At 42.7% G+C, this 72,089-nt stretch overlaps 1 protein-coding gene and 1 long non-coding RNA gene across 2 annotated transcripts; one reads left to right on the plus strand and one right to left on the minus strand.

Annotated features, from left to right (window-relative positions):
• Positions 1-11,418: 11,418 nt before the first annotated feature.
• Positions 11,419-37,553, plus strand: LOC142360822 (uncharacterized). Its single transcript, XR_012763388.1, has 3 exons — positions 11,419-11,535; positions 36,070-36,163; positions 36,980-37,553. It is a non-coding gene; the product is annotated as an uncharacterized LOC142360822 (long non-coding RNA).
• SLC30A8 (solute carrier family 30 member 8) lies at positions 21,237-45,465 on the minus strand. Its single transcript, XM_075415654.1, has 8 exons — positions 45,386-45,465; positions 36,877-37,081; positions 32,804-32,942; positions 28,777-28,930; positions 28,071-28,260; positions 27,588-27,693; positions 22,381-22,515; positions 21,237-21,382 (listed from the first exon to the last, which is right to left on the minus strand). Exons 1-8 carry the CDS (start codon positions 45,463-45,465, stop codon positions 21,237-21,239), a joined length of 1,155 nt encoding a protein of 384 aa, XP_075271769.1.
• Between the last annotated feature and the right edge of the window lie 26,624 nt (positions 45,466-72,089).

A 72,089-nucleotide genomic window follows, 5' to 3' on the forward strand; every position in this document is an offset into this window, starting at 1 on the left:
ATTTTCTTGCTGTCATCTGTAGTCAACAGTCCATCCATCACCGTTGCTTTGATGATTGCCAGAGCCCCTGCATCAAGACCACACTGTCAGCTTGACATCCTGCATGTGCAATAACCTTCCTGTTGCAGCAGGGATTTCTAGCAGTTCAGGTTCTATGGAGACAGGCCATTCTTCAGAGCTGATAAGCATGCAAATAACAAAAACTCTTATCTCTCTTGGTTTTACTTGGTGTTTTGTTTTTTTTTAATTGTCTGTTTTGATTTGTCTTTTTGGCCATTCTGATTTCTCTCCTGTGCTCATGTTGCTGCTTTGACACCACCAAGGAATACCTTTTGAAAGAACTGAACATGATTTTATTTACTCTGGTTAACCACAGCTAGTAGGAATGCATTGCACCATCTGTATTAGGTGTGATTTCTCAGTAAATACCAGCAAAATGGTGCGGTGAATGAGAACTCTCCTGAGTTTTCCTTAGTTTGCATCAAAGCAGTTTTATATAGCACGTTTTAAACTGGGAACAGCATATTTGCTTTCATCTTTTCCCATATGTGTAAGCCCCTCCCCCTACACCTATATGTATAAAACTATCAAGTTATATACATAAAGCAGGATAAAACAAGTCAGATTCAAGGCATGAACAGAGCTGACGCAAGGGTAACCATGCTATATCCCATGGTACGGTTTAGCTTTTGAAGTGGCTGGGTGTCCTCGCATAGCTGGGAATTCCTCGGTGAAGGAACACCATGAACGCTGTGCCTCTACCACATCCAAACAGCCTGTGATGTACAAGCAGGCTCAGAGGGTTTCCATTTTATTCTGTCATAGTCAATTAGTACACGTCTTTCATTACAGTCTTTGATGAAAAAAAAAAGCCCACAGAGAATTTTTTGAAGTTCTATTTTGGTATAAAATGTATCCTTTTTCTTCTCCCCAGTGCATACTTATGATCTTGAGAGTCTTATCTTGAACAGCTTTTTCTTGTACTCAGAGCCTTGTACTATTAAACTGCCTTATTGGTCAGTCCCACAGCATGGGAATAAAGCATCCCAGAGCACACGATCCCGCAAAAAATCTGTTTCAAGAACATCTTTCCTTCTTACATATTTGTTGTGTTTCTCATTGATATAGTCCAGGACTGCTAAGGCAATGAAAAGTTCCTGTTTTGATGTTTGGGGAATGATGCCACAAAGTATTTGCATATTCCCCACTGTAGTAGAGGTTTTCCAGATTGTAGTCAGCATGGTGTGTACACAACGAGGAGACTTACTGTCTTTCTTACTTCAGAGGAATCAGCTAACACATGTAAAAATCAAGGAAGCTTGAACATCTGCTTAGAGATGATAAAAATAAAAGTTATATCGGGATAAGGCTTTGCTTTCTGCTTTGTATTATCAAAAATCATTGCATTTTTCACAAGAAATCAGGAGGCAGTCACTCTTCTCATAGTTACAGTTAATGGATGGCATCATCACGAGTTGCTCAGTTTATAGTTTGCCAGGTACAGCTGCAAATTGAAAGGCAAAGTCGTCCAAGTAACAGAAAGTGTTAAAGAAACTAATGAGCAGCTTCTGTACAATCTTGAAGACAGCATTTGACACAGCATGAAGATGAAAATGTCTCCAGAATCAGAGCAAAAGTATTTTGGAAAGGAGCTTCAATCCAAATGTTGAAAGACACTGAATTACACAAAGTACTAATGAATACAATTTGATGCAACTATCAGAAAGGGAAATCACATTTAATATCTCGATGGCAGAAAGTGCAACAGAAAATAGAGGGAAAACTGCACTTCATTACTGGGAAAATGGGCAGGCATCATTTCCTGAAGGCGATCAATTCATGAACTGCCAGTAAGTGGTTCGCCTGTGCCCACGGTGTCAGGAATCCATCAGTTCCTCTCAGAAAGTTTATGACTAACTCTGCCATTACTTGGTCAGATGAATCCAAATTTTGGTAAATATGTGTCATTCAAACATATGAAAATGACAAAAAAAAAAGCAGCAATAAATTTAAATATGAATATCCAGAATCATAGCTTTCAGTTTTCAGTAAAGATAAATGTCAGACTCTCCCAATCCTAATTTTAAGCTGGTGGGGCCGATTCTGGCTAAATCAGCCACTGTTTGATGTGGAAGGTTCCCAAAATAGTTTAGATCCTTTTTTTAGAGGCACGCAGAACCCTCCCAAAAAGAAAGTGTAACACAGCCCTGGAGCAGGGACCTGCACAGGTGCAAAGGGTGGGACCAGGGATAGAAGTAATGAGATGAGGACAACCTGCCCCACCGCACCAGAACTGGCCGTTTATGCCAGCCTGGCTTTGTGTGTAAGCAGCGCTGTGTGACTACCAGAGGAAGGAAACTACAAGAAGAGAGGAGAAATGAAATCAGAAGGAAAATGGGTGTCTCCCACGCAATTGCCTGGACTTCCCTGATTCTTTTTAATGTAGTTGTTGCATTAAATGCCTCATGGGCCAAGGATAGGCTGCCAATTTGGAAGAGAAATTGCCCCCAGAAGAACCAAAAGGGCAGCAGGGTACCACCTTTTGTCAAAGAAGACAAGAAGACTTTATTATTGCCAATCCCCAGGCATTCAAAGGTCATGCTCAAGCTCCAAATAATATGAGACTGGCTTGAAACTCACAAGATTGAATGAGAAGTTAGATTTATTCGATTTGCTAGCTGATTCCTGAGCCTGGTAGTAAGGAGGCATTTGTGTTACATTTTCAAATTTCCCATTAACCATTAGGGATGGACCTTGTGGCTGCATTTTTTTCTTTTAAAAAAAGGAGCTGAGATTGGCACCGAGTCACTTATTTCCAGTGGAAGATTTCCAGAGATAAACCATAAACTATTGCAAGGATCAATGAGATACTGGCAGTTGTCAGCATCAGGTGTACTAAAAAGTGGCAGTAATCTGACTTCAGCTTTGCAGAAATAAATAATATGAAGTGCAATTTCAAAGCAAGCAGGACTGGAGGCTAGAAAGGCTTTTGTCAGATTCGTGTTCTCATTTCCCTATGGCTCTCTCCTACTACCCAGATGGCTGATTTCCAAATGCCTGTCTTCAACTTTTCTACAGGTCACAGGATTTTTAGGGTAGTTTGAAGAAGAATATTCTCCTTTATCAGCAATTTTTCCTTGCCAAGTGTCTTTTGCTGAGGAATTTTTGCAACCTAAAAGTTTCTTTGTGTCTACAGAAGTTATCTTACAGAGGAAGATGTTTTATTTAACATAAATCCTACCACAGACCTATGACTTTAGACTTAATTTGGTATCTAGTAATCCAATAATAATGACATTTCATGGCCTCTAGGACAGCAGACTACCCTGACAGAGCAATACTTTTTTTCTGTCCCCATTATTTGCCAGATATGGGCCATGGTCTATTTTCTGTGATGGTGGTCTGAGCCCAAAACAGTTTTGCTGCAGTGATGCACTGGTGCAAAGAAAGGCAGTTCAGCTCGCTTCCCATTCATCTGTTAGTCTCTTATTTTTATACTTCTTTGTTTTATTCTTGTTGGGTGCTTGTCAGCATGACTGTGGCCCCCGCAGAATCCTGTCAATGCACTCCAGCAGGAGTTTCCCCTGAGCAGCACCTCTGCACGGCGGAGCCCAGGGAGGTGATGAGGTCCACCCGCAAGGCCGGCAGCGACACCGGCTGAGGTCCCTCTGCCCAGCTGCCAGGGACGGGGTCAGTGAAAGAGCAGGGCTGAAACAAAAGGTTTATTAAAGTTTAAATGACCCGGCTGCTGTGGAGTTATCTTGTATTTGTTCTGACATCTCCACTGTCAGCAGGAATGACAAAGTGTTCATCACTCACCTGCTTTCTCTAGGGCTGAGGGAAATGGAAATCTGGAAGGGTTTATCTGGGGCATGGAGTCAAGATGAGCCACGGGGTTTGATGATGTAATGGCAAATGTTAATGAACAGGCAGGGCAAGGGCTGCCAAGAGGAAGCTTAAAGGACACAAGGACATCTTCATTACTGATGTCTCCAAGGTGCCCTTGTTAGGGAAACTGCAGCATGTGGTGAGGCCCTCCAAGAAAGAATCTGTTTTGGATCTGCCAGGAGAGAACAAGGCAAAAAAGGCAACGAGGTCCTTAATTCTCACTGAAGCCTGTGGCTCTGAGGATCAAAGCCTGAAGTCCCAGTGCTAGGACAACTTAGAAAAGATTGACTGCAACTGTTATGGTATAAAACAACATCATTTTTTCATGTCCTTTTTATGCTTTCCCAAATTCTCGATTACCCTAGTGTTACCTCGCTCTCATCCAGTTCCTCACCAAGAGGTGTTCTGAGGTGATCAGACATGTTCGTCAAGCCTTCTGAGGTAAAAATATAAAACTGTGTGTCATCAGGATGCCCTTTAGGGCATCCTCTGAACTAAAGTGGGCATTTGTAAAAGAGAAATTAATCTGCCGTTCCATGGAGGCTCAGGGGCTGAAGAGGAATTGTCCTGCCTTGCCCTCAGGCTTTCTCTCTTCAAGGGTTTATAAGTCAGTAAGTATCACACCACTCCTGGCTCCAAAGTTTTTACTAGATCAAAGGAAGGACGTCTAAGGACTAATAGGAGTTTCCTTGTCTCTAGCAAGAGATGCTTCTCGCTCTCCATCACAGAAAGTGACTGACAAAAACATGTAGCTTCAGTAGATGGCCACCCAAATGCAGACATCAGACACCTGGACTCATAAGGCAGAGATCTTCGTTATGGGCTGCTTTTCTCTTGTTTCTCACTAAGAGACAGAAGGGAAACTACAGCCTTAAATTGATCGAAATTTTTGCCATCACCTTGAGGAAAGTAAAGATTTCACCTGCAGAGTTTGAGACTTTTCTTCTCTGCTAATGTGTGCAGAGAGGGCAAGGGGAGGCTTCCCAGGGAGCCAAAGTGAAGAAAGGCTTTCCATTAAAAAAAAAAAAAAGAGCTTCATTTTGTAAAGCTAATTTTAGTCTTCTGTTTGATACCCTGTCCAAGGAAAGAACAGAGCAGTGACTACTCTCTGTATAACATTGCTAGTTTGGAACTGGAATAACTTTTGTTAGAAGTAAGTGACTTCAAGCAAAGATTTCTATATTGTTACAGAGAACATACTAGTTATTTGGGATGTCTTACAAGTAGATCAGATGAAGTTAGGATAATCCTGGATCTTGACCCCAGATATTTGGTATTTTAAAAGTTAAATACTTTAATGCTTTTCTTGTTCTGTTCTAGTGAATAACTAATATTTTGTATTGCATTGCAGTTACTGTGTGAGCATTGTAAATGACCTTTTACTTTTCTTCATTAAGGAACTGGTCATATTTGACTGTAACTTACTGAGATCAATAAATGCTTAATGTGTTAACTTCTCAGTCTAATTTTATGTGACACCTTGCTGAGCCAGCAAAAGGAATGGAAGACAGATTGGGACGTGCAATTATATCTGAGGTATTTATATACAACAGCAGTGGATTTGTGGTATGTTTGCTAGGATTATTAAACTATTTCCCATTGGTAAGTCCTCTAACTTCCTGTCCGTAAAATGAAGAAAGGATCATCTTGCAGTTCAAATGCAGAACTTGGTTTCAGTAGGCTTGGATTTGGTTCCTATCCATGCCATAGACTTTGACCTTGACCTTGGGCAAATCACTTATTCTGCCTGGCTCTCACTCCTCTGTAAGCTAGAGTAGGGATAATAACTCCTTAAAGGTGAGAATGAGTATGCCAGCATTCATGTGACACTCACACTGTTATTCAGTGTGAGTGTCACACTACCTCTGCCTTGAGCTACGATGGAGTTGATCAAACTGTGTTTCGCCAACAATTTGTTCCACAGTGAATTTCTTGTTCTTTTAATGTCTAGTCACAGTCATAGATGGTGACTGGGTTGAGACTGTTCATGAAATGTTCAGTGTGTACCCTGTTGATTTTAAGACCTTTGTTAACCCTGTCTTTGGAGCAGACTCCCTTCTCCTCTCCCGAACATTAAATCAGATTTTGCCTTGGTCTAACTAATTTCAGAACCTGAAGTCTTTCTGGGTACCCAGCATTGCCACACAGCCAGAAGTAGGACTTCATTTTATCAGTGTAACAAGGCACAGTTGGAAGGGAAAGAAGCCCCTGGATAAGGAATTTGTTGGTTTTTCTTCACTGGAAATGAGACAATGATAATGATTTACATAATTGAACCTGGTCTACAGCATGCTAGGGGGCATGAATATCTGCTTATGGGCACAGCAGTTAGCCAAGGTGGCCAGCAAACACATAACTCAGCTGTGTTTTGTTAACAACAAAGATTTAATCATCTTCCAGAGCTCTCTGGATGCCCAGAAGTTTGCTGTTGAAAAGATTACCAAAAGGCCTTTGTACAATTGTACTGTGCTGTATGTAATCACTAGGATTCGTGCAGTGCTGTGGTGTGGTTCTTTGCCATTTACAGCTATTGTGGGCTCATCTGTGTCCTTTTTACACAAGGTGGTCTTCATGATTTTCTGCATCTGGCACAGAACTCGTTCAGTGTCAGTACATCACAGGGCATGGAAGAGGCATAGAAAAGTTCATAGCTGTGCCCTTCCCTCCCTTTCTTTTCCCACAGCTGATAAGTGGATTATACGGATTGCTTCTTTTTTCCTTCCTCAATGAACATGTTCCAAGAATCATTTAGGCAAAATCAGCAAAATTTTTCCATGGCGCCAAGGTGCTAAACCCCCACCACACGATAGCTACATGTTACAAGCCACAGCAAAGCCCTAGGTTTGCCATATGCCACTGCCAATCAGTGACAGTTAGATGCAGTGACAAAGCAAATACTAATGTTAAGTGTTCTGCATTTAAAATCCCAGAAAGCATCCAAGACAGCAGGAAACATGCTGCTCTGATCCTATGAACAAAGTAATTGCCATTTCCTCTCCATCACAAATGCCAAACCACTCTGGTTACCCATTAGGTCAGCCCTCATGCTACCTGAGGTGCTAGCAATTAAAAACACCACACTCTGAACTGGAGTGAATTTGCCTTTCTCTCAATGCCAGAAATAAAGAAAAAGAAAAAAGAAGCAGAAGTCATACTGAATCTGCCAGCCAGACTTTGAATACAAGTACACAGAAAAGTCCCAATAGACATGGGATCAGTGCAGAGAGCAGTACTGGAATTATTGAATATAGCTGGCAAACTACAGAAAAGAAAAATAGGAACCAGTTCTGTCTGCGTTATCTCAGATGGAACCATCTTTTCTATTGGAGAAACAAGCTATCTTAAAATGAAAACAAAGATTAAAAATGATATATTGGGCAAGAAATGGGCACCATTCTTTTGAGTTGTCAAGTGCACTTCATCCTGAAATGGGAAACATGACAGATAATTGTTTGTTACTGGCAGCTTAAGTTTTTAAATTAGAATCAAAATCCCATTTTGTTGGATTCATAAAGGGAAACAAAGCTCCCTTCATAAAGGGAGCTTCGAGCCGTTGTGAGGCACTGTTGTGGTCTAGAGTGCCTCAGGGGAAGTCTTTAAAAGAGCACTTATAATTAAAGAGAAAAATATTTCCATGGAGAGGGTTTTTTTACACAGAAGGGGACAAAGGGCATGTTGAAAATGATGAAATTTACAGAATGTGGTGTAAAGGAAAAGGTCATGAAAACCAAATATGAACTAACGAGCACAGTTTACCAAGGGTGAACTAGATGCTTGGTCAGCTCCAACCTGTGCCAGGCCCCCTGAGAGGCATTCCCTACATCTTTTTGTGTTTCTGAAGCTGTAACACATAACAGTGACCTTGCTACTTGCATGTAAGCTGTACATTGATGAAATTGCTAATGGTATTAGTGAGAAAAGTCAAAACAGAATCTTCTGAACAAGTACCCTTCAAAATCAGTTTTTACCTTACAAAAGCAGATGTAGCACGTGCACTGCATCAGGCCCCCTCTAGTCCCTTCAGTAAATTCACAACTGGAAAAGATTCTGCCCTCATCTGTGAATAGGTTGCTTCAGTTAAGCTTGGAAGAATAGAGTTAATGAAGCACTGCATGCACGTTGTGTCCCCTGAGGGAGAAGGGCTGATGCACATAAGAGGATTAGAGAAACAACTTCAGTGAATTGATGTGGGTTCAATTCATCTTTACATTAAACTTTATATTAATGCTCTAATTTCAGCTTTCAATGAGAATTCATGGGTAAGGTTGGTGTTTCTTGAAAGACTGTACTCCAAAGTGACAAATGCTCATCTTAACCTGTTAAGATCCTAGAGCTAGGATGGGTATGTCCAGATATAAGACTAAAGAAAATTTTGATACAGTGTCCTGAAGTTCCTGCTGAGATTTCTTTATTCTTTAATGGCTGATGCCTTTGGTCAAGGTCTTTTTTGCCACTATTATTTCAGAATACCCAGTACAAGAAAGGCATTTACAGAGTGGAGCAAGTCAATCGACAGGCCACCAAGATGGTCAGGGGCTGGAGTAAGTGACGTAGAAAAAGAGGTGGAGGGCTGGGTTTGTTCAGCCTGGAGAAGAGATGGCTCAGGAAGATCCTACTGCTAGGGCAACTGCCCAATAGGAGGGCACAGAGAAGACAGAGACAGGCTTTTCTCAGAGGTGTACAGGGACAGGATCAGAAGGCAAAAGACCAACATGAAATTTAAGAAATTCCTCTCTGATAGAAGGAAAACTTTTATTGTGAAAGTGAAATTCCTCTTTGATAGAAGGAAAACTTTTATTGTGACAGTGATCAAATATTGGAATTAGTTGCCTCCAGAATTTGTAGAATATCCATCCTTGGAGAGATCTAAAACTCAACCAGAGTTGAGCAGCCTACTCTAATTAGCCCTGCATTGACCAGTAGGTTGGACTAGGTGACCTCCACAAGTCCCTTCCAACTTAAATTATTTTGTAAGTTTATGAGTCAGCTCAACAAGATGTTTTCATTGATTGATTCAATGGCTTGTGGTTTCCACACTTTGAGATACTGTCTTTCTGAAATGTCAGCAGAGAGGAAATTAGAGAGGGAAGAAACAAGCCTTACTACCAGCCTCTGCTACAGTGTATACTGGCATGACCTACTTGGATAGTCCTGAGCAATACCTAGACCACATTCAGGCAGAAGGAAGGGACTGAATGACGGCACCATTGGTGATAGCTAAATTCAGCATTTTCAGCATAAAAGCTTTGTTTCTGTGCTATGCTCCTTGAGGGTTTTTTTTCAAGTGAAAGGATAAGGTCTTTGGAGGTCTTGTAAAATGCTGCATGTTTCAGCTGCAGGTGCTGGTTCAGACCCTTAGAAGGAGCAGAGAAACTAATTAAGGCCATTTGGTGCAACCATAATAAAATAAAAAATTATAAAAACTCCGCTGTGACCAAGCCTAGTTCTTCTGAAGTCTGAGGGAAATGTATCAAGTGAGGTAAATGGGAGTAGATAAGGCCTGAGAACATTTCACCTGGGTTTTCCTTTAAGAACTAAGCACTACTCTGTTTTTCAGGTTAATCTTGGTGCTTCATCTCATTCCACATGGGCATGCTTGCAGCTGAAGGAAATATTTATACGGCGGAATAATTCACAGCACTCTTTTACCTCCTATATAAACCTACTTCTTATTTTATTCCTTTTTACCACACTCCCCACACACATTCGCCAGCCCAAATTGTGTTTGTCACATAAGCTGTCAAGTTATCTGTGTAATGTTGTGTTAGGGATTTAGCTAGAGAAACAAATTCCCTTGGTGTGCGAGTAAGATTAGAACAGCATGTGTATATGATGGATTTGTGGACTGAAAACTCATTCAATTTTAGTTTGATTACGAAGGCAAGATTGAATGTGAACAATATTAGCAGAAGTATAGGCCTGATTCTTCAAAAACCCACGAACTTCAAAATCTCTGCAGATCTGTGTTTGGTGCCGCAACATCCCATTAAAATTGACATGTCCTTCCTCTCTAGTTTCTATTTCTTCCCTTAAGCAGCTAAAATAGCTAAATACTTCAGTAATCAGTTTTCCTATCCCCACTTATTTTTCTCGAAGCTAAATCTTCTGGATGCTCTCACAAGAAGAGTACTCCCAGGTTCATGTGAACTTTTTAGAGGACTAGAGAGAGCAAGACAAAGCTCTCACTGATGCCACAACTTGGTGTTGGTGAATCCATTGCCACAGAGACACACTGAAACACTCCCAGGGGTGCCCCATGCTCTGTTGTTTAGTGTGGATATTGCAAAAACACAGGCTGGTGCGAGAGGCTGTGCAGTAGCAGTGAGTCTGAAGCTCGATGAAAATCCCCTCGAGCCCCTGGCTCCTCTCTCTGCCTGTGAAGCAGTCAGGAAACACAAGCCAGCGAAGACATAGGGGTCTAGAGAACAAGTATTACGAGGAGCGGCTGAAGGAACTGGGGCTGTTTGGTTTGGAGAAGAAGAGGCTGAGGGGGGACCTTATCGCTCTCTACAACTACCTGAAAGGAGGTTGTAGTGAGGCAGGTGTTGGTCTCTTCTCGCAAGTAACTAGCGATAGGATGAGAGGCAACGGCCTCAAGTTTCATCAGGGGAGGTTCAGATTGGATATTAGGAAAAATTTCTTTACTGAAAGAGTGGTCAGGCATTGGAACAGGCTGCCCATGGCAGTGGTTGAGTCCCCATCCCTGGAGATATTTAAAAAATGTGTAGATGTGGCACTTCAGGACATGGTTTAGTAGGAATCATAGAATTATGGTGTTGGGTGGATGGTTGGACTCAATGATCTTAGAGATCTTTTCCAACCTATGATTCTATGATTCTATGACAGGCTTAATGTCACATTTCCATCATGAGATTTTTTACCCACAACCATCCCCAGACCAAAGGCATGCTGAGCATCAAGAGGCTACTAGGGCCAGCTGTGAATGGGGCATGGAAGACCACGTAAAACACACTTCCCATCCAAATGTCCTGTCTATACAGGAGATAACTGTAATCATTGAGGCTGCCACACTGTATTTCATGGTGTTTTCAGACTCAGAAACAAGTCAGCTGGGGTGGTGTCCTAAGCCTAAATTCCCCACAAGTCTGATGATGAACTGACTAAAATTAGAGGAAAGTCTGGATTTTATTTCACTGTAGAAAGAAGTAGATATGGATAGGTCATTTTAAAGACACCCTTTCACATAACCAGCATCAATGAACCCAGACTGCCGGCTGTTGCTACTTAACATACTTTCTGCTAGGTATTTACCTCTAAAGAGCAGTGTGCATTTCTCTGTTAGAGAGCAACACTACCACTGAAATGGACTTCAAACATCTTTCACATATTCCACTACAAGAAAAGTGAGTAAATAAAACAGTGCTTATGACCTGACGTTGGCCCTTTGCTTTTGCTGCGGGTACACTTGTTAATAATCAACAAAATGATGGAAAAACAATTAACAAGCAAACTGAGCCTTGAAATCTTCTCCCTGCAAACCTCCTCCTCTAGGTTTCTGTAGGAACTAGACACACAAACACTGCATTGAGCTCTGGCTGTTGGAATAAAAGTCAACCTCATTTGCAGTTGCACTTCCAGCCATGCCAGTCAGAGGAGTCAGCGAAGCTAGCAAGACTACAGTGAAAGGTTAGTTCTGTTGTAACTCTTTTTATCTCCTGCTCTTGTGGTGCGAGGAGTTATCTGTAAACTGAAGTTGAACATTGTCAGCCCTAAAATTTCTGCCCAGTATGCTAACGGCTTTGCCTCATTATCTGTATCCTCTCAAGGCAGAGATTTCAGTTTCCCCTGTTTGTCAGAAAGTTCGGTCTTCTGCAGAGAGGGAAGGACATGAGGCATAATTCAGTGTGGATTTACTGTTATTTCATGTCACAAAGTTCTGTGTTTTGAAATACCATGTAATGGTCCTGGAGGTTGAGGACAGATTCGCACACCTTCATGTTACAGATTGTGCCTAAGTAAAGAGGCTTTGCTAAACACTGCATTTTAGCAGAACATACAATTTGTGGCCACTACAGCTGTTCTACCAAGTGGGGTAAGTGCTAAGCATCAGGGGAGGAAAGCCTGCACTGAAACACCCATCTGTCCCCTGGCATCAGCGGGTGCAAGAGACGCAAGCTCCTTTGAGTTCTGTTACACACCTGGGAGATGTTAAAAGCAAGAGAAAGTTCTGCCTGACATCTCAGGTACTGGCAACTGAAAAACAGGCAAAACAGATTTTCCAGGTCATCTCTGACTGAACACTAAAAGGTAGCTCAGGACATAACTTGAAGCTTCAGCATCTTCAAATGTGAAGCTACAAAAACATCACATAGGGCAACCAAAGTTGTAGAACCCAACCCTGCTCATCAGTATGGTTTTTCCTCATTACTAGCAAAAATCAGACCTAGTTCCTGTTATGAACTGGTTGAACTTTACGAAACGATGAAATCTCAACAGCTATTCAAGATGTTAGTGTAAATCTCAACAGCTGTCCGAGATGTTAGCGTACAAATCATAACAAATAGGCCATGACATTTTTCGTCTTTTCTGATCAGCCTTATATACTAGCAAGAGTATGAGAATTCAAGAACTCATCAGGAGAGCATTTTGACAGCACACCAGGGTCATTGAATCCCCATGGTTTTGAGTGGTATGACAGAATTCAGAGACAGAGGGTACTTTTTGTTTAAGAAATAAGAACAATATTAGGTTGTTCTTTCTCAGTTTATCAGAAGGTTTCTAAACCCCTAGAGAATTAAAGGCAGAGGTGTTGCTGGAATGCAGAGGACTTTTCTCCTTACTGTTTGTTTTAATATAACAAAGAAAAACCACAATTTAAGCTAAAACTGCAACTAAAAAATATCTCCCCCTTATTTAACCAAAGGTACCTCCTCTGGTACTAGTTAGGTCATAATCCTGTTTATTCTCCAGTGAGATTAGTTTGTAGATTCTTTCAGGGAAAAAGGCTTTTATAAAATAAAAATAAAACCCAGAGGGAAAAATCCACCCTTTTATTCCTTAAACAAAAAAAGATAAACAGACTTCTCTTTTGCAAATCCTCTTGGAAATAACCCAATGAATTCAAACAATTTAATGATTCAAACTGAGAACAAAGATATACCCAGTTACTCTTTTGAACAAACATGTAAAACGTAGAGATACAGTGATAAGGTAAGGTTACTGAAGCACTTTGTACTTACCAGAGCTTTTCCCGCTATTACTTGATGGACTCCTAACCAGCTTTGACTTTTCATTGACTTTCCTCACCTTTAATTTAAGACTGCATTGACTTTTCCTGTCACCTTAATCCATTTCTAGCATTAAATTGCTGCACAGCTAGCTACAATGCTACTGAGTATTGATTATATTCTTTCCTCTCAATAATGTTTTGTTACCTAAATTGAAAAATAATCAAAGGAGCTTCCTAGTGCTTTGCTTCTTTTTAGTAGTTAATAATTCCACTGATTTTTTAAAAAATGTTTTCTTCAGTGTTTCATTGCTCACTTAACCCATGTCAGTGTTTTGGAGAAGAAAAGCTGTAAATGAGATGCTGTGCAGTGGCTACACAGAATGTATTTGATTGCTGGGGTTCACCATAAATGACAGCTGAATGAGAGGAAATCCTTACCAGGTCCCGGTGGTAGCTTTCCGAGAAGCCAAAATCTCATTCTATGGCTGATGTTCAAGTGGTTTCCAAGTAGAATCACCACAAAAGGAGGGGGGGTGACAAGGAGGAATGAAAGCTGGCTCGGTCTCAGAACTTCCCACCTGTGTAACTCACCAACATGGAAACACAAGAGCCCTCGGGATCTGGGTTTCATACTTAAGACAGTCTGAGCGCCCTCCGCTAATGACCACCTACAGATGAGCTCCTCAGGGATGCAGCGATGCAAGAGAAGCAAGAAGTGTCCACATGTAAGCTTTGCACAGAGAGCACCTGGAAAGCCAGGACTAATTTCCTCCATGCCCTCGCCCTAAAATGGTGGCAATATTTCTTTTTCATGCAGCTCTCCCTTGCAAGGAATGTGGGTTTTTATGCCAAGGTGCTCAGTACGGGGTCACCTCTATTACAATAACCCAGGCCTGACTAAAAGGTATTTCTATGTTACAGGAGAATTGGAATTACAGAAGGGAAAAGATGAAACAAAATATAGTATTCTACAGGCAAACAGCATATGGAATAACACTATGCTAGCTGAGGCTCAAAATACTCTGGGGAAATTTAAAAGTTGCTTGAAGAATTACAGAAGGAAAGATAAAATCTTTTTTTCCAGCCTCAGGAATTAAGCTTGAATTTATTGTTCCATGACAGGGTGTCTCCTCTCACCATTTAGAGGATCATAAAAATAAAACTTCATTTTTCTTGTTTCTAGTCAAAAAAGTGACTCATACTTTCAGCCCAGGCTCAGAATATGTGCCTGGCTGGGTAGGCCTTCCACACTTTTTTTTTGGTAGAGAAGGGAAGGGACATATCTGTGATAAATACAAAATGGTTTTTATATTGTTTGGATGAAGACAAGTACTGTGTTCATTCCTGTCTGTCTCCCTGACTAGTTGTAGTTGTCCCAGACAACTGTGTAGTTGTCACTACACAGGCTCTCTCCTTTGCTTGGACGTTATACGGGAGATGTAACACAGGGCTCACAGAAAGCAAATCTCTTCTCCCATAAGACTGCCTTCCCTCCCAAGGCAAGAAGACACACCTCTGGTTGTCCTCAAAGTCAGGCTGCTTAAGTGGACACTTCAGTGAAAAATAAGCTATAGAGTTTAAAGAAAATTAAGGTGATGTGGTCCAATACACACTTCTAGTAGCAGCTTTACAATAAGCTCTTGTTTGGTTTTTTTTCTTCTTCTGTCTTGTGTTTGGTGTCTTTTTTTGTTAAGGATGAGTCCTCTCTGGTTTTCCTTCTTTTTTCCCATATTATTAAAGTAGCTATTTAATGCAACCCAGTTTATACAGGTAGTGCTAATAGATATAGGATTATGTGTCTGTTCCTGGGCAGAGCATTCAAGTACGCACAGAGAAAGCCGATTTGTATAACAGCCTTCACCATGGACCTCAGATGTGACCTCAGAAAAATCACTCTGATTTTCCCCATCATGTTCCCTCTCTCATCTCTGGTCTGTCCAGTCCTGCTAGAGTGGAGCCTTCTGGGGGCCGAGACCATCTCTTTCCACAGGAACCTAAGCTGTGCCTGCCACAAACTCTACGTGCTAGGAGAACACAAATTAATGACATTAAACTACTGTTGAAAAGCCTTATTGACTCACGTCTTTCATACAGTATTGAAGCCTATATGGTTCTTAAGCCTCTCTGTCACTGTTAATACCAGCTTTCAGTCATATCTTTGCAATTGAAACTCAGCAGGGGACTGATGGATGACCAACTATTTTCTGCTAATACACAGTAGAAATGAGTGTGCCTGATCAATTCTTAAAACCACTCACAGTGAAGAAAGTACTCAGAGAAAGATGAAACTCTATTCTTTTTAAGAGAACAATTTTTTTATGATCCCTGATTCCACATTTAATTCTGTGAGTGTAGTTTAAAGGGCATAGGGAGTTGTTAAATTTCATTTCACATTCACACTCTTCTCCCCTTGGCACTCTCATGGAATTGTTACTGCTGCTCATGCATATTGAGGGAGAATGCACCCCTGTGCAGGCAGCGTACAGCTCTGCAGCTCATTCCCAGCCATTTCCCAGATGCTTGGCGCTGTGATAGCATTGAAGCCCACAGGATTTCCCAGTTCTGCCCTTATAATTTTCTCTTGCTTCCTACAAAGGATCTCCTTTCGCAAAAACCCTGTCTGTGGCAGAGGAAGGCTGGATGCAATGTCCTCATAAGCTCATGAGCAGTTTCTGCTGCTCCTTCAAAGTGCACCATATCCTTCAAAGCACAGCACATCCTTCAAAGCACTTCTGACACTTGCCTGTGAGCAAATGAGAAAGCAGAGCAGGAGCCAAAAGTTAAAGATCCAGGTTGCACACCACTGCTGGGAAGCGCACCAGTTCCAAGTGTTTTGACATCAGAATTACTGCCTAGACCAGGAGCGAGCCCAGAGTGCCTTGTGCCTCTTTGTGGGTTAGCAGGTTGTGCCATGATTAATGAATTCCTGCGCTTTCTCATTTAGACAGAAGCTGCACGAACTATGCCAGTCAGGTTCAGTCTCCAAGAAGAAAATTAGTACGGAATATAACTACACAGCAGGAAAAAAGAAGTCATTGCTTCACCAAAGCCTGGATGATCGTTCTGCCCATGCAATTGAGGAGTCGTCCTCACAGTTGTGAAGCTCATAGCCACAGCATGCAAGGAGTCCTATGGCACGTGTCACAGCAGGACAGCTTTCATTGCATGCCATGGCAGCTTCTGTGGTGTGTGGTAAGGTAGGACAGCACATCACGGCAGAGCATGTGGCAGTGCACTTCGGGAGACAAAGCTACAGAGCCCTGCTGTTACAGAAGAGTGCAAGCCATGGGGGAAAATGCCTCTGATGCCACCAGGAATCTTTCACTGTACAGCCCTTTTAACTTCTCTTCATTCATTTCTTTTCGTCTTTTTTTTTTTTTTTAAAAAATCAAATGTCAAGCCCCAAGATTATAGTGAAAAGCAGACTAATTTCTCATTAACATGGCACTCGGGATGGAAAATTCTGAATGTGCACTAGCAACCATGTAAAAAACCCTGTTGTGCTTCCATTCCATCCACTGTTCTCACTGGGCTGCTCTCCAAAGCTTCCCCGGCTGCAGGGCGTTCTTGCTAGACGCTGACTGTCTGACACAAAGTCCAAGCAGGGAGAAGTCGAAGGAGGCAGTTAAGCAACTGGATGTCTCTAATTCCTTTCTTGCTTCAATTGTATGTACTCAGGTAGAAAAGAACTTTCTTTGTTGTAGCTGAAAGAGATTATCATCATGCTTGAGAACATGAAAGAGTACCTAAGCTGGAGCCAGCTCACATAATTTTTTGGCTGTGAAGGTTCTAAATAACTTTAATAGAAAGTAAATATATGGCGGTGCTTGACATGGGCCAATATGTGATGTCTGGAATGGCTGTTGTTCTTTGTTTTTATGAAGTCCATATTATTACTGTGCTTACAGTAGAGTCAAATGAAAAAACATAGTGCATTATACCACGTTTTCAACAAACATGGAGCAAAACACGGTTTCTTTTTAAGAAGCTTTTTTCTAAACAGACAGGTTGAAGAGGAATGGGAAGGGCTGTAAGCAGAAAACGTATGTGATAAATATCATGTTGGCATTGAAATTTGAATAGGCAGCCAGCTGAGGCATTGCTGAAAAAAAGACAAATGGGGAACAATAGAAAAGCAGAGACTAGAAGGGGATGATAGTCGAAGGGGATGAAAAAGGAAGGAAACCACATCTACTGTGGCTGAGTGGAAGGCACTGAGGAAGGTGTGTTGGAGCATGCTAGCTTTTACAACAGAGGAGAAAATGCTCAGAGCCAAAATTGTTTGATATAACCTCTTGACATTGGTATGAATGATATTGCAGACCTACACAGTCCTCATTGCTTAGGCCAACATTTGCTGCCATGGACAGGACTGGGACATCTTGTTTGGCCTTCCTCTGGAGATGACAAGTTACTGACGTGGTGTCTCACACTAAGTGGGCAATATAATCCTCAACTGCATATCCAACTCTCACAGTCACTTCACATTTCAGACAGAAGAACACAGGATGATGTCTACGACTATAGTTACAGTAAGGGACTATTCCACTGATGCTAATGACGGATTTGTGCCATAACTGTTTCCAGTTTGAATAATTCTAAATATTTCTGTTGCTGTTTGATGGTCATCTCAGTACAATATTGGCACTTAGGCCCTTTGTCAGTGCTGAATGAGGAAAGTCTATCTTTGCATTTGCCTGTTTCATGATTTCTACTCCATAAAGTCTTGAGCTTCTACAAAGTCCTTATCCTCAGGCTCTGCTAAATGTGTTAGATTTTGGTTGTGGAAAGTGAAAAAGAGAGAGTGCTTTTTGGGGAATGGAGAACTATATAATTTACAAGCTGCAAAATGACACATTAAAATTTAGAGGAAGATGAATATACTTATAAAGTTTCAGTGCTAGCCAGTAAAGCTATGTCTTGCCCATGTGAACTGAACTCCACCAGAAAACAGTCAGACGTGGAAAACAGAACACTTATGTGACAAATACTTTTCTGCTTCACAGTAGTTCCAAGAATGATTTAGAGACAGCAATTTTTGTCGATTTTCTTATAGTTATTCTGCAGGCAATCCAAAGGATGTAAAGATAATAAAAGCAGAGAAGTCCAGAAATTGTCTCTGAATTTCTCAGCCTTGGCGTCTATATATCGCAGTAGCATTTCTGCAGAAATCCTCCCCAGCCAGTCAGGCACTATTCTCAAAACAACTTGTACCAAGATAATATCCCTGAGGATCAGACTAGATGGGGATGAAGAACAAATGTACAATTTACATTCATATACATGGTGGGAACATTGAAAATTCAGCTCCTTGTAGCAATATTCGTAACTACAGGTAAATATTTGCTCTAAATTCTTCTTTGAACTTTCATATTTTGGTAAAATTTCCTTACATTTTCACAAGCCATCATGTTACTTTTGATACAGTGGTCTGCTAGAGTAAATTCCACAATAGAAAGTAGAGAAATTGCACTGTTTCTAGCTTTTCCTAAAGATATGTGGCTAAATTCTTTCACCCGAAATCCAAGGTCTACTGCTTCTAGCAAACCCAAACTTCTCTTCCTCCCCATTCCTTCCCTGACCTTTACTACTCACATAGCTAGGCTACTATTCTGAGGGTCTGATGAGTCATCAGGATTACTGTGGATGGCCACTGCCACCTTACTTCCTTCTGAAACATTTTTTATAACTTTCCCCCGCTCCCCTTCACTGGGATCATTATTATTGGATTAACTCCTGCTTTCCTCATGTCTCTATATTTCACTGCTCCTTTTTCCAAAATGCAATGAAAGACTTCCCCATCCTTTCAATTCATTTGGACAACAGCCTCATCAGTCCTGGTCCCAGCTGCTGAATCTTGTTTTTTCCAGCCCCTCTTGTGTTGCTTCTATCCAGATTTTTCACAGCTCTGCTACTCAGCGTGGCTTACTTGGTGGACCACGTCACTTATCTGTTTAAATGTTTTCCAAGATCAACACTTCCTCTTTAACTTCTGGTCTTTATCTCCACCTCAGCCTAAATCTGAGAACTGCATCTGTGCTGTATGGATGCTTCTGTTACACACTCCTTATCTTTTACGTTGTCCTTGACCGTAAAACTGTATCTCAAAATTCCCTATTATATCCAGGTCTGTGTCCTCATCTTTTACTCAAAACATTTTGAAAGACATTTTTTTCATACATAGGCTGCACTATTAACTTGTCCTCCCCAACTAATGAAAAGGATGCTTGGGTTATTTAACAAGCACAGCTGTGTTGCCTTTCGTAGGAGGCAACTATGCTAAATTATACCAGCAGAGAAACTGGCCAAAATACAAGTTAATTTCTTCATTTGGGGTTTCTTACTGTGCTTTGATTTATCTGTGTTTTATCTTCTGGAGTTTCAGCTGTAAAGGGCAAGAATTGTCTTTATCACTGTACTGAATACCACTGCTATGGTCTCAGTTCTCTCGAGCCAGTAAATAATGAGATACTCATGAAATTCTTAGCAGGTGTTGTGTTTTAATACCTTATCTGATTTCAGTGGGAGGTTTACCCGACTAAAATCTTCTGGGATGCCACCACAAAGCAGAAAAATTTCTTGTTCCCTCTACCAGGTAACAAATGCCAGCCAGCTTAATACATCAATCTATCATCACATAGTTATGTATTATCCATAGCCAAAAGCCCCTAATAATAAATTCTAATCTCCTTAGGATGATGAAGTAGGAAACTAATGTGAACCTGTGGCAAATAAAACCAAATTCCCTAAAAAGCAAGGCCTCTTTATACCTTAATAACACAGTGCTCTTTCCAGCTGTCAGCCCAGAAACTCAGTACCACTCAATATTGCATACTTTATTCTGTTCTAACAAAACTATTAATAAAATGAGCACTGCAGCTGTGGGAGCGAGGATTGTGGAGTGGGAAAACATCACGCCTAGTTCTGCATGGAAAGCGAAGCTGCACTATTGTGGCCAAGGGCAGAACTGAAGTTGTTTTGTGCAGAAGCCGCTGAGCATGCATTTTGAAGTGCAACCCTTGTTTTTGCTAAGAGGTGAGAGTTGACTGGATAAAAATAGAGGCACTGCGTCAAGACCTGAGTCTTTGTTCCCAGTTCTGCAGTAACCATGCCAGGTATGCAGAAGAGGAACATTTAACACGATCTGTTAAGGAATCTGGGAATTAGCTGCCTGAAGGAGAGGCACATCCGTTCCCTGTACAGTGAATGGATGTGTGATATGCCAAAGGGTTTTTTAATTATCTGATATAACTTCAGGGATGTAGCATTACTGGGTAACACCCCACAGGCCATACTATGCAGGACACTAGACGCAGTCTTCACAATGGCCCATAGTCTTTCCTTGTCCTAATTATTTTTTCCTTTTTTAGGAGCACCTGGTCTGTTTTGTTGTCACAAGCCAGTGGCACCTTGTGACAGAGACACCCAAAAATCCACTACAAATGTTCCATCACAACTTATCAATGCAGTGCAATACGAGTTATGGGTTGTCTTGATAGTAGAAAATACTGCCCATGTCTGGCAGAAAAGAGTTTGGCTGAGGGCTAGCTGAAAAACAGGTAGGGCCAGCTAAAAAACAAAGAGCTATTTGCCGATGTGAACTGAGTGAATTCTATTGTGATCCACGCTGCAGAATATGGTGCATATCCGATATTTCCCTTAATATGCAAAAGGCAGGGAAAGCACATGCTGCCATTTCTTTCTTTCCCAGATCTCTTCATCCCTCGTGCTAATTTAAATTTTCCCTTTTATCCTGAGTAAGTGTTGAGCTTTGCTAATACCAAACTTACATTTCATTACATTTTGTGATAATTGGTCTGCTGGCAATTTGAAGGTTGATTAATTTTTTGTTACCTATGATTTCAAACAGGCACTCTTAAATGTTGCCTTAGTGCCAATATGCTGCTCTAGTCAAGAATAATTTAGATACTTTCTCTTGTAATTGAAAGTAGCCTCTGATGGGCAGGTAATCTAGCTGATGGATGGGCCTAATTCGTGTTCTCTCCTGGTAGATGGTCCATGCACTGCTCACACTGGCAGGGCTTTTTAGTTCAGTTAATTACCATTTGTTGTTAATCAATTGCATACAACCAGCACATATAGTCTCCATTGACCTGTAAGAGGGGTGACTGTTATTTTGCATGGCATACTGCTGCCTTTAATCCCTGGGCTCTTGACAGCACACGCAGTCTGGTTTCTGATCCTCTCTCGATTCAATCTGAATGGTGATGGACTGGAAGCTGTAGTGCTCAAACAGGGCTTGGGTAATATCTCTCAAAATCTTCTGGCTGTCCACTGTGTCTGCTATAGATAGCAAGCAGAAAATAATCAAAATGTATATAATATAATACTTTAGAGTGTTTACTGACAGAGACTATTTGCAAACTTCTAACAAGAAGTTTGTTTTGAGAAGTGTTTCTTGTCCTTTTTATCCTCCTTTCAGGAGCCTGCATGTCAGCAGAAGCTTGTTCATTCAAATGAATATGCAATTTTGGCAAGAGCTGAGCTAAGAGTAATCACCAAAGAAATTCAGTTTGGCAGAAGACTGGAGGAAAGCAGGAATACTTAATAAAGATTAGTTCATCCAGTCAGGGAGTAGCAACAGTGCCAAGTGAGTCGGGTGGCTGACAGACCCACTCTTTTGGGGAAGCAGGGACTCCATGGAGGACTTCACCTCTGAACCCATTCTTGGACAAACACAGGTGGAGTTTTTTTCTTAAATAAACCTTAACATGTACAAAACAAAGAGATAAACAAAAAACTGGTCTGGTTAGTGGACAATTTGTCAACAGAGATACGGAATACATTTAAAAAAATTGTTTTTAAAGATGAACTGTTCCCCTGGAGTTACCTCTATGCTTCAAGCTATGTTTTAAAGATTGTTTTACAGCTAGAGATGCATCAGGAATGCAGATTTGCCCTGTCATTTTTTCTTGTAGGGATCAACAGTTTTCAAGTCTGACAAATCCCCTCTAAAATCTATTTGATATCATGAGAAAAATCCAGCCCAGGTCTAACTCTTCTAATTCATTTAAAATACCTTGTAGTTTACTTCCTTGCTCCACAGCCTCTTGCAGTTTTCACTTTTTGGGCTAAGTAGAGGTCCCTGTGATTCTGGCAAGTTTCTGAGAGGAGGATTTGAGAGCTTTTCTCGTTATTGCTGTTGTTATTTCTCCGACAAAATGATGACATTTGTTTTAACAAGCAACAGATATACAGTCAGTTGTATCCCAGTCAGGAGAGACTGACCTTTACTAGGCAGCAGCTGAATACTTACTCCCTGTTTACAGAAATTTACTGACCTGTGGCAACATGAGCAGACAGAATAGTTTGATTCATCGTCAGAGACCAAAGATGCAGGTTGTGAACAGACTCCACTTTCTCAACTGCTAAAATTCTTGCTTTCACTGCATCATACGCAAATCCTTTTGATGTTCCTTAAAAGGAGAAATTGGTGGGGAAAAAAAATATTTTGAAAAGGTAAGAATGATGATCATTAGAGGAAAATGCATCATGAATGTTTATTTAGCTAGATGTATAATATTTATAAAAATATTCAATGCTTTGGAAAGCCTGTCTATTTCTGAGTTCACTGTGAAATTTATTCCTATCCCTGGCTTTACTCTTCTCCATGGAAGAAGCAGATTCATGCATGTCTTAGGAGATGCTCTGAGAGTTCAGTTTATGTAGGGAAGTGAGGTATTTAGCCAGAACTTGCCCTAGTTTTGCACCAACATCTCTTGTGAGTGCAGATTTTACGGAATCACCTGAGCACCTCTGAAGGATTCTGTCCTCAATACATTTACACAACAGAGAAGTATCTGTTTAGCAGAGAGAGAAAGACAAACACAAAGATTAAAATGGTTTGAATGAGCAGTCTTAGATGAGATTACATCCCAGGTCTAGTTATTGAGTAGGTCAGTGGTTGTTTTCATAGATGAGAATTCTTACAAAAAATGATGATGGTGGTGACCCTGATTCAGAGGGAGGGCAATTGTGATAGGGTGAGCTGCAACATGAAATTCAGAGTTTTATCTAAATCCAAATCTGACCAAGGACTTTAACTACAGATCTTCCCTGGAGTGAGACCTGGGAATTTGGAAATGCACCTCTATGCCCACGTGAACAGCTATGTTCATCATGCTCACTTGGATCAGTAAACTGAAAAATATTTTTAATGCCACCAGTTGTGAAGTATAATAATGACAAGCACAGTATTGGTTAATTTGGTCTTTCATACCAAAACTGATAATTATTTGTAATCGTTAATGACCTCAGTGTTGTATGCTTTGTCCTATCTGTTTATTACAAGAATGATACGTTATATGGAGTATTGACTTCGTAGAATATGATGCTGATATGCACATGCTCTTACAGAAAACCATCGACGGTCAGTGCCTGCATGACACAGTCAGTTGCAGGGGCTGTGGGGCTGACACCCCGGGACAGGCTGGATGTGTGGGTGAGAGCCATCTCCACTACCAGCTCCAACATCCAATTTCTCTTTAGGAAAGTCTGGGCAGAATATAGTACTTCGGAAGTAAGAGACTGGCTTCAGAGACCTCCCCAGAAGGACAGCGTAAAAGGGCTTGCTGCAGAGGGGAAAAGAGCATTTTGGCATGCCACCACTGCTAATGGAAACTGGGAATCACTGGTCTGAGAAAGAGACGCCTGAGTGTCAGGGGCTGCCAGGGCTTCGTGGTAGCTTGATTTTTTTTTTTCGGTAATCGAGAGATCTTCTTATTTTTTGGCAGCCAAGATACAGACAGTTCATAGAATCATAGAAAGTTTTGGGTTGGAAGGGACCCCTAGAGGTCATCTAGTCCAACCCCCCTGCAGCAAGCAGGGACACCACTAACTAGATCAGGTTGCTCAGCCCCCTGTCCAACCTGGTCTTGAATGTTTCCAGGGATGGGGCCTCCACCACCTCTCTGGGCAACCCGTTCCAGTGTTTCACCACCCTCATTGTAAAGAATGTCTTCCCTATATCTATCCTAAACCTACCCTGTTTTAGTTTAAAACCGTTACCCCTCATCTTGTCACTGTTGTTTCTCCTAAAATGATTGTCCCCGTCTTTCCTGTAGTCTCCCTTTAAGTACTGAAAGGCTGCAGTCAGGTCTCCCCGCAGCCTTCTCTTCTCCAGGCTGAACAAGCCCAACTCTCTCAGCCTGTCCTCATAGGAGAGGTGCTCCAGCCCTCGGATCATTTTTGTGGTCTCCTCTGGACCCGCTCCAACAGTTCCATGTCCTTCTCGTGCTGAGGGCTCCAGAGCTGAACGCAGTACTCCAGGTGAGGTCTCACCAGAGCAGAGTAGAGGGGCAGAATCACCTCTCTCGACCTGCTGGCCACGCTTCTCTTGATGCAGCCCAGGACATGGTTGACCCTCTGGGCTGCCAGTGCACATTGCCGGCTCATGTCCAGCCTTTTATCTATCAGTACCCCCAAGTCCCTCTCAGCAGAGCTGCTCTCAATCCTTTCATCCCCCAGCCTGTATTGATAGCGGGGATTACCCCGACCCAGGTGTAGGACCTTGCACTTGGCCTTGTTGAACCTCATGAGGTTCACACAGGCCCACCTCTCCAGCTTGTCCGGGTCCCTCTGGATGGCATCCCGTCCTTCTGGTGTCTTGACCGTACCACTCAGCTTGGTGTCATCTGCAAACTTGCTGAGGGTACACTCGATGTCGCTGTCCATGTCATTGATAAATACATTGAACAGCACCGGTCCCAGTACGGACCACTGAGGGACTCCACTTGTCACTGGTCTCCATCTGGACATTGAGCCATTGACCACTACCCTTTGGCTGCGACCATCCAACCGATTTCTTATCCACTGAACGGTCCACCCATCAAGTCCATGGCTCTCCAATTTAGAGAGAAGGATGTTGTGGGGGACCGTGTCAAAGGCTTTACAAAAATCCAGATAGATGATGTCCATAGGTTTTCCCTTGTCCACTCTTGTTGTTACACCATCATAGAAAGCCACTAGGTTGGTGAGGCAGGACTTGCCCTTGGTGAAGCCATGCTGGCTGTCTCGAATCACCTCCCTGGCCTCCATGTGCCTTAGCCTATCTTCTAGGAGGATCTGTTCCATGATCTTCCCAGGCACAGAGGTGAGGCTGACAGGTCGGTAGTTCCCAGGGTCTTCCTTTCTACTCTTTTTGAAAAGGGGCACAATGTTTCCCTTTTTCAAGTCACTGGGGACTTCCCCTGACTGCCATGACTTTTCAAATATCATGGAGAGTGGCTTGGCAACTACGTCAGCCAGTTCCCTCACGACTCTGGGATGCATCTCATCAGGTCCCATGGACTTGTGTACGTTTAGGTTCCTCAGCAGGTCCCGAACCTGGTCTTCACTTACAGCTGGAGGGAGTTTACCCTCCTGGTCTACTTCATGCCATTCAGCGACTCGGGAGGAGTGAGGAGAGAGGTTGCCAGTGAAGACTGAGGCAAAAAAGTTGTTGAGTACCTCAGCTTTCTCCTCATCTGCTGTTGCCAGTTTGCCAGTCTCGCTCATGAGCAGGGATATGCTTTCTTTGACCATCTTTTTCTGGCTGACATACCTGTAGAAGCCCTTCTTGTTATTTTTTGCATCCCTTGCCAAGTTCAGCTCGAGCTGTGCCTTGGCCTTCCTGACCCCATCCCTACACAACCGGGCAGCTTCCCTATACTCTTCCCAGGAAGCCAGTCCCGGCTTCCACTGCCTGTGCAGTTTCCTCTTCTTCCTTAATTTGACCAGCATCTCTTGTCTCATCCATGCCGGTCTCTTCCCTTCTCTGCCCGACTTCTTACACCTGGGGATCGAGAGCTCTTGTGCTCTCTGGAATACATCCTTAAAGACCTGCCAGCTCTGTTCTGTTCCCCTGTCCCTGAGGACCATTTCCCAGGGAGTTCTGACTATCTCCTTGAAGAGCTGGGAATTTGCCCTCCTAAAATTCAGGGTCCTGACTATGCTCTTCGTTATTCCCATTTCCCTCAGTAGCGTTAGTTCCACCAGCGCGTGGTCACTGCAGCCCAGGCTACCTCCGATCTTGACATCCCCAATGAGCTCACTCGCATTGGTGACCACCAGCTCTAGTATTGCATCCCCTCAGGTAGGGGTGCTTATTACCTGGCTTAAGAAGTTGTCCTCAATGCATTCTAGGAACCTGCTGGATTGCCTACAGCTTGCCGTGTTGCTTTTCCAGCAGATGTCGGGGTGGTTGAAGTCCCCCAGTAGGCCGAGAGCCTGCGAGCGCAAAGCCTCCTGGAGTTGGAGGAAGAACGCTTCATCTATCAGCTCCTCTTGATCTGGTGGCCTGTAGTAGACACCAACCACTAGGTTCCCTTTGTTGCCTCTCTCTCCGATTCTTACCCATAAGCTTTCGACCTGCTCGTGGTTATTCTTCAGGGACAGCTCTTCACTCTGTCGTGTTTTCTTGATGTAAAGGGCAACGCCCCCGCCCCTCCTTGCTCGCCTGTCCCTTCTGAACAGCCTGTAGCCATCAAGTGCTACATTCCACTCGTGGGATTCATCCCACCAAGTTTCCGTGATGGCAGTTGCTGCACTCTATCTAGGTACACTTCTGCACAAATGTATCTCTGTCTCACAATCACCGAAAGCAAACCAGCCCTAGAATGAAGCTTTACTGCAAAGCAATACTTGAAATTTTCTTTCTTGAAACAGAAGTAGGTGCAAAGTGAAACAGAGAAGTAAATAGCTGTGCAGACAGTCACACTGACTAGCACCTATCCATTCAAAACCTACACTGTCAGAGCTACTTTTCCCTTTAATCCTTCTGTCTTCACAGCTGAGAAAGAGGTTGCATTATATTATTCAGGGTAAGGAAAGCAAAACCATGCATCTATGACTGCTGAAGTCATTTGGCCTTGCAAATCAAACATTCAGTCCCATAGCTGACATGATTAAATATTGCTAAGCCTAGTTCTTCTTGCTGCTGATGTTCTGAGAATTGTCTATTCCTTTGCATCTGAATGCAACTGGAAAGCTTCATCAGCTTGCTTTCCTGGACTGGAGCAGCTAAAAATCTTTTAAACATCTGCCTCTTGCACTCAGCCTATTTCACGGACACAGTTCAAAGCACAGTCTTTTTCTTTTCTTTGTTGTTTTTTTTTTTGGCACAGACTTGTATTTTACATGGGTAAAGGAACTACACAATGAAGAAAGTGAGTAGACATCTCGTATGCCAAAGGAGTGAAAAAAAGCAAAATTATACACACAACAAACAAAAGCAACTCAGTTTTAGGAACACATTGGGAGTTCATTAGCAAAACACCAGTACACAGATTTTAACGAAAACTGGCATAGGTATAAATCTTCTGGTGCTATGGTAGAAAACAGTTTTGATTAAAATGGTAACTAGGTTTAAAGTATGATCAGAATTATGAGAATATTGGAAACTGATACAGAGGTGTGCTATTCTACTTCTGTCAGAGAGTATAAGCGTTATAGAGAAAGAGAGAGAAAAAACCCAAAATATATCTGTATTGATTCTGGAATCAGGTCCTACCTTCCATTAACACAATCAAAATATCCCGTAAAATGGTGATGGTGGTTGCCAAAACAAAGATGGAAAACACAAATGTGCAGATTGGGTCAGCTATTTGGTACTCTGGCTAGAAAAATATGAACACATCACTTTGTTAATTTCATCATTGTTGGTTATTGCCATTTTTAGTTAGTCAAACTCAGAAAATAATATATTCCATTCATCTAGTATGGAATGAGTGCTAAGGTCCTTTGCCAGTTAGGGAGCCTCAGCACAGGGAATGAAGGTGCTACAGATGAAGAAAGGAGAGACACTGGGGTATCCTCCTTGCAGTTGAAACACCAAGAAGCGTTACACTCTCAACAGTCATTTCAGTTCCCAAAAATAACTGACTAAATTACAATGTATATCAAGACAGAGGAAATATTTCTCTGGTGTCACAATGCCATGAAAATCACTGTTATCCTTAACTGCGAGGAAGGCAACTGAACTAATAAAACCAACCTTAAAGAAGATGATAAGTGCACTAATTAGCACACTTATACTCTGGAATAGATCTCCAATGGTGTGCACAAAAGCTGCCCGCAGACTGGCATTGCTCAGAGCTGCCTTTTCCGGAGGGGCTGACGCATGGTCCCTGGCTGATGCCCCATGGCTGTGCTCATGGCCAGTCTGGTGCAGAATCAGGCTTAGTCTGCAAAACACATACAGCTGCAAATATCAGTGGAGTTATTGCAGCTCTGAAAGCAGTGATGTCACACAAGTCATCAATCCTCTCACTTCTGAATGCTGAACAGTACAATCAGACACATTAGGTAAAAATACAGAGCGGCTAAGCAGATAACACTTATTCAGTGTTTTTTATACAAGCAAGAAAGCCTGTGAACAGGGGAATTAATGAGGCCTCATTTCCTACAGAGTTCTTGAATGTTCTGACATCTAATAGAAAGTGAGATGGAGATTAATCTTTTCCTGGAGTTTGTGCATTTATAATTTCCCTTCCCAGTGTGGCAGCTAACAGAAAGGAGGAGGGCAAATGCAGCCTTCAATAAGAAGCAGTATCTTTCTTCTCCACCCCTCTCCATGTTCTCGTGAAACTCATAAACACTTCATATTTTTGAGGCCAATATCTCTCTATCATTTTTTATTGAAATACAGCTGCAGGTTCAAGGTTCAAAAGTTATATGGAGAAGAAAGCAAAGTAACTTACAGGATGTTGGTGAGCACGGCACAAGCAGAGGTAACGAGCATCACTGTAGCATCAATATCATAATCAGGGTGTAGCAGCCTCATGCTAGCCAAATACATCAGCACACCAGTAACCATCCAAACAATTATCATAGACATCAAAGCTCCCAGAATTTCTAGGAATTAAAAAAATCTGAATTTAACAGGAGTCATAACAGAAACACAAGAAATTTTAAGGGATTGATGGTAATGGTTGCAGGTTTGAGAGCTTCATAGCCAGCAGAGTTACTTCTTGTGTATTGGCAGCCTTGATGCTCACAAACAATGGGCCAAAACCTTTTCTGGTCATAGAAAATCCAGTGGCTGCCCAGGGCAGCCCTGTGTATGTGGTGGACTAATCCTGTTCTACCTGCTCCTACTTTTGGGCACATTCCAGTGTTGAGTTCTTGGGGCATTTTGAGAAATTAGAGAGATGAAACAGATCATTTGGGGAGTTTGAGGAAGAGTGAAAGGAGCTGTCGTGGGAAGGAAGGATAAAAGAGCAATGTTTTTACACCTTACATAGTTGCCTGGCCCTGCCAGTACACTGTGAGGACCCCAGCAACCAGACCTCCTCCACCAACAAGACTATCTAGGTCATGGGAGCAGAGGTTGGAGTGAAGGAGAGAGACACGGCTTACCCAAACCCAGCGGCAGACATAATCCCCCTCCAATAGCCTCTCTTGTTTCTGCACACCTCTCGTTACCTCGTACTTCAGAAAGGCAGTGACAGCCCCTGAGGAGGTCTTGCCAGCAAAACCTCTCCTTCCTCTCTCCTGGGACTCATCCTGCCAATGCCAAAAAATGTTTTTTGTGCCACCAGCAGTGATGAGGACAAAAGAAGTTATTTTTTCCCTGGGGCCGCAAAATTTAATTTCATCTCTATTGGCTCTGAGTTGGGCTCAAATAAATCCAGTCCCCAAGGCCACCTTTTATTGCACTGACATAGGCGAGGTCCGGAGACGTTCGTATGAATGTGCAGCATGGTTTTATTAGGATGTGGGACTAGTAATTGCCATGTGACTTGAATGGGTAAATGTGGGACTTCACGAGCACAACTGAGACAATACCAGGCAAAATGGAAGTTCACAGTAAAGTGAAAGGCAGTAGGCAGCCAGAAAGAGCAAAGTACTTGCACAGACCTCCACCGTCTGTTCATGAAAGCAGCTGAAACTCAGCTTAAAATTTTGAATATATTTTTATGAGGGTCACACCTTTTGCAGCAGTCCCGGCATCAGATGCTTATCAAAATGACCATTTTGTTTAAAACTGACAAAGAATGAACGGAAGTACACTCACAGAGAAATCTCCTTTTGCTTAGAAGTAGATAGAGAGGAGCTAACATAAAGCATGGTATTTATATTTTCTGGTAAATCTGGTGTTTATATTTTCTGCAAGTTAGAGGTTGAAAACCTGCAGACCTGTCCTGCTGAAGGCATTGATGGCTGTGCTATCATTGCCATGACCTGCATGAACGTCCGTGCGTGTGTCCATATACTCCACAGCTGAAAGTGTTAGAGGTCATCTTTACCGACATAGTGAAAATACATATTACTTTTCAATGTAGTATCTTATCAAAAGTTTAACTAAGCTTACAGACCAGTTCAGTAGTACTAAATGTTTTACTCAGGGTGTTCTCAGTTACATTTCTTCAGAACTACTAGCACTAACAGCGCACAGCAAACAGTAGTATAGGATTGTTTGGGAAACTCTGAATCACACCAGAGAAAAAGAAATTGAGGCTGATGAAAGCTCTCCTGCCCGAGAGTATAACTAGCTCATACTATCAGTCTCCTTCAATATTATGCTTCTAGCCACATTGCTGAAAGTAGCTGCAAACCCAAAGGATTGTGCTGAACTGCTCTCTTGACTGATTCTGCTGCCTGGCTCTGGCTTAGAAGACAGGAGGCATTCAGATGGCTCCTGCTAAAGCCAAGCCCTGTCATACACAGTCTTTGCATGACAAATCCTATCCCTCAGTCTGAAAAAAAGCAGTGAAAAAAATAGCTTCCAGTGTCACGGAGGGCTGCAGCTGCAAGTGTTTGGTAGTCAGCCCACAGTGACTCTGCCACTCACCTGACTGCCCTCAGTCTATTAAGGCACCCACTTGCATATTAAACTGGAAATATAGCTGTGAAAATAAGCCAGAAACAGTATAACCATCAAGGAATGCAATTAAACAGCCTCTGACATTTAATGCAGGGGTCTCTTTGCTACCAGGTTAAAAAGGCAATAAAAGATTGGTTTTGAAGTTCTGCATTGCAGTGACAAAAACCTAAAAAAATCTAACACAGACTGAGGGTGAAGTTACATGAAGTGGCTGAACCTGCCTACCATCTTGTCAGCAAGAGAGAAGTCTCTCTTTCACTTGCCTTTATTCCCAGTCTAAGAGAGCATAAACACAAAAAGTAGTTACGGATCAACTGATAGTAGTACTTTGCTAAGGCTGCAGATTTCAGCTGTGTGTTGGGAACATAATGCCAGCCACACTTTAGTCATACTAAACCTCCCCCTCAGCCAGCAGCCTGTTTCCGGCAGGGTTGGTAGAACTTACTTAGGGAGCAATGTAAAGACAGGATGAGTATGGCATATGTCTTCTCTGGTACATTCTGCAGCTGCAGGCAACCTTAGCCTGCAGATATCCTGAGTTAGGAGCTGCTTCTGGTCCTTCGTATTGAACATCCGTGAAGCATTTATGATCTGAGCACTCAGTTCAGGTGCATAGGTGTCTAGAGACATTTGAGATATACTGACACCTCCATGTATGACTTGACACAAGATGTATAGATGACCTATAGCCTTCTAGAATCACAGTTGGAGACTTTGTGGAACAGATTAGGATGTTTCAAATAGCACTAATCCGTTATATATGAGCAATTAAATTGAGCCCTAAGACACCCAGCATGGGATTCATTCCCAGACTGAGGAAGCTAAATTAAAATGTCTTCAGGTAGGTGTGAGCTTAGGTGTCTAAGCTCCCATTGTGGACAATGGACATCAAATTAATGGTGATTCATACAGCGCTCTGCTCCATCGACTGACTGGGAACACATCCTATTTTCTTAACTATGAGTGCCTGGTGGCATTTGAGATTCCCTGGTCTTGTGCTTGGCATCCTGTGCAGGCTCGTGTGGGTCTTGTGCCACAGCTGCTGTTCCCATGCATGAGTCTCAGACACCCTAGGGATGTAGCACTAGACCTCTATGTTTAGACAGATGATCGAAGCCTAGATTTTGGTTGAACATATCAGAAACTTGGACCCTGTGCTAGTATGTGCTCATGTGTAGGCAGTGAAATTTAGCTGTCTAAATCTTGAACAGAACCATACCCTCATAAAATTTTTCTCGTTGTTAATATTTTGCTGATCTCTTCTCTTTTGGAAAAGCATTTGTGTGTGATTGTAATGCGTTTGATATTAGGTGTCATCTGTAAATATATTTATACTGGTTGAGGACAGAGGACTTTTAAAACCTACCATTGCTTCCATCTGATAAATACCAGCAGTGACAGAGAGGTATGAAGGGAGATGATTTAGAAAATGGTAAGTGTTAAAGGATTTCACTTTTCTACAGATATAGCATTGTTGTCTATTTTAAATAATTTAATTATTTGCATTATCATTCTATAAATGGAGTAGACCCTCATTTTTATGGGTATTGCTGCTTTTATAGAAACTTGTATTTCATAGCAGATTGAGGACTCAGTCCTCCTGACACTCAAGTCATTGAGGGAAGTTGCTGTTATCTCAGCCAAAGCTAGCACCAGCCCAAAACTATATTAAATAATGACCTGAAAGACATGTTTGTAGATAAGAAATGACTACGCTTTTTACTTCTTCCAAACTCTCTGGCTTTCTCTCTTTGTCACGTGCCCTGGGGGCTTTGAGAGCATTAGTGCGCTGTCTCTAAATATCTGCAGACCTACGCTGGACATCAGCACATTTTCCAGTCCCTGGCTATGAAGACTTCCCCTTCCAATTCCACATGTTCATTCTGTGACACTTTAGCTACCTGCTCGGTGCCACCCAAAAGTTAACTGCTTGGTGGGAGGTCTGGAGGCAAGCCACAGCGAGAAGAGGCTGATCAGGAAGCTTGTCAGGTCCACCAGGATGTGTGCCGCATCGGTGATCACCGCCAGGCTCCCGGCGATCTGCCCACCTGTGTGAACACGTGTCTGTATCATGGCTCTGGTCGGAAGTTTGAGTCGACCAGATCAAACCCGAGGCCTGCTTTGCTGTGAATCAAAAGGAACATTCAGTTTTCAGTGATCATGCACATGACTCAAGACTCTTCAAAGTTAGTTTCACTGGTACCTCATTGATGCAGTGAAAGTAATAGAAAGAAATAAGGCCATTTTCTTTATCCTAGAGAGAGAGAGAGAGAGAGAGTCCTAAGGAGAATATGAGTTGTGATATGCTAGTGCTGGGGTTTTATTACCATTGGACTGCTTTACTATAACTATTTTAGTATCAGAATTCTTGGTGAAAAGCAGTATTAGAGACCACATATCCAGTATCCTCCCACTATCTCTTCACAGATCACTGATATTTTCAAGTATGTATAAAAACATAGACTTAGTTTATGGGATTCATTTCCTATTTGTTATAGGAAAATATGTATGTTTTTCCTGAGTTTTGGATGAATGAATGCCTGACTGTTTATTTGTCACAGGCAACACTAAAACAGGAGTAAAAGGAAAGGTCCCAGTAGAAGAGCTGTGATAAACAACCAACCGTTTTGGTGAGGGCATGGAGAAAAATGTTCTGTTTGTTGGACTAATCTATCATTTTGCATCTGTAATGCATGACTTAATTTTCCTGCTAGAGTTGGAAAAATGTGGCTGAATGTCATTTTGCTTTGGGGGGTTTTGGTTTCATGTGAATTCTGAAAAAAATAAAAAACAAAACAAAACCATTTCAGGCTATCTGAAACCACATTTCTTACTCAGTAAGCCAAATATTTTTTTTTGCCAGATTCTTCTGACCATGTCTCAGGGCTAAAGACAAATCCAAAGAAACTAAAAGATTTCTCTAAACTACCCCAGCTGCCAGTGGATGCAAGAGAAGACAGGGATCACAGGCAGGAAGCTGTCCTGCCAACTTGTTACAGCAAGGAAATCTTTTCATCATGGTGAAAATATAGAAAAATGGAAATATGAACTAATAGAGCCAAAACATCTAGTTTCTGTGTTTGGCAATATATTTCCCCCCTTCCTCAGTCATTTAAGTAACTTCAGCTCACCTGTTTCTCCTGACCATAACCCATGTGAGAATCAATGAATTCTGAAAAACATCGTAAAATGCCTTATTCAAACCTCTGGCAATATACCACTGCCAAAGGGACATGTAGTCATATCTCTTGTTTTCTTCCAGCTGGAAAGTCTTCGTGCCAACAGGATGGACTCGCTGTTTATTTTCCTCCTGTATTCAGATTTTAGATTAGAGTACCTAATACTGTATGGCTTGTATTCACCATAGGAGAACGTATATTGCACACATAGGGCATGTATTATTTTCCTCTGTTGCCTCACTGTACATCCCATTTACAGCCGCCTGAAAGTTATTTCCCAAAAGGGAGCAAGCGTGACTGCAGAATCTGGGGGCATCTTCTTCCTTGCAGTAAAATGAAAAATTCAGCAGGATGGGGATTTCCCAGAACATGAGTAGGTGTAAATGTACATATACTTTTTGGTCATGATACAGTTCCTAGACTTTCACTGTTTGCAGGGTAGCCGTCTCCCAAGTGGGAAACGATTTTGCATAAGAGAGGGAAGCAGGCTTGTCTGACAGTGCACAGATGTAACAACCAAGACAGCAGCTATCTTTCGGCAAACAAATACCTAGAGCACAAGCTGCCTGCGAAACCCTATTGCATTTTAGATGCTGTATTTCCATATTCTGTGGGACAGCATTACAAAAGCTTGCTTCTAGCCTGCTGTCTTTGAGAAAAGTTGGCAAATTATTATTTTATGTATTGCTGGCATAACTAATGCCTTGGGCGAGTTTCTGAGATCTCAGTCTGCTTATCTTAGCAACCTGGTCAAGTCTTTATATTCCTTTTTGACACAAGGACACATGTGGGGTTTGTCCCTCTTTCTAGTGCCCAAATAAATAAAGTACTTTGAAATCCTCATTTGGTCCTTAGCCACTAAAAATCATTGGAAAGCATTTTTATATCAGAGCTGTACATAGGGTGTCATGAGTTTGACTGATATCTCCACATCTATGGAGGCTGTGATGGATCTGCATTCGAAAAACAGAAGATATTTGTCTTTTGGAGACAGTGTGTCGGACTCAGCCAGCAATGCCCCTTCTGGGAGAGCAGTAAGGGCCAGCACAGGTGGTTTGAGCACAAATATCACGGGAAAGATCTAGGGATTCAAAGAAGCACAACTTTTCAACCTCTTTGAGAGTGATGCAGCTTTGTTTCTTCTGTTTAGCATATTAATGCCCATGGAAGCTGTTTTGCCCTTAAGAGGAGAAGGAAGGGGAACATCTTTATTTTCAAGAGTAAAGCCTGTGTAATAGTTATAGGCCTTTATTGCTTTGTATCAATACTCCCAACAAGTGGCCTTTATGACTTACTGTTTCCCACAATGGATGTTTCTAGCTCTGTATTCCACAAAGCAGTAGAAATTGTCAGTCACTCAACGGTCAATCATCAGGCACAGGCTGTCTAGCCTAATGATTAAAAAAATTAAATGTATGGTTCATAATTACAAAAATCTCCATAGACTGCTGTCTGTAACTGCAGTTAATAACTGGTTTGTCAAAGTTTAATGGTCTGAAGCAAAATGGTCTTCAAGCCTGTTACTTAAGCTGTCACTGCAAAAAAGCTGTATGATTCATTAAGCCAAATGAAACATTTAGTTAACATATCATCTGTCCTTCCAATTATCCTCTAGCATTACCGCATTCACCAAACTTAAGCCTACTGATTATACGGTTTTGTTAATAATGCTTTACTTCTGGCACTGGAAATTACTGCATGGAGATTAGTGGTATGCACTGGTTTTCACGGGGAAATGCGTGTGACCTACAAAAAACGGGGCTTCACGCAGACGAAGCCCATGGGAGGGAAGAGTTGGAGAGGTCTCTGCTGGGTTTGGCAGCCAGGACAGAAGGCAGAAATGCAGCGGCTCTTCCAGTGCCTCTGCTCCTCACCTATGGAGAAGACAAAGCCTTTCTCTTTCATTTTCATGGGTCTCCAGAGATGCTGAAGCAGGGAGTACATGGGTTTCAGAGGCCTTACTGGCTGATTTTTGTTTTGTCCCCCAGGGCACAAGTGGCAAAAGTCTGTGGGATTCCTCGTGCCTTACCTTACCCCACCTCACTGCAGAGAAGGGGAAAATAAAGAGCCAGGAACTATCAGGTAGGTATAAATATCACAGAAGCCATGCAGAGAGCAGATCGGTGGGATAAAACAAAAGCTAATGTTCTACGAGTGATCCAAAAACGTAAATTGGATATTGTAGGATGGGTCCAGAAGTGAAGGCTAATTAGACAGGGGAATAATCTTCCATTGATCCAGAGACACACCAGCAGGCCAATTTAAAAGATAAACGTGCTCTGGTATAAATACATTGAATTAACTGAAGAAAAGCAGATGGTGAATCTGGCCCTGGATTTCCCTGGACTGTGTAAGGATTGTTGGATTTAATACCAGATCCTACGCTAGCAGCCTTTGTTAGTGCTGAGGTCTCATTGGCCTGGATAAACATGTAAAATCTTTTAATCTTTTCCAAAAAATGTAACTCAATTTATTACAAACCATTTGTGACATGATGCTAAGACATGCTAGCCACTTTTAGCCTACCTTAAAGACCTGGGAGAACAGTTTAGACCATTAACTGATCCTTGTATTCCTCCCCAGATGCAATCTTTAAATGAATGTATGAAAATATTTTGATAACTTCACTTAAAAACACCCAACAACTATTCTTTTACAGACTGGGGAGAAAGGAGAGTTATTTCATCACAGATGGGTTCACCTCTGTGCATTGTGGGTCACTGCACTCTGAGGGGGTGCAAAAGGGCATGAATATGGCTGTGCTGGGCACCAAACTGAGCTTTCTTTGAGCAAACATACTCCCCTGTAATCTCAGCAACCATGAAGAAGATGCAAATTACTGATGCTACACAGAGCTTCCTCCTGGCTTGATGCTGCTCCCTTTTTCTGTTCTCATAGGTCTGTGAGTAGCGGTGACAGTGATACGCTGGATTAGCTTCAGCCTCTTCTGCTTCCTGCTGCTGCCTCTCTTCATTTAAATTCTTCTGATGCCAGCTCATCCTTCGGGATTGAAAGAAACAGAAAGTTAAAAAAGAAAAACCCTGGTTATTTGGGCGTCTTGCCCTGCAGCCCCAGTAACTATGTAATTAATGCTTTTGAAGGATAAAAGCAGCATTGGGAACAGCGGAGCAGGTCATAGAAGAGGCTTGCTCGCACATGCAGGGCTCTGCGGGAGGGAGCTGCACATGAAATGACTGCTCTGGCTGTGTTTCCTGGCTTTTTGGGCTCTCCTACATCATTTAGTAGTTTATGAAGCACAGGGTGACTTTCTTAGGCTGTGTATTTTATGCACACCATATGATTGTCAGAAAGTCTTACCTCATGCAAATAGCAACCAAATTCAGCATAGCATGGAGACAATTCTACAGAAAATTTCAGGTTTTTATTCCCAATAGCTTTGTCAGGACAACTAATAAAAAAAAAAATCTTCTTTTTCACAAATATAATTGACTAAAGATATTTCTCTCCTCTCTTTGTATGCAGAACTGTTTGATCTCAAGTTTCCACATATGTACAAAACCTATTAATCTTCCAACAGGGCCTGAACACAGAAAATATGAGCCCGAAAGTTTCAAAGGAACTTAAAAAATCCAAGAAATCAATTCTCCATAGTATGCTGACCTCTTTGTGCCACTGATTTCACAGAAAGATGAGAAGCTCGGGAGAAGTGGGTCTTTGAGCATTGCTCCATCACAAGGTGGTTTCCCAGCCAAAACTGATCTGCCACAAAACCTCAGAGCTGTCCTTCTCAGTGCATATGGGATGCGGGTAGAGGGGTCCAGGGCTGAGCACATCGCATTGCAACTGCAGGAGCTCCTGGGTGACCATGACGGCTGATGCTGTCACTAGAGCAGCCCAGAGACTCTGCCAGTTTATCACAGGAGGCCCCAAGGTGGTTTGGTAAGCAAGGACGTTCACTCCTCCTATCCCTCAACTGAAAAGACCCCAAATGGCAAAAAAAATACCAAAACCCTGGCCCAGGATGCTTGATAGAAAACCATTGTGTCTCTCCAGGCGCAACATTTGTTGCCACAGCTGCTCCTCATGTGATATCCTCGTTGGTAAAACATCTCCTACTGTGTACTGGGACCTTTGGGAGTGCTCTGTGGCATCAGAAGGTGAATTCTGCCCAGATGCCTGTACGTCATGTCCATATAACCATGTGCGACAGCTATATGAGGTCTGTGCGTGCAGGGCCATAGTCTGCAAACATGTCTGGGAACACATCAAACTCCACTGCTGTTTCCAAGTCTGAAAATAGCCTGGAGGCATGGCGTGGGGTTAGCTGCCCCCAGTCAGAACAGCCTATTTTCCCCATTCTGACTAAGGACTCTTCTTTGGGACCAGGAAGAGTTGTTTCTTCAGTTGCATGAAGGAGACCAATGCTTGTGGAGATACATGGATCTTGGTGACTTTCTGTAGCATTTCTGCGCTGTTTATGGAAGTGTCAAGATGCCTAAAATCTCGCTGGAAAGAAATGATGCCGCTGGCTGCCAATCTGCAGCAGTCAATGTCAAGAAAAAAAGATGCACTGCTTCCAGCTGCCTTTTTGGCCAACCTGAGGGGGCTGCAGCTGCTCAGCACACCCAAAGCCCTGCCAGGTGCCCCACAGCCCACCAATGGGTGAGAAGCAAAGGCAGCCGCAGAGCTGCGGATGCCTCAGCCCAACGTTTTGTTCGTCAGCACCGTGGAGGTACTGGCGAAAGAAGAGCTCACCCACCTTGGCAGCCAAGCCCTGCAACTGTAGATAATCAGCGTGGATTTGGTTTTGTAAATATTATTGAGATGTTCCAAGGATGCAGCGTGTTCCCCTGTGTCAGCTGGTTCCCCAGCCAGGTTAGCATGTGGTCTCTGTTTGCTCAGTGGAGGCGACTGGTTTCCCCTGTGTGCGAGCAGCTTGTGTGAAAGAGCAACTGGTCAGATTTAAAGCACTGTGTCTGGAGATGGTGAGTTTTCTTAGTCCTTTTGTCAGTTTTGTCCTTTACTTTCCTCCCAACAACAAATAAATGGGAGCTGGACCATCTGGGGAACGGGCTGCCCGTCTGGCAGCCGGGGTCCCCGCTAGCCAGTCCCTCTCCAGTCCTTTAGTTCTACATTCGTCAGGCTCCTCATGCACTGTCTCACTTATGTGCAATATTTTCCTGATGAATTAGACTCAGAAGGTACCACAAATTGATTCCTTCCAGATGGCTGGATAAAATACTGTAGTTCTCTCACTCTCCCCTGGAGATCAAGGCATGCAAGTTTTTCTTTCTTGTGATCCCTCTCTGGAGTTAACTTCCAATGCTTTGCTATAGTTTGCATGTAAAATTAATTTCCCTTTAACTCAATTTTCATCAGCTGGCATTGAACTTTAGAATCATCTTAACAACATGAGTCATGATCAGCTCAACAGCCTGTCAGGGCAGGGATGCCAAAATTATCCCTACAGATTTGTGAGCCACCAAATCCTTTCCTCGCTGTTAGCAAAATAGGTCACTTTGTTGTCCCTCTCCCTTTTTTAATCTTCAAGTCTCTCCATAAGCTAACAAAACCTCCGAGTACCACTGAGGGGTGGGAAAGCACTGTCCACAGATCTTGTTGAGCAGATGCAAAAGCAAACAGAGACAGCGTAAACCCACAAAAGTCACATTTTTCTGTCTAAAGGGTACCTAAATAAAAGTGGCCTGGTTGTCAGAGGGAGTGAGCATTCACTGCTCCCTTTGAACTCACAGAGCAGCATCTGGCCCCATGAGTTAGGAAGACTGCTGCCAGCTCCCCTGCGTAACCATTATTTTCTTGTTCCAAGAGCCGCCTTCCACTAATTAAAAGAATCTAAGAGGCAGTTTTATAAATGTGTGAATCAAAAGCTTAAGGTGCAGGGATCAGCTCTGTCAAACCACAAAACCCCTTCTTCGGGTGTTAAAGCAAGATGTAGCCTTTGAGCATCAGATCTCTGTACCAGCGCACTGCAAGCAGAGTCCCAGATTAAAAAATAATCTCTCCTCCATTTCGAATTCTCTTTCCTTTGTAAAAACGATACTTGGGGGAATGTCACAGAAAGGCTTCTACTGAGTCGTGCCCAGAAGGGGGGAAGGACAAAATATTAATACATATTGCAGATTCCATACAAATCATTAGCAAAAGCTTTTGATTGCAACTTCCTTTCGTTTGTTTTCACTTGATCTGTTGGGTGCCTTGATCTGCAGGCTGACAGGAATAATTGCCGTCCTCCTAGACCATTATGAGATCCCCAGTTAAAAGAGCAAAATGTAGAATCACTGCGCTTCCCACAGGAAAGCATCTCCTTCACAAGTAATTTTTTGGTACCTGAAAGAATAATGAAACTGCCTTCTGAGAAAAATTTATCAAAGCGATAGTCAGCTCGCTTATGCTGGCACCACTCCGGTTTCAACTGATGTACCAGTCCTGAATATTTCCAAGTCATTTAAGACCCTGTTTATAGCCTGGCTGTCCAGATTCTCCTTTTCCTTTCGCAGTATTGTGGGCACAGATCAAAGGTAAATATTGATATATTTGCCTGCATTTAGATGTCTACTAGATGGGAATTCATCCTATGGTTATTTTATTTAGTCTAATTTTGAGGGCCCGGCCATGTATGCATAAATATATTGTCAACAAATTTCCTTCTGCATAACAGTATAGCAATAGCTGTGCTGGGTTAGCCCAAAGGTGCTTGTAGCCAAGTGTCCAAACTCTGGTTTGAGCATGCGGGGCTACATACAGACAAAGTACAAGAAAGGAACATGGCCAGAGTGGTGCTGCTTCCCAGTTGCACCAACCTGGAGGCTGGGAGGTGGCCAAACCAGAACTCGTGTCTGATAGCCCTTTACAGATCTTTCTTCTACCAGCCTGGCTGACTTGAAAGTGTTGAGTTCCACAGTTTAATTATGATTTGTGTAAAAATGATGCATCCTTTGTTACTCTTAAGCTGTGTGCCTAATATTTTAATTAGTTCTTGTACTGTTAGAAATAATGAATGACCATTCCCTGTTTACCTTCATCACATCATTCGTGATTTTATGTATCATTCTTATACCCCATGAACTATCAATTTCCTGAGCTGGTGTCCTAGTTATTTAATTTCTGTTTCGTACCTCTTACTGTCTCAGTTCTACTTTTCTTTCTGAGATGAAGTGGGCATAACTGAAGCGGGCATAATGGAGATGGCATATGGCCAGCACTGGGAGGACATAGTCCTTTTTGCAGGGTCGCCATGTCACCCAGCACAAGGGCAAAAGCAGTGGGATGGGTTTTGCTGAGCCCCGTAAGATGCTGCGTGCTCCTGGGGCCAGCTGGCAAGCCAGTACAATGGAGATATAATAACAGGGCCAACACCTAAAACCCTTCAGAAGTCGGAAGAAACTCCTAAAGTTTTCCTGAGCATTGACTTCTGCAAAGCACAAGGAGTGGTGAAAAGTCTTTATTTGATGAGGACTCTTTGATTCCATAAGAGTTTTCATATCGCCTGCAGGAAGGCGGAAAAAGAAGAAAATATTCCCTACATGCTTGTTACAGAAAATCAGTCTCCACCTGAAGAAACCATCTCCTGGGCTCACATCAAACTTTTTGCCTGCTGGTATGAGCCTGGCAGAGAGGAATCAATTACAAGCCTAAGGCTTCACCGATAGGTGGGAATAACTACAGATCATGTTAATGCCCTCTGTTAAAAACTTTTACATGCAGACAAGCCCTAAGATTTTTACACAACTTCCCTGCTTTCAGCATTGCACCCTTTGTTTTTTCTTGTCTCTTGTCTCAGAGACAAAATAAAAACAAATACCTTGAGACTAGAAACCTTCAGTTTCACTTGTGTGATGGTATTCAAAAATCCCACTATAATGACACATAAAGAACATGATCAGAAATCCAGAAATCCGTGCTGGATAAAGCCAAAACCTAGTTCACAGTCTGATACAAATCCACTGATTTATGAAGGGAGATATTGAATATTTCTGGTCAATAGTACACTGATCTATTGTCAGCAAGAAATAAAATCATCTGTCCTGTCTTCATTCATGGAAACTTCAGGAATTTGGTTAAGACGTGCCCTAGTCTTTGATAAATGGTTATCAACTAGATCACTAGATAGGTAATAACAAATAAAGAAAAGCGTAACAAATGATTAATCATCTGAAGAATTTACCCTCTCCCATCACCACCACTGACTGCAAAAAGTCCACAGAAAACTATCTTAGACACCTAATTCAAACCTAAGTTAAAGAGAGATGGTATGAATCTCACTTGATATGCCTTACTGACAACATTTGTGCATAAGGCAGGATCTTCTGAGTGCTCAGATTCTGAGTGTTCAGATTCTGTTATAATTATGGTTCATACCCTTCCTGGAGGCTGGTGAGAAGTGGTGTCCTATCCTGGGACCAATCCTGTGTGACATCTTGGTCCATTACCTGGAGGAGGAGGTGGATTGCGCCCTGACCAAGTTGGCAGATGATGCCAATCTGAGGGTGCAGCTCATAGATTGGAGGGCAACGCTGCCATAGACAGGCTGGAGGAAGGGGCCAGCAGGAGCCTTATGAAATTCAGCATGGATGAACGCAAAGTCCTGCACCTGGGACAGACTTCTGAGACCACATCTAGCCTATTGTGTCCAGCTTTGGAGTCCCCAGCACAAGAAAGATTAACAAACTGGCACAGGTTCAGCAGAGGGCCACCAGGATGGTTGAGGGCTGGAGCACTTGCCCTAAGGGAACTGGACTTGTCCAGCCTAGAGAAAATGGGGCTTCGGGGGCACCTAATAGTAGCCTGCCAATATTTTTGAAGAGGTTATTGAGAAGATGGAGCTTTATTGCTGTCCATGGAGGAAGCATGAGGACATATATTGAAACAAGAGAGGTTCAGATTGAACAGAAGGGAAAAAAATTGACAGTGAGGATAATTCAGTATTGGGGCAGACTGCCCAGGTAGCCCACACAGTCTCCATTCTCAGAGATTTTTTTCAAGACTAGACAAGATAAAGCCCTGAGCAACCTTGTCTGATCTCTCGACTGACCCCACTTTGAGCAGGAGATTGGACCAGAGACCTCCTGAGGTCCCTTCCAATCTGAATTATCCTACAAGCCTACAGCTGACCTGATTTTCAGAGAGCTCAGTTAAAGCCCAACCCCTTGTAAACATTTCAAGTTTGGCATGGGAGACCTCAATGCATCCAAAACCTCTAGTGACTACAGGCTGGCTTGGCATGTACAAAACACTCTCCCCCACAGCCTTGTGTGCAGGTAACAGGGCCTGTATTCCTACTCACAAGGTTAAGATAAAAACAATTTTGTTCCCTATGTACTGTAATAATGGCATTTATTAAAAAGAAAGAGGCTGGGGGATGGCAAAGAAATAGGCAATCTGTGTGCATAATAAATTCTGTTGAAAGCATTAGAGCTGTTCATTAAGCCTACACACAGGGAATGGAAAATGTGGTAATTTATACCAAAGGCTAAGATGAGCTTATTGCTGCTGATCGGCTTAAGACACCTGAAGCTGTGCAGGCAGCCTGTCTGTGCAAGCCTGAGCCCAGCAGGCTGCATCCCCCCCGCCACGCTGGCTCCAGCCCCGGGCTGGCACCCCGGCTCGCTGGGCTGCGAGGGGGAGCACGGTGAGGGCGTCCCCCGAGCTGCAGCTCTGCCAAACAGGAGGGAGACCCTGGCTCTCAGTCCCAGTTTCTGGTTATTGCTGGAATGGAGTAATTAGATCGTGCTGTTCATGAGGCTTCACCTGGCAAGAAAAGCCAAGAGGAGGTGCAGCACAAATCCACACGCCAGGACAAGAAGTCCTCGTCCTCCTGCGGACCTGTGCTACCACTGCCGTGAATCAGCCATCTCAGGAGCTCTGCTATGGAGCCCTCCTAGGACTGGCCCTCAAGCTCAGGGGCTGTTGGACCTATCTGCAGCAATTAGCCCCAGAATTGCAATTGTTGAAGCGATTCACCCTGTCTTCAATCCTAAATTAAGAAATCATTATGAGAAAGAAATTTACTCCTCCAGAAGGTGGGTCAGCTCTCAAATGGGAGGGTCAGCTGCCAGGGATTCTTGCCCCCACTGACCATCCTACACCTTATCTCACTGGAGATATTCCCTGTTCCTGCTGATCCAGGGAAACTGGGGGCTTCCTCAAGAGGCAGCCTAACAACTGTCCCTATCTCAGGGCACCCATTCCCACACCATGTAAAGAGTTCATCCAGGGATGTCCTTGTGTCCAGAGGTGGCAAGGGGACAAAGGACCTCGACCACTGAAGCTGTGCCCACAAAATTTCAAGCTATCAACAAAGCTCTGAGATTCTTCAGTAACGAAAATGAATTTCAGAATCATATGGGATCTTTTTAAAATCTAAATATTACCACAAAAGCCATTTTGGACAGTGCCATGTATATTTATGGAGCCATGTAATAATATTTAAATAATAACCCAGACACTCAAATGACTAAAATATGATGGCAGTGACCCCAGTATAAGAACATGGAGAGGCAGATTTCCATTTGAACTGACAGTGTTTACGCCAAGTTTCTGTCCTAAGTGTTTGAAGAGAGCCAAGCAATAAATAACCTGAAAACCAATGAGATAATGGAAATGTCAAGAGGTGCTAAGCTGTAACTGAGTAGCTATTTTCTTTTAAAAATACTTGCTGGTCTGAGTCAAGAGGAAGAATGAAAATAAGTTCAACTGCAAAACTATTTTGTGATAGACATTTAGATTCATTTTTTAACCCAGGCTACAGCACATCATATGTGTTCAGAGGGTCTTTCCTCACTCAGGCAAGCATTTACTCACAGGACCTCTGGCACGCGAGGTACATCAGCTCCAAGTCTGATAGACTATCCACATGAATAAAGTTTTGCAGGATCAAGTCCTTAACAACATCGCATTTCTTTCAGACCAGATAGATAAGTTAGACAGTCAAGCACTCAGGAGCCTTGAATCAAACATGCTGTCAATAACACTATTATAATTCAGCCCAAAATTGCAGCATAATCCATGAGGTTCTGCATCCTACAATAAATCTACTAAGTTTATAAAATACATAGCAGGAGATACTTGCTTCAACAGTAGATTGGTTCAATCCATCACAGATGCAGACACATCAGGCTGCTGTCTAGTAAATGCATCAAACACTTAATAAGTTTGGGAAGCAAAAAACCAAACAAAACAGTTTAAAAGTAATGAAAGGTGTTCCCTGTACACACTGTGAAACTCCCCATACTTTGACTTCTGCAGCCCGTCGGCACATCGGTGATCTCGTATTGCTCTGAAAGACAAAGCACTGGCAGTGAAGGAAACAGAGAGTTGTGTTACCTGTCTAGGGCCAAGGAGTACTTCTTGGTGTCCCTCTCACTTACAAGGCAAGCTCTTTCAAGACCCTTTTTGGCAGCCATCAGGAAAGCAGGTGGGGTTTTGCTTGGGTTTTTTCCCCCTGTAAACTCTTTTCTCTGTTGGAAGTGGATGTGGGTAAAAACGTCCTCCTGACTTCTGCAGAAGTCTCCGCCAAATATTTTTAAATGCAAAGGTTTTAATAATCTTCTCAATAAACCCACTGCGAGAGAAAGCTGCTTTCCTAGTGCTGGTGGCGTCACTCAGATGCCAAACAGCAACTTGCTGCGCGCGTCAGGATGGGGGTTTTGGGCCTCCCCCTCTTTTTTTTTCCCATTTTTCCCCTCCATGTTGGGTTTGGTCACGCGGCGGGTGTGTGCTCGGGGGCAAGCGCAGCGGTGCGCACACCGACCTGCTCGCAGGGCGTGCTGAAAGGGAGAAGGAGGGTGATTAAAACAGCCCGATTTGCCTAGAAACAGTCAAACCGCTGTTTGCCTTTCTGCTTCCTCGGCTCGGGAGGAAAGTACACCTCCCTCCACCCGGCTCGGTGCAAGCCTCTTTAGTCTAGGTGATGGCTCTAAAGAATTATTCCTACCCCTGGCACGTTTGCTCCTAACGGTTTGAAACAGAAGAGACTGCTTATTATTGCCGTTTGTGACACAGGTTATTGAAATCTTCATTTCACCAGGAAGAACTGCAGGTTGTTATTTCTGCTTTATTCAGTTTGTTAGTTCTGCCGACAGCTGCGGTCCCTGGAGGGGAGGAGAAGACCTCCAGCCTCACCTGTCTCACAGCCTGGCCTCAGACACGCTCTTTGGCGCTAATGGGAAATTTTTCACCGGTGCTGTCTGTCTTTTACCGCATTCTTGGCAGAAACAGACTGTGATTGAGATCCTTACCCATGCACTGCCATCGCAGGAGAGATTAGAATTCGGCAGTGAGCAGATGCTGGGTGCTGCATTTAAATTCTGTGGCTTTTTTTGACTGTGGGTAGTCTAATATGCATATGATGAGCTGGGACCTCCCATCCCTCCCCTCAGCTTGCAGAACACGTACCCTGTGTGAGATTCAGGGGGGCACGTTTGTGCATCATATAAATGCAAAAAATTGGTTTTATGCCATCAGAGATCCACATGTTGCCTCCCACATGTCAGCTGTGCAAACACTTCCTTGGAGCCTGTGAGCCGAGGAGCTGATGGCATCTCAAACACCTTTCCGAACAGCCCCCCGGCAAGCGACAGAAATATGCATTTTTTCCACAATGTGTTGTCACCTTTGCCCCCTCTAATGTCCTTTTCTCAGGAGCCTTTCCCCAGGTGCTCATACCCACCTACACACCCTTATAAGCCCCTTTGGTGGAAGAGATTGATTTTCTGACTCATTCCTGGGACTTTCCAGCTTTTTCTGGATGTTAAAAGATGCTCTTTAATGTTTTTTAAAGCTGCAGCCACTTACTGAGGCCTGACACTTACTGTGGGTGGCTGGCTTTGAGAAGAGACTCAGGTCTGAGGATTAATTGTATGGACCCAGGGCATTTGCAGAAATCTTACAAAACAGAAGTACCACATTACTTACCATCCCAGAAATGCCATTACGTAGCAATTCTATCCTGCAGCCAGGAAGGAAGGACAAGGAAGGCAGCCTTTCCAGCTGTGTGCCCTGGAACCTGACATAGGCTTATAATTCATACCCAACAAGGGCTTCCGCTGGCTCCCCGTGCCATTAATACCACCATTGTTGCAGTGTCCCTGTGTGCTTCTCAAATCATCTTTTCTTTAGAAATAACCCAACACCAACATCCTGCCACAGACCAGGGATGCCTGAAAAAATAAAGCTGCCCTGGGACCTAATTTACAACGGAGCTCCGTCTTTCTAAGGTGCTAAGCTGAAGTATCAGGTCTAAGCACCCTCAGTTTAAGGAAAATTTAAAATCCATCTCAGAAGACTACAGATAAAGCCTGTTTCTGTTTCAAACCACTGGAAGCATGTAACTTTTGTTAGTGAAATAGATGAGTTTCCACCATTTTGGAAAAGGGTCTCGAGCCTCGGGTGCCTATCAGCGAACAAAGCCATAGATCATTCCCAGCATTTAATCTACACCTTTGTTTGGTGTTTAATGTTGTCAGCGCTGATGGTTGTGCTTCTCAGGAGACAGGCTGTGAGGCAGGATAGAAAGAAATCTCTTCAGAGCTTTCCACACAGACTTGGGTTTCCTCTTTATACAGACTCTGAAACTCATTAAGAGAGAGACAGCAGCTGTCTGTGGAATTTCTGCTTCAGAGAAATTATTCAGACCATCTCAATAAATTCATCTTTGGCTTTCAATAATAACATAGTTTGTTTCTGAGTCTACATTAGAAATGTCACATATCCAATCATACTGGTTCTAATGACCCTAGTCAAGGACATTTCTCAGAATTTGCATCTCCTGCAGACATGTGAAGCATCTCACTGGCTTTCGCAAACGAAAGCCCCTCGTCATTACTATCCAAAATCTCCATCAGTAAAAAAATGCATCTCTTTGATCCCATTTCAACTTTAATCAGCCACACTTGAAAAATGAAAAAATAAAAACTCTCATCCTGTCATGATGGGAGTAGATACTGACAGCTTAAATGTACAGAGGGAAAATCAGTGCATCTATTAATTGAAAATGCCAGTGAAGCCAGTCACTTTTACCAGGCATGAGACATCTTAGAGATCATCTGCAAAGTTCTTCTCCACCTTTCTTTGGCATCAGCTTGAGTAGCTCTGTACTGCATTGCCTGCAACCTAGGGATCCAGGAATTTGTGATTTCTGGGGCTTGATTATTACAGTTTTTGCATTTATAGTGAGAATATCTTTTTTCATCCAAAGGAGCTCCAGTGCCTTTGACTGGAACCTCTCCAGCCACGTGCCATTTTGGGATCCAAGGCTGGAGGCAAGACAAAGTGAGAGAAAAACCATTTCCCTTTTCTTGTGAAACTAGTAATGCAGTAACCTTTTATAAGTGACTGTCAAAAGGAAAATATGTAGGCTGATTTAGAGCCAATTTAAAAATCATTAAAAGGATGTTACTTTTCAATATTTTAAAATACTGAATTTTTAAAGTTCAATATTTTTATCTTGTGTTTGATGCCAATATTTCAAAAGAATGAAATCTTTTGATAGCCACTGACTATCTCTCTACTGAGGGGTAGAAGTCCTCTGCAGTGTCTTAGATGGGTATTTCAAATTACACAAAGTTGTTGGGGAGAAAAAGACTTTTAACTTTTCAGGTCCTTTTCAGGCAAAGAGATTTGAGTTTGCATTGGGAATGGGGATCTAGCAGGAACGTAGCATGGTAGCATTTTCTGCTGTACGCCATTACCTCCAACAGTAAAAATCTGTGCTGCTACCAAATCAAGTGGGAATTCCTCCACAGAGGCTGGAGCTTCAGGTCAGGAGTATCAGACACCTACTCCCCACCCTGGGGAAATGTCCGATCTCAGGGTTTCTCTTAGGCTCCTGGTGAGGTCAATGGTGTGAGACAGCTGCTCCCAAGACAGGCATCTCTGGAGAAGCTTAAGACCTTGCTGTGGATAGTGAGAGAGCCCAGGGTGCCCAGGTTGGACAGGGAGCACACTGGCAAGTACGTGAGGAGGTGTGGGATGAATCTAGACCACAGCGGGGAAGTCCTGAAGGACACTACGAACATGAGCCTCACACCCCTACAAGCTTCATATGGCCCATGCAAGGCCTCTTGAAGGTTTTCTTTCTCCAAGGTGTGATATGAATATGGGTCTAATCTGTATGGTTACAGAAAAAGTAAGGTTTAGCATTTTTTGTCCTTTTTTATCTTTTTTATTCAAATTTTTTTTGTCTTATTTTCTTAGGGCCAACATTTTAGAAGTGCTCTGAATCAGCCTCCCAGTGTCTCAGCTCTCATGGTTGAATCCACATTGTACAAATAACTCAGCTCTAATTAAGTTCCTTGGAGGGACCAGACCTTCAGAAACAAACAATGCTAAAAAATGTTATTTTGGTGCGACTGATTTGCTTTTCTGAGAGTCGGGCAAACTACTTTGATGTCTGAGTGTCCCAAAAGTCCCGTTCAGGAGTAGCCTGAAGTCTTTCCTTAGAAGAGGTTTTTCATTCTAGGCTGTGGCTTAAAAGGAAAAAACAGAACAGGTGAAAAACAAATGCTGATGAGCTCTCAAATATTATTGTCAAAGAGTGTGTCAGCTTTTGTTATAAAAATATATTATTATCTTCCTCTGAACACTTAGTGGGTTTCTGCCTCTTCCATTGCTATTGCAAAGGGCTTCTGCTTGTTTTTGTTTTTACGATGTCTGAAGATGGTTGGGGAATTAAGCCTGTAATTGCTTTGCTACCAAGTATTTCTTAGATACATTTATTTTTCCTTGGGGAGAGAGACTGTTAGGACGAGAGTACACATATTTTGGCAGCAAAAGAGACAGCTATGACATTTGGTTCCTAAGTTACTACCTGGATATAATTTTAATTGTTTTCTTCCACTAATAAAATATAGTAACTTTACTGCATTAGTTCCTTTATTACACTTCCAACATACATTTTGTTGTCATACTCTTCCTAAGTATATTTGGGTCATGAAGATACATTACAGTATATACTGAGAGACAGTTTGTTAAAGACACAAGGAGTTCTGCATTATTTCTCACCAGTGCAAAACTAATTGGTTTTTCTCAGCTACTACATATATATTTACTTTCCATTTTATCATCCCTACAAATGCAGTTCGAATTAGGAAAAGGACAGAGCAACCTGGTAAAAGCATTTGCAGGGACTTCCTGCGTAAAGGCTTCCCAGCAACCAGGACTTCTCAAGCCTGTCGAATTGCAGTTGGTGTTTAAACAGTGCTCACGTCCTTCTTGCCCATGCCACGCAGGCACCGGCCATTGCTCAAGCACTTCTTCTTTCCTGCAGGACTTCTCAACTTTTCTTTGCAATAATGTGTTATCTTACTGAGAGGTAGGAAACCAGGGCTCACAATTCACGTGTGTAAGAACCATGAGACTTTGCAGAAGCAAGCTGTTTTTGTTTATTGCCAGTCCAGTCTCTGAGTGCGTACAATGTGCTCTGGCACCGGAGCTGCGTGCAGCGCGGGGGTCCCCAGCCACCCCAGCAAACCCGCGGCATGGCACAGGGACGCCATGCCTAACGCTTCTCCATGAAATGCAGCCCACATCGCTCTGTCTCCTGCAAATTATTACTTACCTGGGTAATATTTTCTCTGCAGCCACGTATTTTCTCTCTCTTTTCAGCTAAAGGAAAACTGGGAAGTTCAGTAAAAGTCCAGGGCTGGGACTTCAAAGGCTTGCCACTCTTGCACTGTATTCTGGCAACAGAAACCCTGTTTGAAGTCAGACATCACCACAGGATCCTGGATCTGGCATCTCAGGGGTGCAGCACATACATGATCCCCAGGCTGTGCCCAGCTGGACTCCCAGCCAGATTGAAGGGACATCAACCTTGCAGCCTGAAGCTCAACCTATAGTAACAGTTGAAAGGCTTCTAGTTTAGGGAAGCAAAGCACAATAGATAAGCTATAATTTTAATGGCATTTTCCACACATACATACCTCTGAACTGCCTACTATAAGCCTGTTTCCTGCCCGGGCTCTCTGGATGCCTTTTATATGGTATGTATACAGCATCTGGAAATTAAATGAAGAGTTAAATAATGGCTCTCTTGTGTACAGAGCACAGTAAAAATGACGCGGTGAGTTTTTATAACTTTTTTAATATAATAAAGTTAAAGAGACTGAATGTTTGGTTTATGATATGAGAGTTCCAGATTGCTCCCAAGTCAGCAACAAGCTATTCATAATCTTTTATTATAACATTGTTGTGATGACTGTAATCAAGTCCCTAAGCTACCTGATGACACCAGGGGTAGCATGAAGCTGGTAAATACTGATAAGTTTGCATTTAATATGACATTTAAAGAGTCTAGCTCTTGCTTTTTCTAATATTAAAAGCCTGTTGATAAATTTGGATCTCGTTTCCCCTTCTAAAAGTACCTGAGTTTTGTAGATATCTTTAGGATATCAACATTTGAGCTGATTTGGTAAAATACGAGTTAGTGTTCGTACTATAAAAAAACTTCTTCACCAGCCTCCCTCCACACTCCCCCACTGTCTAGAGTTTTCAAACACCAATTAAAAATTTGATCTAAGCAAAATCTGGCAGGACGGCATCTAAGTAAAAACATGCTGATTATTACAAAGGTTGGTCACTCTCTCCTGCTAGGCTTTTTCCTGCATATAAATGCTAGCACATTGCAGCGTCAGCTGGACCCCAATTCCTGCAGAGCATCTGGGCTAGCCTCATATCAAGGGGTGAATCAGAGGGTTTGCTTTGTTGCCCTGTTCTGTGCGTTCCTAACATTTTGAGGTGCCATCTGTAAAAACAGGTCTTCTGTTGGGTTTTGCACACATCCATAAATGAAGTACTTGCTCCAGGTCATCTGCGTATGAGTGCTACACAGACAGCAGCCTATCAATCACAGCCACGAGAGCTGCGTTTAGAAAATGTAACTCTTCTCCATTTGCTAGCACCAAAATCAGAACAGGTCTTCCCCCTTTCCAGCCCCATGGCTGGACTGCCTGTCCTTGTACAGTTTACACACGCTTTTCTAGCCTCCTCTTAAAAGCCTCCAATGATGGATATTCCTCATGCAGTCTATTTCTGTGCTTAATTACTCTCGCGATTAGAAAGCTTTTCCTAATGCCTGACTTAAACCTCACTGTAATTTAAGTCAGTATTTCATAAGGGAGAATTAATTCCTTCCCTCTCTACAGCTACCTTTTATGTGTCAGAAGCCGCAGTCGTGCCTCTCTGTTCTTTTAGCAAACGGCTCCAGTTCCTCCGGGCTGTGGTTTTGGACCGTTCTCCCCTGGACACTCACCAGCGGCTGCATCGCTTTCTGAGCTGCGGTGGCCGGGCACATGCTCCAGCTGGGGCCATGCCAGCGCTGGAGGAAGAAAGATTTCCACCATGTGTCACAAGGACAAAATCCTGCTCATATATCTCATGGCAATAGATACTTCTCTGGAAACAGTGTCATGTTACTGACTTTGGTTCACCTTGTGATTTACTCAGTGCCCTTGCCCCCCCCAGGCCAAATCTTCTCCTGTAGGTGCTTACCCCGCTTTGGCTGTTGCAGATTTGAGGAGATGATTATCACTACCTATGTATCAATACCTTTGAGTTGGTCTGCTTGAATTGCATCTTCTTTTTGTGTTTTAGTCATTTATTCAATTTGTCAGAAGTATTCTAAATTCTAATCCTATTTTTCAGTCCTCCAACTAACCCTTTCCAGACTGGAGTCATGTGAAACACTTCTTCCATGCACAGGAGCAATGCATCCCCCTGAGAAAGAAATTTAGCAAAGGAGGCAGGAGACCTGCATGGTTAAACAAGGAGCTTCTAGCAGAGATCAGGCAGAAGAGAAAGGTCCATGGAATGTGGAAAGAGGGACAGGCCACTTGGGAAGAGTACAGAAACGTAGTGAGAGCATGCAGGGATGCGACGAGGAAGGCCAAGGCTCACCTGGAATTGAAGCTGGCAAGGGATGTCAAAAACAACAAGAAGGGCTTCTTCAACTACATCAGCAGCAAAAGGAAGGCTAGGGACAACGTGGGGCCGCTGCTGAATGAGGCGGGTGTCCTGGTGACGGAGGATGCGGAGAAGGCAGAGCTACTGAATGCCTTCTTTGCTTCAGTCTTCAGTGCTAAGACTGGCCCTCAGGAAACCCAGGCCCCAGAGGTAAGAGAAGAAGCCTACAAAGAGGACGACTTTCCCTTGGTCGAGGAGGACTGTGTCAGGGATTGCTTAAGTGATCTGGATGTCCACAAATCCATGGGCCCCGATGGAATGCACCCACGAGTGCTGAGGGAGCTGGCGGATGTCATTGCTGAGCCACTCTCCATCATCTTTGAGAGGTCCTGGAGGACAGGAGAGGTGCCCGAGGACTGGAGAAAGGCCAATGTCACTCCAATCTTCAAAAAGGGCAAGAAGGAGGACCCAGGGAACTACAGGCCGGTCAGCCTCACCTCCATCCCGGGAAAGGTGATGGAGCAGCTTATCCTGGAGGCCATCATGAAGCAAGTGGAAGAAAAGAAGTTTATCAGGAGTAGACAGCATGGATTCACCAAGGGGAAATCATGCCTGACCAATCTGATAGCTTTCTACGATGACATGACTGGCTGGGTAGACGAAGGGAGAGCCGTGGATGTTATCTACCTTGACTTCAGCAAGGCTTTCGACACAGTCTCCCATGATATCCTCCTAGGGAAGCTGAGGAAGTGTGGGCTGGATGAGTGGTCGGTGAAGTGGACAGAGAACTGGCTGAATGGCAGAACTCAGAGGGTTGTCATCAGCGGCTCTGAGTCTAGTTGGAGGCTGGTAACAAGTGGTGTCCCTCAGGGGTCAGTACTGGGCCCAGTCTTGTTTAACTTCTTCATCAACGACCTGGATGAAGAGTTAGAATGTACCCTCAGCAAGTTTGCTGATGACACCAAACTGGGAGGTGTGGTAGATACACCAGAAGGCTGTGCTGCCATTCAGCGTGACCTGGATAGGCTGGAAAGCTGCGCAGAGAGGAACCTGATGAGGTTCAACAAGGGCAAGTGCAGGGTCCTGCACCTGGGGAGGAACAACCTCATGCACCAGTACAGGCTTGGGGTGGACCTGCTGGAGAGCAGCTCTGCGGAGAGGGACCTGGGTGTGCTGGTGGACGACAGGTTAACCATGAGCCAGCAGTGTGCCCTGGCTGCCAAGAAAGCCAATGGAATCCTGGGGTGCATCAAGAAGAGTGTGGCCAGTAGGACGAGGGAGGTTCTCGTTCCCCTCTACACTGCCCTGGTGAGGCCTCATCTGGAGTACTGTGTCCAGTTCTGGGCTCCCCAGTTCAAGAAAGATGAAGAGCTACTGGAGAGAGTCCAGCGGAGGGCTACAAGGATGGTGAGGGGATTGCAGCATCTCCCCTACGAGGAGAGGTTGAGGGAACTGGGCTTGTTCAGCCTGAAGAAGAGAAGGCTGCGAGGGGACCTTATAAATGTCTACAAATATCTGAAGGGTGGGTGTCAGGAGGATGGGGCCAAGCTCTTTTCAGTGGTGCCCAGTGACAGGACAAGGGGCAATGGGCACAAACTGAGGCACAGGAAGTTCCGTCTGACCATGAGGAAGAACTTCTTCCCTCTGAGGGTGACGGAGCCCTGGAACAGGCTGCCCAGGGAGGTTGTGGAGTCTCCTTCTCTGGAGATATTCAAGACCCGCCTGGACAAGATCCTGTGCAGCCTGCTGTAGGTGACCCTGCTTCGGCAGGGGGGTTGGACTAGATGACCCACAGAGGTCCCTTCCAACCCCTACTATTCTGTGATTCTGTGATTCTGTGATTCTGTGAAAAATTAATAAATATATTCTCTTCACCTCTGTCCGTAGCAATAATGAAACTACTGAAAAATGCTGGTGAAGGACAGAGCACAATGAAACCTTGACTTAATGAATTAAAGTGCACAATTTGCATTTGATTTAGCATTGAACTCACAGGGGTGGATACCTACCTGCATCTCCTGTGATCACTATGGTGACGCTGTAATACTGTTATATACAGCTGCAAGTCTGGCACAAGCAACGATAGCACAGTGAAAAAATTTGGAAGTTATCCTTATTTTCTATCAGTCAGGAGTATAAATGCTTTCTGGAACAACACTTTGACCAGGATAATACATGGTGTCCTGGAAAAAGTCCTCAGGATTTTTAACGCCTGTGCCTGAGAATATGGGGAAATGTTGGTCTGTATCTGATATTTTTCTGAAACTCTGCCCTTCACATTTGCCACATGGAAAGGACTTAGGTCAAGGCCCTGAGGGTGGATTAATTGTGGGGATTCAGTGGCTGTGGCTCTGCACCAGTAACCTGCCTGGTAGTGAGCAGACGTTCCAGCTCACGTGGCTCTGCAGGGCCCCCATTTACATCAGGCTTCCTTCTGCCCTGAAACTCACAGGATCCTTCACCTTTTCTACAGGCCCTGCAGCGAGGTTTATTTGTTTCAAAAGAATTGTACTTTAAAGGGACATTAAAAATCCATTATTTATTTTTACATATCGTGAATTAGGTGAAATGAAGGGAAAAAAACCTCTTGTATGCATTTAAGAACTTCCTCTGTTGAAAGAAGTGAAAGAGAAAAAAAAATAATGAAAAATTGCTATGAAAATCACATCTATTTTGGTTGTGAGGTTATTTTTCTCTGGAAAAAAAAGTTTCAGAAAAAAATTTCAAGTGGTTCTACGCAATGTTATGTCATCTGTCTCTGAAATCCCTTCAATGACCTTTGCTGTGGCAGTTCTTCATCAGCCGACGGCATATAATGGCTTAATACATGAACAGAAGCAGTGTCAAAATCAAAGAGCAATCATCTTTGGAAGGCAAAACGTCACAAGGAAGGCATCAGTCAATGGGAGCGAGTTCAGCTGCAGGCCACCGAGATGCTCAGGGCGGGAGCACTTGCCCTGTGAGGAGGGGCTGAGGGACCCAGGCTGGTTCAGCTTGGGGGGGGACCTAGAAGAAGCCCCCAGTGCCCACAAGGAGGTCATGGAGGAGATGGAGCCAGGCTCTTCACAGCTCTGCCTGGTGGAAGGATGAGAGACAATGGGCATAAAAATTAAAATAAAAAAGAAATTCAGGCTGGATATGAGAATCTTTTTCCCCATGAGGACAGTCGGGCACTGGAGCAGGTTGCCCAGCGAAGTTGGACCATCTCCATCGTGGAAGAGTTTCAAGGCCTGACTGGATGCAGCCCTGAGCAAACTGTCTGACCTCAGAGCTGACCCTGCTTTGAGCATGAGGCTGGGCTAGAGACCTACTGAGGTCCCTTCCAGCGTGAATTTTCCATGATCCTGTGATTTGTGCACTGACCAGGACAGGCCATGGCAGTGATTTTAACTTTCATTTCAAATCTACTCATGCCTTTAGCTCTGGATCACACACATAGTCACAGACGTTATTTAATGTTTCTCACAGTGTAAATAAGTTGAGCAGCACCTATGTCACCCAGTGAGGAGACACTGATTGTAATGTAGAAGTAAACAGCCTGCTTTAAGAGGGAGAAATATGCCATGCAGTCTGAGGAAACATCTGCAATCAAAATAATTGCTGTGCTGGAACATGGCATTTATTCAGGAACAGTCATAAGTAGGCAGAAACAGTCGTAATGCATCATTTTCCCAGCACCAAACCTACCGTAGTTTTACACTGCAGATTTTCAGTTTAAAACTTTCGAGGGCAGTGAAAGATGATTTATCTGATCTATATGGTGCAGTTCAAATGTTCTGTGATAAAAATGAGCTATTGATCTCAGGAGATTCTAATTTAGATCAGTTCACTTAAAAAGAGTAATAAACTGAAACAGACTGTGAAGCTTATGTTTCGAATGACTTATCAAGGAGTTAAAAAATTTAGTAACCTGAGCCAGCAATAACTTTAACAGTAGCCAGAGTCCCAGACTTTACTGAGCCAAACTTTTCTGAACTATTCATACAAGCATGTGGATAACAGCTCTTTCTATTACACTGATGCCCAGGGAGATGCTAATTTGCAGTAGATCTTATGAAAATAAATAAAAAGTAAAAGACATTCCAAAGAGCTCAAAACATAATCTTAGCAGTGATACTGAGTGATGGCTTTTTGGGAATAAAGTGTTGTAAGTGAAATACGAGGAGGTCAGTCCTATTTCCCCATAGATTTTCCATCGCTGAAACTTGAGGTTTTGCCAAAGATTTGGGGAGATTTCTAGAAAAAGCTTGATTAATGTCTTCTTGCTGAAAATCTGAGTAAATGGGTACTTTGGCCATCCAGTTCCTCACAACCACAGTTTGGTTTCAACTGCCTAGCCTGCATAGCTCTTTTTTTTTAATGAAGTTTATGAAGTAAGCATGAATTGAGTGGATTAAAACACTATAAAGCTGAATGCACAAATTGCTGTAAGATTGCACTCAATTAGCAATACGTCAGAACAGGCTGTGTCCCCCCAATTAGGTGTACTGTTTGATATCCCCATTAATGACCTGGCTAATGGAAAAGCGTGGGCGTCCTCAAATGTGAAAATACTGAGCAAAGGGGGACTGAAAGCACTTGAGAGGGTTAGAATTTAAAACAATACATTGGAGAAATGATCTGAAGTTGGGGTGAAACACAGCATACACAAGTGCAAAAAGTGCTACACTTGGAAAGAGGAACAGATCAAAAAAAGTGGACAGCTGCACAGCAGAAAAGATAGTTGTAGGGAATCATAATCTAAACACGATATAACTGATATCCTGCTGTTGCCAGAAAGGCAGCTTCTATCCTGGAAAACGGACAGCAGTTCTCATCTCATGAGCACTTCTGAAGCTTGACAAGGAGTGTTATGTCCTGGTTTAGATATTACATACCCACGGAGATGAAGACCCTCTGTTTTGATGTTGAGAGAAGTGGCACTTAGAAAATACTTTTTGTTGGGCATGACTGAAAATGGGTTTGACTTAGTTTAGCAGACTGGTGGGAAGGCAAAAGAAAGGTAATACTACAGAAGTTGTGCAGAGGGATGGAAGACAAGGACAAGCAGCAGATTAGGATAATTTGCAGCAAAAGAGAAAGCTGGGCCAGAAAACTGTCTAGTTAGGAGAACAGTTAATCAATGGACTAAATAACCAAGGGCACAAAACCTCTGTCACTAAAGGTTTTGAGAACCATTTGAAACAGATATTAATTTCTCCTTCAAAATACACCCTATAAAGGGAGTCACAAGTTCGTAGCTCTCAAGTAGAGCCCCATGAGTAGGTAAGGGGAGTCCCAAGCAAGATGGCAGAGGAGACTGCAGGAGGTCTTACTCAAAGTTGCAGTGGCTCCTCTGATATGGAGAACCCATGCTTAATCCATTAAAAAATTTGATTCAATTCTCCCTGTCAGGAGACTGTCTAATCACCACATGATACCTATAAGATGCAGAAGATCTTTGTTGAAGACATCCCACTTCCAGTAAAATAATAAAATATGCATTAGCACAAGAGCTGAAGTCCAAAAGAGGAGTTTTGGGAGTAAGATACAGGCTCTATTTGATTTTGACACCAAAGCAGGGTGGCTCCAATGGAGGTGAAATCATGTTTCTCTTTGCTGTGTGTTGAGTGTGTCAGGGGCTGCTGCTATGCACATTTTCTCAGTGCCCCAGGAGCATTGCACCGGTGGTACCCTTGCTGCACGGACACTCACAGAGAGCATTTGTTAAAAATAAATAGATCTGGGGGATTGTTTCCACACGGTAATGCTTCAGTCCCTCAAACAGCATGGTTGGTTACGGTCCAGATGGTGATGGGAGTCTCTTTTGTGAGGGTCCTTGCAGCAGGCATCTTCACCTGGATCTGAGACTCCCCAAACCTCTGCTCACTTGTTATGATCCAGCTGGGCTGTGGTACTGCGGGACCACTCTGGCACGTGCATGGTCTGTTTCTGTTGATTATATTAAATTGCGTACAAAACATCTAACTACCTTGACTGTGTACAAAAGGTTGTGCTATGCGCCTGTTTCTGCACCTGCAAGAAAAATTTCCACTATTTACAAGTCGCTTACCTATGTGCAGTCTGGTCAGTTCTGCAGCAGGAACTGCCTGGATTCTCAGACAGGTAAATCAACACATTTAACACATAAATAGTGCCTGTCAGTCCATCCAGGCACAGCAGGAGCTGCCCAGGGGAATCTCTGGGCCAGTCTGAAACTCCACCTGGAGGACTCCTGCAGCAGTTGCCTGATGGGTAACGGTTTTAAACTGAAAAAAGTTAGATTAAGGTTAAATATCAGGAAAAAATTCTTTACGGTGAGGGTGGTGAAACACTGGCACAGGTCACCCAGAGAGGTGGTAGATGCCTCATCCCTGGAAACATTCAAGGTCAGGTTGGATGGGGCTTTGAGCAACCTGATCTAGTTGAAGATGTCCCTGCTCACTGCAGGGGGGGTTGGGCTAGATGGGGTACCTTCCAACCCAAAGCATTCTATGATTCTATGATGATTCTGTGAACAGGTTTGCTGTGCAGGGGCTGGGAGCTCAGGCCATCACCTTGTCATGAGACAGTCCCTTGTCTTGGACAGATCCCTTGTCTCACGTATTAAGAGAGTGCTCAGCATATATGGAGCTATGGGACCAGGAATAAAGTGTGCTGGGTGCACACCCAAGCACAGCCCTGGATCCCCAGCTACACCACAGTCATAGCTGTAGGACAACTTGAATTTCAACCTTAGATCTCACAACTGCAATTCCGTGGCTTTTGCCCCACACACATTCACAGAGCAGAGGGTATACACTAAGCTCCAGAGCGGAGCCCTGCGTCTGCCGAGCATCTTCTGCGCCAGTTATCACCTTTTTAGTTTCCATGGCAGTGCTTTTACTCTTTTCCAAAAGCACCCATCCTCTACGCTTTCACTACTTGTCATCGTATAACTCAAGCTCTTTGTAAAAAGCTTCACTCGCTGGACAAATTTAGAAGCACATAAGCTCATGAGATAGCAAATTAATAGTGGCCTGCCTGCATCAGGCAGTAATAGAGATGTTTTAGTTGAAATGACTGTTTCAGGGTTGGTAGATAAGACTTTTCATCTCCTGTATGCAAACTAAACTTCCTGACCCATCAAGAATGGCTGTCTGCAATAAGCACGAAGCCCTACTTGTTCTTAATCCTGATACACGTTTCCCAGACTGGGGAAATGTACACAGAATCACAGAATCACAGAATGTTCGGGGTTGGAAGGGACCTCTGTGGGTCATCTAGTCCAACCCTCCTGCCAAAGCAGGCTCACCTACAGCAGGCTGCAGAGGACCTTGTCTAGGCGGGTCTTGAATATCTCCAGAGAAGGAGACTCCACAACCTCCCTGGGCAGCCTGTTCCAGTGCTCCATCACCCTCAGAGGGAAGAAGTTCTTCTTCATGCTCAGCTGGAACTTCCTGTGCTTCAGTTTGTGCCCATTGTCCCTTGTCCTGTCGCTGGGCACTACTGAAAAGAGTCTGACCCCATCCTCCTGACACCCACCCCTCAGATATTTGTAAGCATTTATAAGGTCACCTCGCAGCCTTCTCTTCTTCAGGCTGAACAAGCCCAGCTCCCTCAGCCTCTCCTCGTAGGAGAGATGCTCCAGTCCCCTCACCATCCTTGTAGCCCTCCGCTGGACTCTCTCCAGTAGCTCTTCATCTTTCTTGAACTGGGGAGCCCAGAACTGGACGCAGTACTCCAGATGAGGCCTCACTAGGGCAGTGTAGAGGGGAAGGAGAACCTCCCTCGACCTACTGGCCACACTCTTCCTAATGCACCCCAGGATCCCATTGGCCTTCTTGGCAGCCATTTTACTACATCCTTGAAGGTTCTTTCCCTGTAACTTTTCCTGCATATTTAGTGCAGAGAACACAATAATGGTACAAAAATCAGTTCAAAACATCATAGCTTCTGCTTTGCAACTCCACCAGCCTCTTGACCTTTGATACTTCTCTTAGAATTACCTGTGAAATTAAGTTAAATGAATTTATTTGCCTACACATGAAGCGGTTACACATTGTGACTGGTAGTTTCAAAATAGACGACCACACTGTATTTTTGACGTTTGGATGGAGAAAAAATAAGATGAAAGATATTTCAGGGTGAAGGAGAGAAGAAATGTTCCTGTTATACAAGCAAATACAGAAATGCCTACTCCAAGAAGTTAACAATAGATTTTTGGGTCCGTGATCACCCTCCTCTTCCAGGTCTTGGCTAGACACAGAGTGGAAGTTCTGAATGAAGGAAAGTGATCCACACTGAGGAAAATTCAGACAATCAAAGTTCAAGCAATGTTCTACTGTGGACATAAAATAAGCTATAGCTAATTTCTTCATTAATTTTTCCTAGCTAGACAGCAAACTAAATAGTGGCTATGACTTTCCTGGAATTAATTTTTCACTTACAAACTAGGATACAACTCCCCATCACTACAGTGCAAACCTGTGAAGAGTTTGAGACCAGATATCACATCACTGAGGACATCAGCAACAACTCCTCTGAAGAGATAAAACACCTAAAGGAATTAATTTCACATGCATCCACTAGGACATGCGGTGAGACAAGGGTGTACAGCTAAGAACTTTTCAAACTGAAATATAGTAGGGCCAGGGATAGCCTATGGGGATGAAGTTCTGAGGATTTCAGTGTCTCTAGTTATAAAAGCAGAATAATTGCTCTGGCCTTCTCTGGAAAACATTTTGCGATAAAAAGAACCTGACAGGATTACAGGAGAAAAACCAATTGGGAATCATGAAGTTGCCATACTCAAGTGGATAATCCATCAATATAGATATCCATTGACTGCTGAGAAGCTGCTTTTAAATAAATGAAAATAATGCATTTTTGCAGTATTTTAAAGAAAAAAAATCTCCTTTTTACTGAACAGCTTTACTCTTTATATGAGCCTAGGGGATTTCTACAGCTTTCAGCATCACAGCATCTGAATGAAGGATTATGTTTATAGTCATAAACACAAAGAGCCCCAGAAACGCCACCCTGCTGCACACTCAGGACTTCACAGACACAACCAGAAGAGAGCTCCAAAGCCTGCTGGAAATGACTAAACTCATTCCAGCTACTTCGGTGGCCTCCAAATCAGACCAGAGGGGCACTGACTGCTTGAGCTGAAGTAGATCCCTCTTTTGCTACACCACTGTTTGATCCTCACAGTGATTCTACAGTGTTTTAGGATTCACACAATGCTATTAATAAAAAAAATCTGTATGTAGGACTTGAGTAGTGCTATAGCCACAACGCATGGCTGATAGATGCTTATAGTTCCCATAAAGATGGGCAGAGAAACTGGTTAATGACCTGCATGAGAGCACTTGAAGGTAAAAATGTGCCTGCAGCCACACAAGCTTCTGCCTTTCAACCCATCAGGGATGGTCACAGCAGAAGGACTGAGTACTAAGAGACTGAAATGTTAGACTTTCCAAGCTATATTCTTTAGTAGTCACTTTTGTGGATTTTCAGAGTATTTTGGACATCAAGTCTAAAAATCCGGCATCTTTTCTGCACATGTAAAACTTCTAGATTTTTATAAGTGCAAAAATGCGAGTGTTGATATTTACATAGCAGAAAAAAAAGACATCTTGTTTTCCCCAGCTATCAGATTTTCAGAGCGGAAATAACTCCCCCACATACAGCAACCAGATTTCCAGATTTAAGGAGGATTTTGACAACTTCATACATGAAGGGTATGTGCAGGAGATCCATGCACTCATGGCTGGGTATCTAAATCAGCCTGAATTATTGCAAATGATTCGTAGCAGGGAAGGGACCCAGCTTCACTACAGAGTTTATCTGAACTGTGTTATGCTGGAGTAGATAGCTTGTCCCATGTCCTGCGGTTCCCATCTGCTTGCATTTGTGAGCTGTATCAACACCACTCTCCATTACTTGCTTTGCCATATTTTGTCAAATGGCATTTCCTCTGTGCCGTGCTTTCTCATTATACACCAGATTTTACTCTTACTGGCAAAATGCTACTTGCTTGACATCAGTGTGGTAACACAGGTGCAAGAGGAAACTGGCTGTGCTTACACTCACTCTGCTGCTGACTGTTTAGCCCTAGTAAAGGAACTTCGGAAAAGACTAGGCAGTCTATCAGCTATTAGCTTATAGACTATTTCACACTTCATATGCCTTTTCTCTACTTTCAGAACTGCGTTGCTCACAAAGGCTTGTCCAATTTTAGTGGCTTTTATAGCTTCTGCTTATGCTGCCTCCATTAGTTCACTCAGTATGGATTTCCAATATCTCTTTTACATTCTTATAGTTTTTACAATTATGGTTGTCTTCTATCATCATCTGAAATAGCAAGATGTCAATTTTATTTTGTCCTAATTGCTGCTAATGACTTATTGATGTGAACAGTTGCTTTCCGTCTGTTATTGCCTTGGAGGTGTTTATGTATGGGACTTTAATTCAGTATCAGGAGAAATACTCCTCAGTAAGAGCTAGGCTCTGGTATAATTTCCTGGATTCTACCTCAGTCCAAATCTACTGAATACCTCACAAGATGGTGGAGGTCAGAATACTTAGAATTACTAAGGACAAGATTGTGCAGGTATGCAAGCAGCTGAAAATGTACATAGCTGACTAATAAGAGTAAAAAATGCCCAGGCATCTAAGCTAAACTGAAACCAGTGACAATGATCTGTGAAACAGATAGCAAATGAAAGCAGAAATTTTTAAAACATGAGATTTCAGAATGATAGTCATTGGATTTGTGCAGGCAACACTTTTGCCATCCTGCAACAACTGGTATTTCAGACATTTCTCATATTCTGTAATGCAACAATAGAAAGACTCTGAAACACCTTTTCCTGGATGACCAGACAGGTCCATTGCCTTGTTGTGTTTGTAGTCATAATAAGTAAGCACATCAATACTGAAAGTGCTAAAAATATGTTACACAAGTAATAGACGCTATTCTACGCTTATGATGTTCACTGTTGGAACTCAATGTTAATAACAGCATTATAAATGAGACAAACATAAAATTTCATTACCCCACCTGGCTCCTGTTGTACTGCACAGCTGCACTGACTTTACAGAATTCTCCATCAGATCAGATAAAACAAGAACTGGGTCTGTGATATTATCTAAGGCCATTTCTATTCAGCTCAGTGACTTGGTGATTTGTAAAAAGCTGTTATCTTTCACAGAAGCGAGTTCCTGAGTAGCAGCTCTGCAGAAATTTCCACAGCTTCTCACTACTTGCCCACAGTCTCACTGCTGGTGCCATTAGCTGTGTGAGAGGTCCTAATTGCAGGATAATGTCTTGGAAAGCTATGATCAGTCTTCTGGAGGACCCAGCACGTCACCATAGAAAAATTTTGTTTAGGCTATCATAGCAGGAGCAAATGAAGAAAGTAAAGGAACAGTCGGAGGCACTTGGAGGCTGGCTACATGGACCAGGGAACATTTTGGCTTCCTGTTCTAGACCGCAGAATAATCTGTGGTAATTATCTTGATGAATGCAAAGACGACAAGTCAGATAGGGCACAATCTTCTGCTCTTATAAGGAAGAGTGTGTATTCTGTTTCCAGGTCTGTAGTCCTTAGGAAGGATCTATTTAGTGATATTTCATGTTATTGATATGGCACTGGCTTGGAAAACTGTTTCTAAATAGTTATCTGTGCTTCTAATGAACAGTGTTAAAAGTAGACATTAAACAAGCTACACTGAGTGGTTCAGAAAGAAGGTGGGGTTTGGGCATGCACAATTAGCATTTCTTTTGTCAATTTTGTAAACTATTCAATTTCACATGTATTTGGATTAGTCTCTGGAATTCAGCATCCCACACAACACACCTTTAGTGCAGAACTTGTAGTTTAGTAAATTCCAGTTTCATTTTTAGTATCTGGATGATATTTTTTTTACTTTCATATTTCATTAAATACAAATTCTGGTAACAGCTGTTTTTTTCAAGTTATATTTAATGTTTTAATGCTAGTTTAAACAAGGACAGTAGTGGCATCTGTCAGAGAGATGCTGCCAATAAAATTCTGTGTATTTTGTGCAGCTGAGACTATAAAGTATATCTCTTACTGTAATGTAATTCAGAAACACGGTTGTAAGAGAGGCTCATATCTTCCTGTTTGCTCTCACCTTGAGATTTATCATAATGGAAGTTTGTGTCAGAAGAAAATTCAAGGTTGTTTTCTTCTAAGCACCTTGTGCAAAATTGCATTGAGTGGCAGGAGAGAGTTGTTTTTAATAGTGTAAGAAACTGAAAGGTGAATTTTGGAAGCATTTGAAATATTCTACCATTCAATATTGTGCCTTTCTGTCAAGCATCTGGTAGATATTCCTGATTGAAACAGAAGGGCACAATCAAGTTCGGATTATTTTTAATGCAGTGATCGATGCTTAAGCCAATTGTGTTAATAAAAGAACAGGACAGCTCTGAAAAAAATGTAATCATTTCTGGACTACAGCTGCTCTCTGATCTAAGTCTCAGACAGTGGAAGGTAAAAAGAGAAAGTTGCCCTTTCACAGTCACCTTTGTTATAGACATAGCATCTATCCACCGAAACATTCAGAGGGAGAATAATGCGGGCTAGTATTTGTGTCAGTTGCTGAGTTCCTGACAATGACATACACACAGAGTTTCCCCCCTTTTTGTATGTTCTCCCATCCATTTCTGAACTCACCCTTAGTTATAACAAAGACTTCATGAGTTGGTCTCAGTTTGGGATAAAGACACCTAAAATTAGGTGTCTGCAAGTAAATATCCACATGTGAGCTTGGTGCCTAAGCTGCTGCTGTAGTCAGCACTCTCAATGAAGTTTAGGGTGATCCAGCTGCCACCCTGATGAATCTCTCTACTGACTCTCTCTGTGTCCCTCAATCTAGTATTAATTAGGGTTCTATTCAACTAGTAAACACAGGTGTCCAGTGCCATTTGAGATGACCTAAGATATCTACACAGAGCTGGAAGATACAGCAGAGGATGTAGAGCAGACCCATGCTCCTCTGGACTTGCAGCTGAAGGCCAAATGAGCATCTCAACAAATTCACAGGGTCATCTCAACCTACGTTTAGGCCCCTGAATCAAGCCCTTACAGTTAGACACATTAATTTAGGTCTCCTTCTCTGGAGATATTCAAGACCCGCCTGGACAAGATCCTGTGCAGCCTACTGTAGGTGACCCTGCTTCGGCAGGGGGGTTGGACTAGATGACCCACAGAGGTCCCTTCCAACCCCTACTATTCTGTGATTCTGTGATTCTGTGATTCAGTCTGGAGCTGAATGCCTGTATTGCATACAAATGTTTCTTGATTCTGAGTTACCTTTAATCACTGAAGAAGTCTGCAAGAATTCTGTGTTCCTCAGAGAGATGTAGGCACTCCCTCTGTAGCACCAGATTATGGGGAGGATCTTTATGGATGCTAAATCTTTCCATGTGGAAAGCACAGCTACTAAGCTTAAGTGGCTAAAGAAACCCAGTTACAGAACCGGGGAATTAGAGTGGCAATATACAGTTTCAGCTGCTCATGCAAAGAGCAGATATTGACTGTTTCTGTTAAATCAGGGATTAGATAAAATATCAATGTCACAGTTATTTTAAACAGCCTTAATAAATTTTTTAAAAATTAGATGAGTCAATAAGTGGCAAAACAGGATTCGAGACCACCTTTAGCAGAATACTGTTAGCATAATAATTAACAGCTAACAGCTCACATATTCTTAGTGAATACAGGTTTACTGGAGCAAGGTGAATGAAAATAGGAAACGTCTATTCAAATTCCAAACAACCATGGACTCTCTTTTCCCACAGGAACCGAGAGATAATTAGCATCTCTGAAAATTAGTTCATTGATTTTGATGGCTGCATACAGATTCAGGTGCTTCACTTCAGCCTAAATTGAATATTTTGTTATCTTTAGTGGTTTCCACAAAATGTACTACCATGGAAATAGAAGAAAGCCATGCCTGGGATTCCTGGAAGTGGCAAGATAGATAATTACTCTGATTAATAAACATTTTGGCAGTACAATTCAATACTTAACCTCTACTGGGTCATGGCTCACGTAGACAAAGAAACGCACTGAATTTGTTGAATTATTATACCATTCTTACTACTTTAACTGTATCTTCAAATATTTAGATCGATTTATACTTTTGAGCTCTGTTGTAAATCTTGGTAAGTCCCTAACAACAGTGGAGTCCCCAGTTTCAGCCTGGCTGTGGTTACAGGCACTTCATGCAGGCTCTTTTCTCCACCAGAGCTGAGAAGTTGCGGTCAACCAGCTCTCCACTGGCATGGGTTGTTGAGATTGTCTTGCTCCAAATCAGAATTCATGCCAGTGGCTTCAGATTTCTCTGTCAGCAAAAGAAAGGAGAAGACAGCAACTGCTTCCTTTGCTTAACTTGCTGCTTCATTTTTTTCCCAAGACCAGCCACAGCCTGAAGGGAGAGGTCATAGTGACCAGTTCTCCCACACCTAATGCAGGAAGAACGGCTGAAGGAAAGATCCCCTCACTCTTTCTTCCCAGGAGGTTTTTGTGGTAGAAGCACTGAAACCAGTATCTCAGCAGCCACCTGTCTCAGTGTATGACTGAATTTCCAGAAGAAATGGCCTCTCTCCCCTGAGCCTTCCAAGTGTATTTCTCCTGAACGTAGTGGTGAGCCAATGTGCGTGTTTATACAATGTGGGCTTAAAGCGCTCTGGGTTTGGTTAGTAGAAGATCTCCAGCAGAATCCATGGTTTCTTCACGACTCGGGAAAAGCAAGTTCATGAGAAGCTCACTTCTTTGCCTTCTATCTCCAGAAGATGGAGAGTAGCCAAAGAGATGAAGAACATGTTGTGTAGGAGTATGCAGCACATTGTCAGGCAATGTTCACAGGTCTTTTGGCCGTGGCATGACTGAGGTAAGCTTCATGCACCCACATTGTGGAGCTCTCTTGTTGTCTGAGGAACACTATCAGCCCTCCATCGTACATATCAATGGAGACCTGGTGAGCTTGCTTCATGGTCCTGCTTAGCTCTGATCCTTCCAACTGCAGGGATTTGAAATTTCAGTCATTTTCTTAGGCCCAAAGGATGGACAGGCTCGGTGTAGTTTTGACATCAGACCTGAGGAGGGCAGCTGCTTCAGGTGTGTGAGGGGGTGGTGAGCCATTTTAAGTAAGCAGTCAGATGTATTCCTGTCTTCTTGAACCTGCACGCTGACATTAGAAGAAAGACTGTGTTAGAGGTATGCTTGAAAGAGAAAGCCAAGTTTTGAAAAACTCTCATAGAAAACAGTCCGTAAGGAATACTGAAAGTTAAAAATAATTCAGAGGGAAACTGTAGGAAAGATTTGTGACCTGGAGAGAGGAAAACCAAAGGAGATGAACTTATTTAGCCTTTTAAAGCAAAGGAATATTGCAGAGTGGTTAAAAATATCTAAAAGAGAAAGATACCAGATAACAGCAAGATTTCTAAAGAAATAGCAGGTCATCCGGTAACAACAATATCAAATGTCTGGAGGCTGAATTTTGAAAATAAATTGAAGAATTAATTAAACTGCCCATTAAAATTATTGAAAATAGAGAAATTCCATTTGTTTTCTAACTAAATGACTTTGCAAACAAAAAGTTTTCTCTGTGGAAATTTTAATATTTTCTACCCAAATCATCTGATACTCCAGATAGTCAATTTTCAGCCACGACTAATTTTCAGCCACGACTGATTTTCAATGCAAATACACTGTTCAATGCCTTTGTCATTCTACTTACTACCATGTTGCCCTGTTGTTATGAAGATTACATCTCGCATTATACTCCTTTGCAAAAAGGTCTCATAATGTATATAGCCTCTCAATAAAAAGGGAGATACTATTTTAACAAGAAAGACATAAATTAAGAAGTTTTGAGTATGGTGAGTTCAAGCAAATCACAACTCCTCTACTGGGAACTGCTTTCAGAGGCATTCTGAGATGAAATTACACTGATTTCATGATCCAAAGTAATTACAGAGGAGGGAAAAAGTTTCAAAATGGGTCTAATTGGTGCATGCTATGATCAAGTACTTGTTGTTCAGATCCTTCCAATTGAGACCAGTTATCTTTTAAAAAAATGTACTTCAGTTAAGAAACAGACGTGGTTTTTTTCACATACATGAAATTCTGGTTGAAACTATAACGATGCTCTTGAAAACTAGGCAAGTAGTCCATCTAGCCTTCCTTCCATTAGACTACAAAAATATTGGAAAATTGTAGAGCCTAAGAAGTAGAAAACTATTGCAGAACTGACTGTATTTGTTTTTTCTACTTATCCATGCCAACTTTTCTGTCAAATGTGCTTCAGTGAATATAATAAAAGAAGTTTATGTGTTTGATTATATTTCAGAAAGGCAGAAACAAAAAGAGTGTGAAGACAGATCAGTCGAACTTTATGAACTATAGGGCAATTTGCACAACAAAAAAGTTAAAAAAAAGAGAAATAAAAAGAATAAAGAAAAAGAAAATTGCCAAAGAGAGAAGACACCGGTTACGTGGAAACCTGGTTAGGTCTTACTTTGTACTCTGCTGAAATTCCTTCCTTTGCACTATTTAGGTGCCGCCTTTGACTTAGTTCCTAGTAATGCTCTAGGGAAAAGTTACACAGATGGCATAAATTTGCTGCAAGAAGAATTTACTGTTATTCCTCCCATTAATAGATGGGAATGTAATATTCATTAAAAAGATTCCAAACTTCAGTCATCCCCTAATGATCATGCAAATTCCCTCATTAATGCATAATAGAACAAAAGAGATCTCTGCATTAAGAATGACTTCTACCACTTTCTATGGCATTTCATTAAAATGTCTTATTTCAAACAACGTTTTGCAGAAGGTACTTATCAGATTTGCTTCTGGGACGCATCAGAATAAGGGGGAAATGGCAGATGCTTCCCTGCAGTTTTGTTTTGTTCTGCTTGGTTTGCCCAGGCTTGGATGTGCCAAAGGTAAAATGCAACACAAAAAGCTTTATGCTCAGTGTTGATTTTTATTGCTGCAATACAAACAAAACATTTGGACCATTGCTCCCCCCCATGATGTGGGAGGATTTTGTGACAATCTTTGCAGATCCAAGAACAAGAAACAAGCAGTAAGAAAATCTAGGCTACTCCTGCCCACACTCTAGCTTGAGTAATGACAGAAAAGCATCTTTGATTAGGGTGCATGTTGGTAGTAATTTCCCTGTCTTTAGGTTGCTTTACTTAGTATTTTCACTCACAATAGTGCAGATCCCCCCACATAAATCAGGAATTATTTGCATCTCCAGCCGTGTCATCTGCCGAGAGTTATGGACGGTGGTGAGAAAAAGATGCAGTGAGTTACACGCAAGAATTAAATATTGAGAGGGAGATTGTCAAGTTAAGCTGGGAAACTGGGCTGCCAGTAGGAGGGAAGGTGAGAAGGATGGACACCCTAAATTTAGTCCAATTTAGCTTCCTACTCTGAATTGCTCTCAGGATGCTCTTTCCCTTGATTACCTGGGGAGTCTGCAGACTAACCTTGTAACTTCGGTAAGATGTCTTAAAACTCCTCGCATTGACCGAGACCTCTTCTTTCAACCACATTTCAGCTATTTCATGCCTGGAATAACTGTGGGAAGATCATATATGATTGCTGCTTTCCTTCTGCTAGAAAAACCTAAAATATAATTCACCATGAAATAAGAGCATGTGCTTAAATGATAGCTAAAATGACTGTGAAGTTGTTCAAGCTTTGTGAGCTCAAAAAAACCATGAAATGCCTGAGGAGATTACCAAAAGATCAGGCCCCTGATGGTGCATCCTTCTGGTCAGCATGCCATGCTCAGGGGTTAGGAGAGCATCACTCGGTTCACATCACACTGGGAACGACCCATCGCTTAGACAGGACTGATCTGATCACTGTAAGAAGGTGTCAGCAGCTCAGTGAACAGCAATAATATTTTTTTAGGTGAGAAATGCAAGGTAAAACCCTTGACCTTGGTGTGCTTATTCGCCTTTGAGGATACGAATTTCATTTTCTCTTTGTCTGTAACAGCATGTTGGAAAATAACAAGGCAAAGCTCTGGATTCATCTCAGGTGAGGTTCATTTATCAGGTACCCAGTTGCTCTAAAAACAATTCAACTCCTACATAACAGAGAGTCAGTGAGCATTAGATTTTTTGCTAACTTTCTGCCAAAGTCTGTGAGTACAAGAACATTTCAATATCAGGGTTTTTCTTTACCTGGTGATGACACTATTCAAAGGGGAGTGGGGTTGAAGGGAGGAATACAAAGTCATGCTTGAGTAACTTTAATCATTATTAACTTGCTCATATATAATTGGCTAAAAAGCCTCCTAGGTTTCAGTTGTTAGTTCAATGGATTAACAACACAAGGACAGTGACCTGTCGTGTCTTTGCAGAAGGAACTTGCTGAGTGGAGATGCAGAAGCAACGAGCTCATTATGCATCCTGGGCAGGGGAAGATCAATCCTACTTCAGAGAGGGAGGACAGAGAGCAACGAACGTGGTAGAATTAATGGAAAAGCTTTCCTCTCCCCCCCCTCCCCGTGCTTTCTCTAAAATGTGGAGGAAAACAGAGGACTCTTTGTAAAGTTTGAAAGCAGGACTAGGTGTAAAACCAGCTTGTACCATTTTAAGGGAAAAAAACACCACTCTAAGGATTATTTTGGCTTGTCAAAAATGTCAGGCAGAAAAGAGGGCACAACTGAACAAGCAATGGATTGATATCATATCAGATTTGGGGAAAGAAAGGATCGCTGCAAGAGTTCTCCAAGAAAGGAGATGCTTTGCTGAGTAAATTACTTCCATTCCTGCTGTTGAGAAGTAATAAGAGAAACCTGATTTTCACCATCTTCTTGCTGCAGTTTAGATAAGTGATAAATTGTGGCAAGGTGTTTGCTGTGGGGCGCCAACACAGCTCTTGTAGATCAGCACACTCACTCTCTGAAGCATGAGCTAAAGTTGAGCAACTAGATTGCTCTAATCCTGGCATTACCACTGCAGGGCTTAAAGAAGTCAGCCTGGTTACTGACTTCCATCAGCCAGAGCCCTGGCCCAGAGATTAATGACCCTACCAAAAATTAAGGGAGAGAAAGAGTTTGACCAGTGCTCTGCAACTCTAACCCAATTAGATTGCTCTCAATT

The sequence above is a fragment of the Opisthocomus hoazin genome, chromosome 3, assembly GCF_030867145.1.
Source record: "Opisthocomus hoazin isolate bOpiHoa1 chromosome 3, bOpiHoa1.hap1, whole genome shotgun sequence".
In the NCBI taxonomy this organism is placed as follows: Eukaryota; Metazoa; Chordata; class Aves; order Opisthocomiformes; family Opisthocomidae; genus Opisthocomus; species Opisthocomus hoazin.

What these genes read in the sequence shown, in the direction of transcription:
- SLC30A8 (XM_075415654.1), bottom strand. Translation starts at nt 45,465, where the DNA reads ATGGCTGCCAAAAAGGGTCTTGAAAGAGCTTGCCTTGTAAGTGAGAGG. An exon ending in TTTTGGGTGGCACCGAGCAG is followed by an intron (nt 28,931 to 32,803) that starts GTAGCTAAAGTG and finishes TTTAATTCCTAG; the next exon opens with AAATTCTGGGAGCTTTGATG. An exon ending in GCCGTGCTCACCAACATCCT is followed by an intron (nt 28,261 to 28,776) that starts GTAAGTTACTTT and finishes TGTGTTTTGCAG; the next exon opens with ACTAAGCCTGATTCTGCACC.